Here is a 71,679-nt window from a genome sequence, read left to right on the forward strand (position 1 = left end):
AAAGGATAGTTAATATTATAGCTAACCTTTTGGAGTTCGTTTGGTGAACGTGTTTGCAAACATTGGATCCCGACACATTGAACAGATATGGAGCAGCATTATCATTCACGTGGTGTCATATGGAGTCCATGGCCACCTGATCTGTTTTGCTTTTTACCAACTTCTGAGCTAAGTGCTCCACTATGTTTAGCTGCTAATCATTTGCGGTGGGTTTAGGAGAGGTTTTTCATGGAACTGGGTTTGTAACTACAAACACCATTTTTCACATTATAGGTGTTTCATGTATGAATAAATATTGATTTAAGGTATTTGAAAAGTTGGTAATATTTTTAATTTGTTGTGCTAACTACTGATTCAAAATGATGACCAAGAAGCAGTGATGTTGTTTTTCATAAGGCTACATGATTGAATTACATTAATTATTTTCTATCATTCTTTGTGTCTGATTTCCCAATATCTTCACTCTCTGCAGCTGTAAGTAAATTCTAGTGCAGGAGAATCAGGATGAAAAGATGGCAGCCATGCTGTTACCAACGGGTCCTGATGGCTTGCGGCGGTTCACTCGCGAATCCTTGGCTGCCATGGAGCAGCGGATTGCGGAGGAGAAGGCCAAGAACGCCAAGGGTTGCCAGGAGGCTCACAGGAATGTTGAGCCACCCAAACCCAGTGCTGACCTGGAGGCCGGCAAGCAGCTGCCACGCATCTACGGTGACATCCCTACAGAGCTTATTGGGGTGCCACTGGAAGACATTGATCCGTTTTACTACAAGAACCAGAGGGTGAGAGTGTCTGTATGTGTGTGAACATGTCTGCATGTGTATGTGTTGGTGGTTTTAGTCAGGTACACATCTTAGCACTGTCATGAATGCACGTTTGTCTGCATAAGAGACGACCAGTCACCACGGGGGTGGGAGGGGGTATATTGAGGGTTTCTACATGTAATCGTGCAGGTGAATTTTTTCTATGTATGTTTTTGCTACACAATATGTTATTTAAGGTGCTCGTGATATATTTTAACTCTACAGAACACACGGAAAAAGGACACTACATACTCTGACCAACTTCTACACTCACCTGTTGGCTTTTAGCTGTTAACTAAATTAGTCATTGTATGTCAAGTGTGGGCAGCACAGTGGATAGTGGTTAGCACTGTTACCTCACAGCAAGAAGGTTCCTGGTTTGAAACCCATCAGGGGCCTTTCTGTGTGGAGTCTGCATGTTCTCCCTGTGCTTGTGTGGGTTTTCTCCAGGTACTCTGGTTTCCTCCCACAGTCCAAAAACATGTATGTCAGGTTGATTGGTGACTCTAAATTGCCCATAGGAGTGAGTGTGAGTGTGTGAGGTTGTTTGTCTCTATGTGGCCCTGTGATGGACTGGTGACCTGTCCAGGGTGGACCCCTGCCTTTCACCCAGAGAGAGCTGGGATAGGCTCCATCAGATCCCTGTGACCCTGGTTAGGAAAAGTGTTTATAGATGATGGATGGATGGATGGATGTCAGATGCGCCCATTTCTAGGCCTTGAGAGCTATTGTCCTGCTTAACAATTCATCTTGTCTTCCCACACTCCACCCTCATCTGAGACAGTATCTTACAGCTTCTGATTGGCTGAACACACCTGATCCAGGTAACCAGCAGTGGGCAGGACAGGGATAGTTGGAAAATTAGCAAAACAGTGGCCCTTGAGGAACAATTTCTGTGGAATTTCACATTCAGATTATCATTGTCTGAAAAATATATGTGAATTTTGAGAATGACTTTTTAAAAAAACTTAATCTAAACAGGAAGTTCTCAAAAAATATCTTTAACAAGACAGACCTGATCAAGTGGTAATGTAGTCAAAGCAGATTTTTACAATCACATACTGTATAGCACAGTAAAATGGAGCAATGAAACCTAACTGTTTAAAATAATTATATATATGAATCCTTTTGGGAATATGAAGTCAGAACTTATTATTTTAAATTATTTTGTTGTCTTTTGTTAAAAATTATTTAGGGGAACATATCCAGACATCATATATAGGTGATGCGATAATTTTCAATGGTGATTAACTAACAATTAATTGCTGGCATCTGCCCATTATCATTTGTTCCCCTTTTTGTATTTTACTGATGCATTTATCAATTTTCCTGCATCTTAAATAATCAATAAAGCTCTCACTTGAACTTGATTGATGATCTTAGCATCTTACTGCATCTCTTTAGATCTCTTGTTTGGATGTAGAAATAGGATTAGCAAGTTTTGAATTGTCAGTAAATCAGGCTGCTACTACCCATTAATGGGCCGCTTAAGGAGAGATGAAAACGGACATGGCAGTCATTCTCAGGGTCTCTTTGTTTTGGCATGTGATGCGCTACTGGATGGGAGGATTATCCAAAGATGAAAAAATATTTAAATAAATGCCACATCTGTTGGAGAAAGGTTCAGCCCGCTTTAGAGTTGCCTCCATTATCTGAACTGGCCTCGCTCAATATGTGCATGGGTAAGCACTGTTTTCTTGGAGGCAAAAGTGCTTATGGTTACCACAGATGGTAGACAGAGTGGTAGACTCAACACAGCAGCTCTGTTGCTCAGAGAAATTGGTTTGGGAAATATGTTTCCATTTGGTTACTTGTTAAAATTAGTTTTATTTACAGATTGAAATAAATAATGAAATGTGATTTTTTTTCCTCACTGATATATATTATTTCTGTTTTCTTTGCAGACTTTTATAGTACTTAACAAGGGGAAGGCAATCTTCAGATTCAGTGCCACATCTGCACTTTACATATTTAGTCCGTTTCACCTCATCAGATCAATTGCCATTAAAATTTTAGTCCATTCATATCCTTTCTGCTTGCCTTGAGCCTGTGCCTTTGCCTGACATGGACATGGTGGATGACATTATTGTCACTTTAGTTGATTTGTGAAAATAAATTTAGGACTGTAGTACAAGTAGGTTGGTTTGATTGAAAAATAAATGAAAAGGATCATAAACAGGACATTTTGATAGTAATTATGAGACAGCCTGCTCAGAACAACATCTTGTGCAATTTTTCCACCAGAATATAAATTTTATGACATAAAAAGGCTGAGAGCTGCTCTTTGCATCTCATACCAACACATAAGCCAATTTCTAATATTTACCGATTTTCGCTGTAGGTTTCTATTGGATTTTTCCACAGTCCCATATTTGAAACAGCTTTGTAAGGTCCTCTCTGGCATCGCAAACCAAATCCTCTCATATCCCTCTTTTAATCTCTGAAATGAAATAAGAGCAAGGAGATTTTACATCATGTGACAGCTGCCTATTAGTTCTCAGACAGCCGGTTTGTACTTCACATTTTCTCTGGACCTCCTTTATGTTATAGTTTACAAAATATTTAGTGATCAAATCTATTGAATCAATCTCTGCCACTGAAGTATTACATAAATAAGGCTAAGTGACATTTTTATGCTTTGACATCTACTGAAAACAAGTCCTAATACCAAAACCTTTTTTGTTTATTTTGCTATAAAACACATATCAAATAATTCTGATTCTTTAAGGACATGTTTGGATGATTATTATGACTTTCTAATAATTGTATTCTGAAATGTAATAATATTTAAAATTATTACATCTTTTAAAATTGGTGGACAGATTTTGTATTATATTTTTGTTTTATTCATCCACAAGACAATGATATTACTCCTCTTTACTTACATTTTCTATAATCTGGATTTACTATAGTTGTATTGCAGTTGGCACGCACATTGATATTTTGTCTTATTGGATAAGTTCGATAGGAATATAATACAAGTGTGCTCTTATTTGATGACATTGTTGGTGCATCATAAACTGTAAATGATTTCACTGTTCACTTTCCTTAACCTTTCTCCACATTGTTTAGCCTGTTCATAATGTTCACTATACTGACCAACTGTTTCTTCATGGCCATGTCTGATCCTGCACCATGGACCAAGTACCTGGAGTAAGTACATGTAGCATATAAGCTGTTGTCTGATCCTAAACTGTGCCACATGTAATCTAATATGGGGTTTTGCTGGGGTTTGTTGCTTTATCGGTGATTATCGAAACATCAGTTCAAATGTAAGTAATATGATGCATGCAATATAATGCATGCTGTTATAATCATTAGGTTAAAGGTAGTTTTAGCATGCAGCATGCTATATGCATTTTGAAGCACTTTTATTTTCTTAATTTAATTTTTACCAATTCATTCTCAATTTTTCACTTTTGATAGAAACAATTTGCACAGTAATTGGTTTGTGTTGCTTATCTCAAAGACTGAAAATGGGGAAACAGCTCATCTGACTCTGTTTGAATTCTTGCTGTCACCATGAAGGACAATCAAACAACCAAATGAGACTTTAGAAAGCCACTGCTCTGGCCAGACTAAGAAATTGTTTTGACACATGCTTCTCCCTTTGCATAAAACTGCCACTGTCATTCTTATATTTAGGCTTAAGTAAACAAGATGTTACGTGTTGAGACAGTGAACCTTTAGAGTTGTCAATATCCAGATTTTGTTACCTTTGGATAGAGGCAGTCTAGTTGTGTCCCTGTTTCCAGTCTTAGTCCTAACTTTACCAAGCACTGACAGTTTGATAATTGTGCTTTTAATGTGGCAAACATGAAGATAAAAGCTTTTTCTAAGTATGAAATAAATTGGAAAGTCTTTACCGTGTTTTTTAAATTCAGTGACAATTGAGATATATACTTTGCCTTGTGTGCAGTGCAAAGTCGTGCTCGAATTTTCATATGTTTGTATTTGTGAACATGGAGCATGTCTTAAAGTAGACCACAGTAACATACAGTGGGTACGGAAAGTATTCAGACCCCTTTAAATTTTTCACTCTTTGTGTCATTGCAGCCATTTGCCAAAATCCAAAAAGTTCATTTTATTTCTCATTAATGTACACTCAGCACCCCATCTTGACAGAAAAAAACAGAAATGGTGATATTTTTGCAAATTTATTAAAAAAGAAAAACTGAAATATCACATGGTCATAAGTATTCAGACCCTGTGCTCAGTATTGAGTAGAAGCACCCTTTTGAGCTAGTACAGCCATGAGTCTTCTTGGGACTGATGCAACAAGTTTTTCACACCTGGATTTGGGGATCCTCTGCCATTCTTCCTTGCAGATCCTCTCCAGTTCTGTCAGGTTGGATGGTGAACGTTGGTGGACAGCCATTTTCAGGTTTCTCCAGAGATGCTCAATTGGGTTTAGGTCAGGGCTCTGGCTGGGCCAGTCAAGAACGGTCACAGAGTTGTTCCGAAGCCACTCCTTTGTTATTTTAGCTGTGTGCTTAGGGTCATTGTCCTGTTGAAAGGTGAACCTTCGGCCCAGTCTGAGGTCCTGAGCACTCTGGAAGAGGTTTTCTTCCAGGATATCTCTGTACTTGGCCGCATTCATCTTTCCTTCAATTGCAACCAGTCGTCCTGTCCCTGCAGCTGAAAAACACCCCCACAACATGATGCTCCCACCACCATGTTTCACTGTAGGGATTGTATTGGGCAGGTGATGAGCAGTGCCTGGTTTTCTCCACACATACTGCTTAGAATTAACGCCAAAAAGTTCAATCTTGGTCTCATCAGACCAGAGAATCTTATTTCTCATAGTCTGGGAGTCCTTCATGTGTTTTTTGGCAAACTCTATGCAGGCTTTCATGTGTCTTGCACTGAGGAGAGGCTTCCGTCGGGCCACTCTGCCATAAAGCCCCGACTGGTGGAGGGCTGCAGTGATAGTTGACTTTGTGGAACTTTCTCCCATCTCCCTACTGCATCTCTGGAGCTCAGCCACAGTGATCTTTGGGTTCTTCTTTACCTCTCTCACCAAGGCTCTTCTCCCACGATTGCTCAGTTTGGCTGGACGGCCAGGTCTAGGAAGAGTTCTGGTTGTCCCAAACTTTTTCCATTTGAGGATTATGGAGGCCACTGTGCTCTTAGGAACCTTGAGTGCTGCAGAAATTCTTTTGTAACCTTGGCCAGATCTGTGCCTTGCCACAATTCTGTATCTGAGCTCCTTGGGCAGTTCCTTCGACCTCATGATTCTCATTTGCTCTGACATGCACTGTGAGCTGTAAGGTCTTATATAGACAGGTGTGTGCCTTTCCTAATCAAGTCCAATCAGTTTAATTAAACACAGCTGGACTCCAATGAAGGAGCAGAACCATCTCAAGGAGGATCAGAAGAAATGGACAGCATGTGAGTTAAATATGAGTGTCACTGCAAAGGGTCTGAATACTTATGACCATGTGATATTTCAGTTTTTCTTTTTTAATAAATTTGCCAAAATTTCTACATTCCTGTTTTTTTCTGTCAAGATGGGGTGCTGAGTGTACATTAATGAGAAATAAAATGAACTTTTTGGATTTTGGCAAATGGCTGCAATGACACAAAGAGTGAAAAATTTAAAGGGGTCTGAATACTTTCCGTACCCACTGTATGTGCTCATCATGTTATTTTAAACATGTTATTTCACAGTCTGCCCACAGTGTCAGGGACTTCACTCCTCCATCATTATGTTTTACAAATTGTTTGTTGCATTCAGTGCATTTTAGACTGAAATTGTTTTTACATTATTCACTTGCATTGTGTTTTTAAAGCCTGATTTCTGTCCTCATGCAATGGATTTAGTGGTAACACATCAATTTCTCCATTTTCCAAATGTTTTTCCAGGTATACTTTCACTGCTATATACACATTCGAGTCAGTGATAAAGATATTAGCAAGAGGATTTTGTATAGTGTCGTTTACTTTCTTGAGAGACCCATGGAACTGGCTGGACTTCACCGTCATTGTCATGGCGTGAGTAACAGTGCCATCATACAGATTATCAAGCTCACCTGAAATTCACTTTCCATCAGAAACTACCAGTAACAACTAAAATAGTCCACATTCGGTGTTCAGGCTCTGTTGTGTGGAAATACGTTTGTGCAAACTGTAGTATTGTGTCGAAAACCAAAAGCAAAACCAGTATTTTTCAGTAATATCAAAGTGACGGTAGTGAGTCAGTCATCCTGAGTGGTGATTTGAAACACCATGAGCGATGATCCATTTGTGGCGGTCTGAGTTCTCTGTGCCATGACTCACTCCCCATGATGATGGCAGATTAGACAGGTGACCTGCTGCACTGTCTGAGATCAATAATCCTGCTGGGACATTTGCTTTGTTTGGAAACAGAGAGACAAAATCACTTTTACTGGGTGCAGCCTCAGTCATTACCTCGAGTGCATAAATTGTTTCTGATCAATTATGGGTTAGTCAGCTAATTCATTTGTCATCTCATCTCACAGCTACGAAACATGAGCTGTTCTGTTTTTAATGTCAGATCACACAACTAGAATATGACAAGGTTGTTTGTAGTGATGAGCTTGCAAAGGTTTATCCCACCATCCTGCAGTTCCCCTCAACATAAGGAATGTTTCAGCATTTTTCCGGTCATTTGTGGGTTTTCAAGACTACAACTGTACTATTTAGATTAACTTTGCCCTCATGTGTTTGCCAGCACCAGGCAGCTGTTTTTAACATTGTATGCTACCTCCCTAGCACCAAAAAGTAGTCACCTGTTAGATGGTGAACATGCCTTTAGCATTTAGCAGCTAAAGGAAATATATTTCTCTCAGGTGTTGGAGACCAAAAACTAAGATGGACCTACAAATATCTGAAAAACAAGTTGAATGCTAATGCTGTCTATCTGCTGAATGTGCAAAAAGGCAATTGTTGGTTAACATATTATCCACATCAGTGATAACGTGCCAATTTTAAGTTTAAGTGGCCAAAAACATACAGCTTTAGATACTAATGTCACTGACACATATGAAGAGAACATTTTTAGTCAGACTGAAATGAAACTCTTAGTAGAAACACAGGATAGACCTATTACAGTATCATACAGAAAGCCCACTTTGTAAATTGTCCTTGTTTCTATATATCACGCATCAGATATGTGACAGAATTTGTAGACCTCGGAAACGTCTCTGCATTAAGAACCTTCAGAGTACTACGAGCACTGAAAACCATCTCAGTTATTCCAGGTAAGGCCACAGACAGGTCCAATCACTGGCCATGTCTCTATGATATATTTCCTCTTTTCCAAAGAAGCCTGCAACACCACTGTTAAATTTTCTAAATACTGTCTCTTCTTCTCTGCCAAGGTCTGAAGACCATTGTTGGCGCTTTGATCCAGTCAGTGAGGAAGCTGGCAGATGTGATGATCCTTACTGTCTTCTGTCTCAGTGTGTTTGCCCTCATTGGCCTCCAGCTTTTCATGGGGCTCCTGCGACAAAAGTGTGTCCGGAGCCTTGCACATTGTGTCAACTCCTCCTACAGCCCCAACACATCCTTCATCTGCAATAACAAAACCTGGAGCTCCAGTGAAGATTTTCTCACCAGCGAAGGTCAGTCAAAAAAAAAAAGACGAGAAATTTTTGGTAAAAAGTTTTTTTATTGAATGCTCTTTTTTTTAATGATGGTATGGGTGGCAGGTATGGCAGTAGTACATTTGCCTTAATTACATGTAATTAGAAATAAATAACTTAGTGGAAGAAGCATTTTAACAATGCTTAACACTCAGAGGTGCAGAAAAGGGAAAAGGAAGGCAAAAGAAGAAAGGAAGTAAAAATGTAATCTTTGCTAATTTCTTGTTTCACTTTCCCTAGATAATTTTTACAAAGTTGAAGGAGCAAAGGATGCCTTAATATGTGGATATGGAAGTGATGCGGGGTAAGTCAGTGTCCTGAATACTGTTTGTTAATCATCTGCAGGCTATTACATAATGTCAGCATCCAATGGCTTTTGATCCCGTGCATGTCATATGTATAATTGGATATAATAGGTTGAGCACCAGGCTCAGTGCAAGTACTTTTTGTAGAATAATAAAAAAACAGATAGAATAATATATTATATGATTTAAGCTTCACAGTTTTTATCAGTGTCTTAATGTACAGTATATAGGAATGATCCAATCAGAGTGAGGGGTGTAGGGGGAGAGAGGCTGGACACACGCTGACATGTGGATAATCAGCCCAGCCCCACAGCGAAACTCAGTTGCCAACTCAAAAGCTTGGAGACGTGATTAGGTTAACCTCAGGGCATCTGATCACTTCAGATTAATATTCTGGTATTATTGTGAGGAGATACCATAATGAAGTACACAAACATAGTACCTTAGTTTATATCTTTAAAATGAACAGCTTCCTTTGATAAACCTGCTTTGTCCTGCGAAGTGGAACTGATCTCAAAATAAAGCAAAACAGACTGACCCAGAAGTTGCAGCCTACTGAGATGTGACGTCAGTAAATGTACGTACATGGATGATATTTTATCTGTGGAGTGACAGACTTTGTTCCCAATCAAAGGCACAGTGTGAACCATCCAAATATTGCTAGTGAGCCTACACACTGAATAATCCTATAAATCCAAATGCTTTTGAAACAAGCGCAACAGCATGAGTCTGCCCATGCCAGGCCCAGTTCAAGGGTTATAGTGAACTAAATACCCATCTGTGTGAATCTGAAATCCTGCAGCTTCAACAAATGGCTTCCATTAGGTACTCTTGTTAATGATACAACATAATGGCTGACAGCAAAAAATGGTAACGATATTAATTACGCATTTCCGGGGAAATTTGGTGCAGATGTGTTTTTCTTTCTTACAGTGTTAATACAACTGGCTCTATATTGAACCTGCTCGGCCTTTTTCAGAATGACTTTGACCTAAAGTTTGTCCAAACAGAGAAAGACATGTACACACACACAGATACAACATAGACATGTTCCAGTGTTTTGGTTGTTGATTTATCGTTGAAGCTTCTATAATCTACATATTTGCTCTTTGTTCCACAGTTTATTTGATTACGAATTCGTAAGGTAATAGAAAAGTACAGACACAGTGGAGGTGGTCACACATTTTTATTGGCATGGAAGTGCAGCCAGGCCTTTAGTTTTTAATCTCACTCTGTAACCTCTCCTCCAAAAACAGGAACTTAATCTCTCAAGAAGTAAAATCTGATTCACTGTGTTCAAGTCAGATCGAAAAGAGGATACATTTGAGGACATTCAGGGGGAAATGACGTCCTTAAACTCGCCTAAATAGTAGGTCACTAAGATCTGACTAGTACCGATATGACCTATCCAGCTGTCCCAGAGTTCCTGCAGTTGGACTGTGTTGGATTTGTTGGCTGTTGATTGTGTTTCTGTTATTTCTAAAGCTCCAACAGCACACTGTGATTCACATCAAAGTTTTAATGTGTGTGAGTGTAATGGGTGTTTTAATGTTTCCACAAATATGAGAATAAGGAAGATTAGTCATTTTGTCTCAGTCACAGTTTCTGGTTATACACAAAACAATGTCATTTGCAAAGTTAGATAACCTACACATAAATCTATATAAAAGATTTTGTATAACAGCAGAGGGGGTGGGTGCACCAACAAGCATTTATCCTGCACTGCAGCTTGGAGCTTTAAGCATCATTATAGGCCACACTGAGGCTCTGCATGCTGCCTTTTCTGTAGCTAAGCCACAGGTGGGCAGTATGCCGGGAGTACAGACAGCTTTGAACAGAGAAATCTTCACAGTCACTGAGCACATCCTAAACTTTAGAGACAGCACATTAGCTTGTGCGTGTAATGTTCAGCAGTCTGGAAATGTGCTTATCATCTGATAGATCATTGCTTATGTAATGGCCTAAATATTTACTGTCATCACACTTTTTAAGGGCAACACATTAATGCATTTTGTATTTGTTTGCATTGGGCTCAATGTTAAATCAATGTCAAAATGCCACAGCTTTGTGACACAGTTGCCACAGGTTATAGGTCAAAGTGAAATATAGCTTATGTTTTTGTTGAAAAAATGATGGAGACGGCGTTTTAACTTCTGTGGCGTTTTAGATAGAACTTTCTGAGTCTGGCTGTGGAGATGGCAAGATATTAAGCAGGTCAGGATGGAGGACGTAAAACATAGAGGATGCTTAATCTTTTGAGTGTATTCCAACAAGTAATCCCTGAGTAGATTTCCAAATTAAAGCTTTGGATACGTTATGATGACACACACACACACACACACGCACAAGAAGACACACACAAAAACAAATGGGCACGCACGCACGCACATATACAAATGATGTTTTCAGCCTTGATGGTTAACAAGTTTGTGATAAATGATTTGCACCTGCATTACAGTTGTGCTGATTATACTTTATAGGCAGTTTCAACTTTTGTCCTTGAATGGACTAATGTGGGCATGGAAACCCACCCCTCGCCCTGCTCAGGTTAGAAGGAAAACACTTATGACTGACAGATGTTTCCCTGCTGCTCTGTTACACAGATATAGATGGTACATTCACAAAGATACAATTTATAAAAACGGAAACATCGTAGCAAACAGCTTTTAGTTTTTATTCAAGAGCAGGACTGTGGGAGAATGAATTGCCTCCTGACACACTGTAAGAAATTTTATTATTACTCATTGATCCTGAGAAACACACTATTGGGTGTCTGGTGTATTACTAATGAGTGCTTCATGCTTGACTGTAAATGTGGTCTGTATGGATGCAGGTCAAATCCCACATGTGAGTCTCCAGGGCAGTCGCCACAGAAGCTTCTGGGACTTCTTTGCAGAAGTCTCATGTAGCAGTATAGTAGCTGTAACATTAGGTATAGGAGTAAAAAATTAATTAGAGCGTATGCTTTAAAGAATGGTCAGCAGTAATGTATTCTTAAAACAGCAAGATAATTAGTGGGTTAGAATATGCAAAACCCTGTATCTGCAGGTTCTGTGTGTTCTTGTTTTGTCATATTAATCACAAGAGGAGAACAGCTTGGTGAGGATGAGCAATCCAGCAGAGGAACAGCCTGACAGGAAGATGTCGCTGGCCTCACACAGCCTCCACCGTCCTCCCTGCTGGATTTTAGTGAGCATTCCTGCTTAGCTGGCCGGTTGGTGAGAGCTGCAGCTGTTCTCAAAGCAGCACTCTCCCTCCCAGCTGTTTCCTAGCCATTACGAAATTATTCTGCACTCAGACTGACATGGCAGTCCAGCTTGTTCTCAGCTGCTGGACTTAAATATTTGCTGTAATGCCACTGTGCCGACAATGAAGATCAGATATGGAAGCAGCAAGCTGAAAATTTTTGAACTGCAATTTGATATCCATCTGGCTCAGCATAATCCCTTTTGCGCCAGTGCTTTTTAGTGCTCCCTAAATATCAAGTACCCTCTTCAGTTAAAATAATGGTGCCGATAGCGGCGTACGCACTTACTGATTCATCCGCTTCTCTCCCCTGGGGAGTCAAAGGCCACAGAGCTACATGTAGATACTGGAGATGTTTTTAACTCTAGTAAAGTGGCCTGTGTGCTAACACAGCTGTATCTGTCCCTCCTGCTTTTGATTTCATTGTACACAACCAAGTGTCCACTGCCTTTGAACTGTTTGTGCATTACAGGAAGTGTCCAGATGGATTTGACTGCCTCAAAGTAGGAAGAAATCCAAACTATGGCTACACCAGTTTTGATACCTTTGGCTGGGCTTTTCTGGCCCTTTTCCGTCTCATGACACAAGACTACTGGGAAAAACTTTTCCATCAGGTGCATATTTTGAATCTCATTTTCCGTGTGAAAATTACCTAAATAGTGCTATGGTTAAGGACCAGTTGGTTTGTTTACAACCAGTTTTACAACCGGATGTAGGTTTTACCATACCATAAACATGTAAAGCTGTACTAAAGACAAAGAATTCACTGTATGATCCTGCCCAGCACTAAATCACAGACTAGTTAGTAAGTCAAGTTAGTGAGTGGCTGTTGAACATCTGAAAAGCGGGATATAGTTCTCAGACGTTAGCATGGCCCAAACCTGAGCTAAAATGCAGATGAATGTTAGACTCATCAGGTGGCATCTGCAACCTGATTTGTAAATGGGCAACAGTTTGAAAGCCGGTTTGACACATAAGCTTTAGAAGTTATGTTATGTTTACAGCTTGAGCTACTGCTCAGAAGTGGTTTAAAAATAATTTACGGTAGTTGTAAATGGTTGATTATAGAGACGCACAAAGTATCGCAACATAATTTTGCAGTGTAGTGCATGAGGCCAAGCAACACGATCCTCCCGGGTCAAACTGACCGATTCTGTTTTGACTGCTTATAAAGCATGAGGTATAAAATGGTCACCAATTTTTTAGTTCCACCTTTTTAGTGAACTTGTTTCCAACATATTAACATATATTTTACACTTAGAGTAGGGAACCATCCATGTCATTTTTATTTAATTATATGGAAGAAAACAAAGTAATCACATATTAACTTTTGAAAATGTGTCAAATTGACCCGAAGACAACAGGGGGGTTACATTAAATTATTCAGTAAATGTCCAGAATGGCTACTTTAGTCTCTTTCACTTTTATTTTTAGATCAAATAAGGAATTCAGATAAAACGATAAAACTGTGGATTTGCTTTTCATCTCTGTGTTGCAGACTGACAGTTAAGTCCTCAAACCTCATCAATGAAATGATTGTAAATTATCATTATCCATCACAGCCATACATTATTCCACATCTCAAAAATCATAGTGCGGGTTTAAAAAGGCTGGAATTTTCTTTCATCATGGGTTTGCTTTTTCTGATTTCATATCTGCACCCTCAGACTCTACGATCTGCAGGGAAGACCTACATGGTTTTCTTTGTGCTGGTAATCTTCCTGGGCTCCTTCTACCTTGTGAACCTGATTCTGGCAGTAGTGGCCATGGCCTATGAGGAGCAGAATCAGGCCACCATCGCTGAAGCCTGGCAGAAGGAGAGGGAGTTTCAGCTGGCTATGGAGCACCTTCGACGAGAGCAAAGAGTAGGTGCAACACAAACAGCAAGGACTGTCATATTTTAATGTGTTCCTTTAGCTTTACAAGAATAGTATCTAGTGACATCTTTATGTGTCCAGTTGGCAGCAAAGAGACAAGCACAAGAGACAGACTCCGTGTTATCCCCAGAGTTGTCTCCATTTTGTCTGAAGACAGGAAGTATACGGCGAAACAGCAGCAGAAGAAGAAGATCTCACAGGACACTGTCGGAGGAAACAGCAGAGGAAGCTGCTGAGGAGAAGTTTGATCCACCAGATGAGCCAATGGTACAGTCGCACTCTAAACATTTCCCCCAGACTTTTTAATGTCCTGGGCCACAGGAGCTAATGTATCCTCTGTGTCTCTGCAGCCTCCTTTGTCTCCCCTGCCAGCCCACCCTCTGCTGGCCACACTCTCCTCTCATCCCCTCAGCACCAGGAGAGGAAGCCAGATCAGCATCTTCAGCTCTTTCCGGGCACGTAACAACTCAGAGGCTGACTTTGGGGATGACGAGTATAGTATTCATGGCGATGCCTTCAGGAGTCGCACCAGTTCAACAGCAACACACTGGAAGAGGAGAACAGGCAGCGTGAGGAGCCACTGCTCACAAGTCCTGTCCCCCAGCCTCAACATTAATGGCCGACTCAACGTATCCCTGGACCAGAATGGAATCACTGCCGTGGGCCTGTACACCCCTACATCCATGCTTGCCGTCAGCATGGAGAGGGTCAGGGAAGACACAGTGAGTGACAGAAATAGATGTATTTCTTAGCTCACCAAATAAAAAAAGAAGTCTTGTATTTAACTTTTAGGACTTTTCTGTCTGCTAGAAACCAACCGGCACAGAGGACACAGTTCCCAGACCTCTCCTCCAGCCTTCTCCAACAGTTACGGAGCCACCTCCAATCCACAGGAAAAGGGGTCTGAGCTCTGTCAGCTTCCTGAGTGATGCCATGGATGGTAAGTCCTGAATATTTAAGGAATTGTTATACATATCTGTATTTACTTTTTTCAGAAAGGTCAGTATCACTGTTAGACCAACACTAGAAAGAGATGAAATAACATAATATAAGATAAGATAAGACTGAGCCAGAGCCAGACTGGCATTTCGTTCTTTCCAGTCATAATGTTAGGTTAAGCTGGCTGGCTCAGGGAAACTTTATATTTATTGTACAGACATGAAAATGTTTTTTTTTACTCTTAATAGGAAGCAGAAGAAAAAATCTTTTCCAAAATGTTGAACAAAGATTGGCCTATTAGTTCTCAGTATGCCGACATTTATCACAGTTTCAAGGGACCATAAAAAGTGTATATGCTTGGACTTCAGAGTACAACCACTGATGTTTGAAAGGAAAGGAAAAGGGTAACTTTTTGGAGGGGGATTTAACGAAAGGCCTGCAGATGAGGAGTTCACTTTGGTGTTGTTTTGCAGAGTTGGAGGAGTCGAGACAAAAGTGCCATCCCTGCTGGTACACATTTGCCAAGAAGTACCTGATATGGGACTGCTGTGCCTGGTGGCTGAAGATGAAGGACTGGGTGAAGTTCATGGTGATGGATCCTTTCCTGGATCTAGGTATCACCATATGCATAGTGCTGAACACCCTCTTCATGGCCCTGGAGCACTATCCCATGACTGATGAGTTCAACACCATGCTTTCAGTGGGCAATCTGGTAAGAGAGGGTTTAATAATAGGAGTTGGCAGCTGCCCAGCATTTAGCACACTTTCTCCTAAGTGTTGTTAGGTGGTAGATGAGCGGAGGAGGCCTGAGAAGAGAGTAAAGAGGAAAGACAAATGATATTCAATCAGATTATACTGAATTTCTATATCAGACAGCTGTTTTTTTTAAAGCCAGTGACGCTGAGCTGGACTTGAGGTCAAATGGGGCCAAGTGAATCCTTTATTCAAGGTTCTACTTTAGGACATTTGTGATTATCCTGGGTAAGAGGGGGCATTTTTAGCAGGGGGTGAGGCTGATACCCTCATTTGTATTTTACCATCTCCCCCTACTGGTAAATGATAGATTCTGCCAGTGTCTTCATGTTTGGAAACATATACTTAAAAAGAAGTATGACCTATTGTGTCAACCATCTTATTTTATTGTCCATTTTGTGACTGCAGGATATCCCAAAAACCTGACCAGAATTTGATGAATTTGTGCAAAATCATATCAATAAAAGACACGTTAATAGTTTTAGCTGATTAGCCAAGATTATTTGCCAGATATTCCTGGCAAAAAAAAAAAAAAAAAAAGGTTTGTCATGTAAACCTCTGGAGATATAAGGTGTAGAGGGGTAGCTAGAAACACCTGGTAACAGCTTAATAGTCAACACAATGTGAACATGTTAAACCTGTTTAACATATCGGCAACATGTGGCTTTTTAACTCAGCTTTTCGCTGGACTTCTCTAGTGATTCGGATGTATAGTAAATTGACTTTCCTTTATAGCCAGTAGTAACTTTTTGGTACCTTCTCCACTTTCCCAGGTATTTACAGGGATCTTTACAGCTGAGATGGTGCTAAAGCTGGTTGCCCTGGACCCCTATTATTACTTCCAACAGGGCTGGAACATCTTTGACGGCATCATTGTATGCCTCAGTCTGATGGAGTTGGGACTCTCCAATGTAGAAGGACTGTCTGTTCTGCGATCCTTCAGACTGGTAACAGAAATCTTTACCTATTGCTAATGTATTTTTAAGAAAATCTTAATTAAATGAAATTATAGAAATGATAGATTATGTGCCATTATTTGACACAACATCTTTCTGAAAACATGAATATCCTCTTCATCAGTTGCGAGTCTTTAAGCTGGCGAAGTCCTGGCCCACTCTCAACACTCTCATCAAGATTATAGGCAACTCAGTGGGAGCGCTGGGAAACCTGACGCTGGTGTTGGCGATCATCGTCTTCATCTTTGCTGTGGTGGGCATGCAGCTATTTGGAAAGAACTACCAGGACTGTGTGTGTAAGATTTCCATTGACTGTCAGCTGCCTCGCTGGCACATGAAGGATTTCTTCCACTCGTTTCTGATTGTGTTTCGGGTGCTGTGTGGAGAGTGGATCGAAACCATGTGGGATTGTATGGAAGTGGCTGGGCAGCCCCTCTGCATCCTCGTCTTCATGTTGGTCATGGTCATAGGGAACTTGGTGGTGAGTACTAAATTGTTACATTTTAGTATATTTTTATATGATTTAACATCTAGTATTAGTTAAGTTTGGTGATATTCTACACTCTTATTGTCAAATCTTATTAGCAAATCTTGACAAAAGTGCAAAACTAACAATTACTTGACTCCATTAACTACTAGTATTGTCAGATAGACTGTATCTTACTCCTCTTTGCCACCTCCATCGTTGTCCAAACACTTGAGTTAAGCTTGGCATGTTCCTGTATTATGATGAACGTGGACACTATTCTTAATTCCAGATTCATTGTCCTGTGGCTGTAAAAACCGAATGCCCATCTGAAAATAGTCCCCAGCAATAGCACTATTTATTCCTATTTGCATGAGATTCACTAAAATCTCTGGTGCTCAGCTGTTTGTTGTCTCGTACATATTGTTTTGTTCATATACTGATGGCAGTAGTACGGAGAACACATTTTGAAAGATGAACGCATTGTTGCTCTTGGTCTTTTTATTGAATTTGTCAATAATAACAGGACCTCTGCCTAGAGAGAAATTCAATTGCATGTCAGTGTGACTAACTGTAATGGGTGTCACATCCAAATAATTATGTCACAAGAAGTCAGGCACTATGTTGCACCAATGACTCCATATTAGGAAGATGGGACATACTTAAAAAGTGACTGATGTCTCACTTTGATGAATTTTGCTGAGTTGTATCTAATAACATTTTCCACCAGGGCTCAGTCCATTTCTGGACAATGAATAAACATCTGTCATTTCACAAACTGTAGGCACTACACACACTATGCACATTGTTGCGTGAAACTGTTTCTATTTAAAAAAAAAAAAAAAAGTTTAATCAGTTTTGTCTGTTGTTTATGCAAAACTGTTTTCACTGTCTCCTAGTAAGGATACATATAATGGTTCACCCACCCATATGGTGGTTTGTTGTCCAGCTGTGTACTGTAAGCTAATGTTAATGAGAACAGATGATAAAAAATCCTGGGAGCATCAGCAGTGGCAGCTTTTATTTATAGTCAGTGTAGATTTACTTTGAATGCAGGTTCTCATCCTTGTTATAGCCTGTTTCTGTTTCTTATGACATATTTAGGTTTCTCACCTAACGATCAAGAATTAGAGATACAGCTTGTAATGTCCAAGTCCAAAACATTTAGTATTATATACTGAAACATGAGCATTGCCTGCAACAAAAATTAATTCATTTATGTCACAGAATTTATGTCACAGAAAGCCCTGTGAGGCTTTTTAAAAAAATGGAGCGAGGCTTTGTGTGTAGTTCCTGTTGGATATTGTTCAAACACCTGTTCTCAGCATGCCCTCTGTTCCCTCTGCCATTAAACACTAGTTTTTTCCACACTTAATCCTATGCTCTGAAATGTGTCTTTTTGTCTGAAACATTTTTAGTTCACGCTAAAATATTTTTTCATGCTCTTTGTACGGATAGTGACTGACACTGATGTTTTATGTTGGTTGTACTACTTAAACTAATATATCTATGGATGCACTTTTGTTGAAAACATTAAAAAGTCCAAGGCAGAGTGAGTTTTCAACCACCTCACAGTTTCCGTTACCAGCATTTAAATTTTTTTGGCCATGTTCACTGGCTAGAGATGAAAAAACATTTTGTTTGTTTGTAAATTTGTAGTTGTTATCACTGTAAACTGCATTATCTGTCATACTAGAGTCCAAAGTTTGACAGGTGTAACAAAGGTAACTACTGATTCAGTCCTCAGCAAAGGCTTGATTGAAAAAACACTACCTCCAGCAGCATTGCAACATCTGTGCACTGATGTTTTCACATCTGTTCACAACTTTTAGGACTCTTTAAATACTCAGTACAACTTTAAATACTCCCTCTAAGGATATAACCCTGCCTTTTCAGTAGCAGTGACACTCCCTGGATGCGGACACCTTCAGTAACTCTACTGCCTTGTTAGGCCGTAGACCATAACACAACTGTGTTCCTTATGGAGTTTAATGGACAGAAACTTCCTCTACACATGAATTCTGGGAAAGCTGTTTATCCAAGGGATTATCCAGGATACTTAGGAGCGAGAAGGTCGGAGTGCATTCATCACTAATCATCTGCTCATGCTCCCCATCTCTGGCTGGCTCAGTGGCTGAAGATGATCCTTAGCAACTGTGCACATGCACCCATACACACGCACACAAATACATACAGTGCAAAGATGTGCTCAATGCTGCTGCTCTCTAAGCTAGTAGACAGATTACTTAGGAGGTGGATGCTTAGAAACTTAAGTGTCACTGAAAGCACCCAGAGCCATATGTGTCTGAGCATATCTCTGTAGAATATCCTCCTGAACTACAATGCAGAATTTGCCAGTGTTTACAAATAATGTGGGATATCATGTCTTAAGGCTAAAATATGCTCTGTGCATTGTGCATGCAACAGTACTGAGAGCGAATGTCTATTAAATGACAACTAATTAAGTTCTCAAAATAAAATGTATTGTTTGTTTGCCAACAGGTGCTGAATCTCTTCCTGGCCCTGCTGCTCAGCTCCTTCAGCTCTGACAACCTCTCTGCCCCAGATGAAGATGGTGACTTGAACAACATACAAATCGCTATCGCCCGCATCCATTCAGGCGTCTCCTGGTTCGTCACGAGCATCACTGACCTCTTCAATCGCAGCTTGAGGCGTCAAAAGCAGAGGACCAAAGAATCCAGTCAGGCCATCAAGCTGGTTGGAAATCACGTGGAAAGCAATGGAGGAGTTTTTGGATGCTACGGAGAGAAGTACATTATACCAGAGGAGGACAGTTACATGACCAACCCGAACCTGACTGTCATTGTTCCAATTGCACCTGGAGAGTCAGATGTGGAGTTTCTCGAAGAGGAGGAGATTTCAGAGTCATCTGAGGATGAAGACCACAAACCGGTGAGTCTGTCATCTTCTTCTTCTTCAGATAGGTGCGTTAAACTTATCCTCTTTGTTTTACGTTGTCTGTACGTCTCTAGGTTACCATACAGTAGATATTTAATATTTTGAATATTTAAATATTTTATTTAATATTGATTTAACATTTGTATTTGATCATACTAAAATATAATGGCTAATTCTTTTTTTCTGTAGTTTCCTAATAATTTTCTAAAAAGAATTTCATCCTAATTATAAGAAAAACCAGTGTTCTGTGAAAAAATATCTCCATTAAAAACCAAGTAAATATTCCTTCATTGCCAGGGGAAAATGTTCAATGGAGTTTTAAAGCTTTATGCAGATATTCTTGTTTTAAGCTTCATTTGCATCATGGTGGTTCATATGATTTTTACAGTACAAGTATAAGAAAAAGAGATCCTGGAACTAGGAGGACAGTCTGTACTCAAGGTGTTGCCAGAAAATATCGAAGAAGGCTTGGTCTAACAATTCACTGATGCAGCATCAGTTCAGGTCTGGGTTAGTGAGGTCTGCTCTGTATGTCATGCAGAGTGCACAGTGAGGGATTGATGAGAGGACAGGGGAAGGATGAAGGGCGTCGTAGAAGTGGGGGTGGGATGCGAAGGGGGTGTGGAAGCTTTTTGGACACTTAAGCTGTTAATCTGTCAAGCAGACAAGGTGAACTCTGTGCCCTAGTGATATAAATACAACACGGAAATTCATATGTTTTATTTCAGTTTGAACATCTACCTTATTAACAGTTTTATATGAGCCTGTAGAAAATAATGCTATAGTAGTTGCTTAAATTTGGGCTGTTCCTGAATTACACTGAAACAGGTTTTCAGTGTTTCATACCTCAGCCACTATGACATTATTGTCACTGTATAATGCTGATATAATGTTACTATCACACTTCTGTACAACACAGTGAGGTGCAGTAGGCAGGGAGGATCTATACCACTCTCATATCTAATAGTGGAAATATAAAGTTAGCTTAGCCCAACACAAAGACTGGAAACAGAGGGAAACTCTGTCAACAGGAAACATAATCCAGCTACCAGCACGTCTGAAGCTCACTAATTACCACAGTATGTCTTGTTTGTTTAATCTATATAAAAGCAACACATACAGTAAACCTTGCCATCACCATGAGATTACATTTTGGTATTTGAATTGAGGTATTTGAGGTATATTGTGTTAATTATTGGCGAACTTTGTTACTTTACTATAACCAGGATAGATCCCCAGTCTTTATGCTGAGCTAAAATAACCAGGAGCTGGTGCTAATGTGTTATTTCCTGCACAAGCATGAGAGCAGTTAAAATGTTTCTATCTAATTCTCAGTTAGAAAGTGGATAAGTGTGTTTAGCAAAATGACTAACTAATTGTTGCTTATTGTTTAATGATTATCACATAGTAAGGTGTTGGTGGGGGCCTCCTGTCCTCTCTGGCAGTCAGACAACAGCAGGCCAGATGTGGAGCCAGGCGCTGCAGAGCAGATTAAACTGACACAGCTGAGCAAAGACAGGGAGGGCCAGGCTGAACTGAGCAGGCTGCAGTCTGGTGCTCTCTCTTCCTCTTTCCCTGCCGTGCTCCACTCCACGCCACACCAGCTTTAGGCATCAGGGAAAATGGAAATAAAAAAAAAAAAACCTCCTCTCCTGCCCTCCATCAGCTTAGCTGGGCATCAGCAGCTGCTCAGCAGTAAAGGAGAATGCGTTTTACATGTATGGCGTTTTAAAGACAAAAGGGATAAAGCTGTGGTTATTACAAAGTTAGTTTTGAACACATTGTTGCTCATTTTCAAGGTTTTTTACAGTATGTTGGCTAATCAGCTAATTATTCTTTTTCCTCTGTCTTTAAACACTAAGATGTTAATGCTGATAATCTTGTCTCCAGGTACTGGGGATGGTTTTTAATGCTGGATTAGACTTCATAACATTTTATAGGATTCAACATGCACCTCTGTCCTATAAATCATTTCAAATATGCTGCTGTTACAACACATGAAAATCTCATCAGAATTGTATTTGGCTCAGAAGTGACTGGAAGGCAGCGTGTGTAGATAAGCTACATGTAGCTCCAGTGGGCTGAATCCTCACTGAATGCAGGGACTAACAATGTGACCGCACTGCTCTGTTTGGGTTGAAACTCCTTGGTGTTTTTCACAAATGACCACACCACAGCCAGCGATGTCACTGCATGTATCATACCTTACAGTCAGAAAACACCTGCCTAATTGATCCAAAACAGGAAATTCCAAGCTTACAGTATTTTTTACCAGTCTGTATTCTGAGCTGCAACAGTTTATCATCGGTCCGTCCTTATGCCATTTTTATTGCAAGGAGACAAGACCTTTTACCAATTTAGTGCATAATGGATGACCAAATGCACTGTAATCATAATACATGTGAGGAGTTGGTTGGTAACAATGAGACTTTTCACTTCCCAGGAAAATATCAGTCTGTCTGAGGGCAGCACAGTGGACCTGAGGAAACCTGGAGAGGAGGTAGACGACTTATCGGAGCTGGTTGAAGAGAGTATGGAGCCTGAGGAATGTTTCCCAGAATGTGAGTGTAAATTACAACCCTACTACAGCCAACAAGTATCTATGTGATATATTATAGGTTGGCGATTCCCTTTATATGTAATGTGTGCTGTTTTTACATTATCTTCAGTATGTATGAGGCACTGTCAGTGCTGTGACATTGACAACAGCCACGGGCTGGGCCAGGCCTGGTGGAGGCTGAGGAAGACCTGCTACCAGATTGTGGAACACAGCTGGTTTGAGACCTTCATCATTTTCATGATCCTGCTCAGCAGCGGGGCCCTGGTAAGGCTGCTAGGTGCCAGTAGAAAAACAAAAGAATAAAGCCAACTTAAAAAACTTGGGTACTCTGGTCAGAAATACATCAGACAGGCAACTGGTGTGTGAGGCGTTTATAGTACATCCAGACAAATTCACACTGTTTCAATAAAGTAACACTGGATTAAATACATGCCCCTCTGCCACCGTATTTTCTCACACTGCTGTCCCTGTGCTGCTGCAGGCGTTTGAAGATATCTACATTGAGAAGAGAAAAGTCATTAAGGTGGTGTTAGAGTATGCTGACAAGGTCTTTTCCTACATCTTTGTGCTGGAGATGTTCCTGAAGTGGATTGCATACGGCTTCAAGAAATATTTCACCAACTACTGGTGCTGGCTGGACTTTCTCATCGTGGACGTAAGTGAACATTTTGGTGTCCTTCGCATCTTTCGTTGCTCTGTGTGAAAGGATGCTCTTACTGAAAAGTAACATTTTAAGAACTTGACTGAGCTACACTGCCTGTCCTTGTAACTGAATGTAGCTTTTTATGTTTTGGGGATTTGCAGCTTGGTAAGTGTGTTATTATTAATAGGAAATCACTTGAACCCACCATCTGTTCCTCCTATTTAAAACAAACTCTGCACAAATGAGACATGCAGATGGTTAAGTCACACACTACACATTTGCTACGTCGCACATTTGTAGATTTACTTTCATGCCCGGATTTGTCCAGGCCAGAGTGCTCCAGTGATCAGTCATCTTACACTTTGAGCATGTCCATGTAAACATGTGTGGGTGAAATGGATGTGGCTCTGTAGTTGTGTAGTCATCCAAAGTGCCCGAGGCGTGCAGCCCGAGGCCTGACTTGACTTCCTCTGATTTCACCTGCTGTTACACAGATTGCCACAGACCGCTCTATTGTTAGGGTAAGTTGTAGTTAGCAGGTCCCAGGTGAGTATGGGCTCTGGGAATAGAAACTTACATCTGCATCACAAATGCTTCTGTGTTCCTTCACTCGTAAGTGCTGTCTGTTGTGATATCAAAAGCCACCGTCTTGTTGGCAAATAAATGCATTTCTTCTGAAATGTGATAAAATTTTTACTCAACAATCGTTTGAATCAGTTACTACATGACCTTGGCTTTTATATCAAAAACAAATGCAGTGCCATGTATTCTGAGGTTTATCTACAGAAGATCTGGTGCGTTTTACACAGCACATAAACCTTATAACAATACTGCTACAGACATGATTTGTCATACTTGCAATTTAGAAATGCACCGGTTGAATTCATGTCTTAACTGTTGTGTCTAATTTATGTACTGAGTGTTTTTTTTTTTTGTTATGTCTGTTTTTAAAGAAATTGCAAATCCTGTTGATCATTGTAAATACCTCCCTTTTTATTCTCTCTGTAAAAAATACAACTTTCTTTTATTGTGTATTTGTTTTATTCTACCTGTACTCTTGTGGAGCCAAAGACTTCTAATTTTTTAGAATTTTGAGTATCTTCTTTAGATATATTGGAAAAAACACATCTGTAAACAGACTTTTATAAAGAAATACAGACTATTGGGACCTTATTAGTCCTAAATTGAACTTACTGGATCAATTGGATGCAAATTGGGAAAAAAAATCTGGCAAAGACAGATATACATTCTTTATAAAACTCACTCTATTTGATATATATACATATTTGATATGCATATATACCTGAGTATGCATGCATGGACGCTATTATCCATATGTGCATACTTGTCTGTGTTTTGAGTCATCATCAATCACAACATAAATTTCTTGTTTCTCCATTTATATCATGACATTTTCATTCATAGCTCTCACCCAAGGGTCATTCAACAGCGGAATACCATTTTGTTTTGTCTGTTTTGGATGCAGAATAGAGTGGAAGCCTAAATTTGCTAAAAGATGATACAACAACCAAACCAAATCTATACCTCAAAAATTAAATAAATGTGTTCCTAACTGTGGAATGTCCCAAAATACACAAAAAATATATGTATAATATGGCTCTTTCAATGTTTTCTGACTTTTATAATATTTTCTTTCTTTAAAAGTTATAATAACTCAGAAAATAAATATAGTGAATTCAGAAATACTGATATCACTATGTATGCTATATTTCTTTACTGAGGACTGGAAGACTTTAAGTCATTTTGTGATCCTCACAGTTCGTCTGTCTTTGTGTACTCCATACAGGTGTCCTTGATAAGCCTGGTTGCAAACTCACTGGGATATTCTGACTTTGCTGCCATTAAGTCCCTGAGGACCCTCCGGGCTTTGAGACCTCTCAGAGCCCTGTCCAGATTTGAGGGGATGCGGGTGAGAACTACTTTTTTTTTTCACCACATTGATGTCACCTGTCTCTTTTTACAACAATAGACTATTAACACGCTGGTTAATCTTTGAATAAATACCTACACCAAGAAGGGATACGTTTGCTCTCATTTGTTCTCAATTTTATCCTCATTCCATCTGAAAACTGCATAATCTCTAATTCAGAGCTCGCAGCTTCAATTTGCACCTGAAGACTAAATGTAGGATTTATTGATATAGTACAGATTTTCATGGTTCCTAGAGGATGGTGATCCACTGTTTGTTCCTTTGGCACCACCACTGACATCTGCAGTATGAAGTGTGTCAGCGTTGACGTGTGGTTCAGACATTTCTTTTGTTCCTCAAGATGATTTATTATAAATCATCCAGCACCATCATCAGGCCAAAGCTTATTTTTGAATAAACTCACCCTTAAATTTAGAGTGATTTGGATGAGTGCTTGAATATGTTTTGAGAAAAGTTAGTTTCAACTTGTAGTCACTCAGACAACACTAACACCAGCAATGAATGAATTGTCTTAATAACGCTGAATGAGAAATTGAATAACTAAACCTTCATGATCGGATGACAGAGAGTTAGCCTCGTTATCAGAGACTAAACTGCACTGAATCACTGTAGAGGTCAGACATGTGGGAACTGAGTCAGGGAGCTGGAATAACGCTGACAGAGAAACTCACTGATGTGAAACTGACCTGTTTCTTGTCTGTTGCTCGTCAGGTGGTTGTGAACGCCCTCATAGGAGCCATCCCCTCCATCATGAATGTGCTGCTCGTGTGTCTTATCTTCTGGCTCATCTTCAGCATCATGGGAGTAAACCTGTTCGCTGGCAAGTTTGGGAAGTGTGTGAACAGAACCGGGTTCATCCACAGTGTCTCTGTAGTCAACAACAAGTCCGAGTGCCTCGCCATGAACGACACCCAGTTCTACTGGACTAAAGTGAAGGTCAACTTTGACAACGTGGGACTCGGGTACCTTTCCCTCCTGCAAGTGGTAGGTTTCTGATGCTGCACTCTTTTGAACAAAGAAACTTTTATCCTGTGTGGTTCTTGAGTCGAGAAGAGTGACCCTGATCATAATGCTGGTGTGGTTGAATTTGTAATGTTGTTGTCAACAGAACGTTAATGGTTCACTGCACAATGCAGTGCCCAGACAGTACTGTTGTGTAATACTGTGTTGTATTACAGGCTACATTTAAAGGATGGATGGAGATAATGCATGCAGCTGTTGATTCAAGAGGAGTAAGTATTACCCACTTCTTCCACAGCTTACAGTATATCATACACACGTTATAGAAAGGGGATGACTTACAGAGCTGTTTGCTTTTAGGTGGAGGAACAGCCAATCAGAGAGATCAACCTCTACATGTACCTTTACTTTGTTGTCTTCATCATCTTTGGCTCCTTCTTCACCCTCAATCTCTTCATTGGTGTCATTATTGACAATTTCAATCAGCAGAAAAGAAAGATGAGTATTAACAACACTGATGTCAGGATTATATGCCTTGGTATTTGTTTGGTGTCCTTGTGCTTTTTTAGCTGAACTGCCATAAGAATATTTTGCACTTTTTCTGTCTCACTGTTTTGCAAATACTAACTAACCCAGATATGGATGAAACAATATGTTTTAATACTTTTTTTTTATCGGTGAGTTAGATCAAATATTTTAATCTTTTCCTGTAACAATAATGTTAGATATTTTTGCTTTATACTTAGGAGGACAGGATATCTTTATGACTGAAGAACAGAAGAAGTACTATAATGCAATGAAGAAGTTAGGCTCTAAAAAGCCACAAAAACCAATACCAAGGCCTGCGGTAAATAATATTATTCTCAAACACATTTTTCAGACATTTGACAGGCTAATTTATTTATTTACTACATTTTACAATGTATTTTTATATTTATTTGCATACATATTCTTTTTCTATTTCAGTTTGCATTAAAAATCTTTCTTCTACATATTGTCCTACTAACATTGTTGATATTGTACTAACAATGTTATAGGCAGTGACTGAATCGCTGTTTGTATTTCCCAACCCTAGAACATTCTGCAGGCCTTCTTCTTCGATCTTGTGTCCAAGCAAGCCTTCGACATCATGATCATGATGCTCATCATCGTCAACATGGTGACCATGATGGTAGAAACTGATGAGCAGTCACAGCGAATGGAGTCTGTCCTCAACAAGATCAACCTGGTTTTCATTGTGATCTTCACCACTGAATGCCTGATCAAGATTTTTGCCCTCCGTTGTTATTTCTTCACAGTTGCATGGAACATTTTTGATTTTGTGGTGATAATTCTCTCTATAGTGGGTAAGTGGTGTCTCGATCATTTCCAAAAACTCACTACATAAAGGAGATAAGACTGCTGTGTCTTCCAAGCAGGTTGTTTCTCAAGCCCTTTGATTTGTCTGAAAAAAAATGCTTTCTGAGTTCAAAATTTACATCTGGAAAATTATCCTTATTTGCTTTCTTACCTAGAGTTAGAGTAGACAATTATTAACACTTGTATGCTTGCTAAGCATTTGAATCTATAATCCAATCAAAACAAAAATATGAAAAGCCCAAAGAGATCACTGCTTCTGCTCAAATAGGTCAGCACATCACCAACTGTAAAACCACTTGTCATATAGGAATCCTCCTGTCAATATGAATCAGAAGTGCTGACAGTTCATTTTTTCCCATCTAGCTATTTTCTGTCATTATGCAAAGCTAATCACCTGTTCTCTTCAATGGAAAGTAGTACAAAGTCAACCAAATGTCATTAAATAAAAACTAGTTAAACATAACAAGTTAACATAACAAACTAGCGTTTGTTTCTGGCCATCTGAAAAACATAATCTAGTATTCACACTCTTTTAGCTCTGTTTGGGTCTCCACCAAATCCTGAAAAGACTATCAGCTAAATTTCACATCAGCTAAATGTAAAACTGTGCTCTCCACAGTGGTACATTTGTACACCTGTGGTAGACTGGTTAAACAAAAACAATGAGCTAAAAGATGTTCAAATGCTAAGTAGAGCTGACGATAATTACAGAATTGGGTTTGTGGGTTTGTGTCTTTCAGCCGCCCCTTTCTCATTACACCCTATAACCTGATCCTTTTTTAATATAAAAAATGACTAATTCTGCTTTAAGCGTCTTATATGCATCACTTAGGGATTCTTGTCTTTCATGTTTCAGGGATTGTTCTTGCAGACATCATTGAAAAGTACTTTGTATCGCCCACGCTGTTTCGAGTTATCAGACTGGCAAGGATAGGACGTGTACTTCGACTTATACGTGCAGCCAAAGGAATAAGGACTTTACTGTTTGCCTTAATGATGTCCATGCCGGCACTGTTCAACATCGGCCTCCTGCTTTTCCTCGTCATGTTCATCTATGCTATCTTTGGTATGGCTAACTTTGCCTACGTGAAAAAACAAGATGGGATTGATGACATGTTTAACTTTGAGACCTTTGGGAACAGCATGATCTGCCTTTTTCAGATCAGCACCTCGGCAGGCTGGGACAACCTGCTGAGCCCCATAATGTCCAGTTCCCCAGACGAGTGTGATGTTAACTTCGTCAACACTGGCACTAACACCCGGGGAAACTGTGGCAGCCCCTCAGTGGGCATAGCTTTTTTTGTCAGTTACATAATCATTTCTTTTCTCATTGTGGTAAATATGTACATAGCTATCATTCTGGAGAATTTCAGCGTTGCCACAGAGGAAAGTACAGAGCCGCTAAGTGAGGATGACTTTGAGATGTTCTATGAGGTCTGGGAGAAGTTTGATTCGGAGGCCACACAGTTTATTGAGTTTTCCATGTTGTCGAGCTTCGCTGACACTTTGTCAGAGCCGTTACGTATAGCGAAGCCCAACATGATCACACTGATCTCTATGGATCTTCCCATGGTCAGTGGGGATAGGATCCACTGCCTGGACATCCTGTTTGCCTTCACAAAGCGAGTCCTGGGAGAGTCCGGTGAGATGGACGCCCTCAAGCAGCAAATGGAGGAGAAGTTCATGATGACAAACCCCTCCAAGATTTCCCACGAACCCATCACTTCCACACTGCGCCGCAAACTAGAGGAGGTGTCTGCAATCATCATCCAGAGGTGTTACAGGAGGCACCTGGTGCGCCGACAGATGAAACAGGCGTCCTACCTGTACAGACAGATAAACTATGAGACGGTGGTGGACGTGGAGAATGCTCCAGAAAAACAGGGGCTGATCGCCTCCATGATACAGCACTATGGGCCTGTAGAGGTGGAGGTTGTACAGACAAGAGAGGAAACTCTAATGTCCTCACCACCATCTTATGACAGTGTCACCAGGGCAGCCAGTGACCTTACTGAGGCCCTCAGATCAATATCCAGAGACTCTGAACTCGGGGAGCCTGGTGAAAACTACGAGGAAACTTTTCTTTGAGACTCTTGTGTGGTTTTTGTCTGTAATGTTTACAGCAGAAAATATAGCTCAGAAGAACTCATGGACAAAGAGAGATTTTAATATGCATTATAGCAGTTGCTGAGGAAATATGCAATGTTTTCAAACATCCCACAGCCCAAAAGTCAATTTTGTTAGAAAGTCACAAACTTAATCAGATAGAAAGTGATTTGAAGTTAAACTTGTCCTCACACCATCATTTGGCATCAAGATATTGATACTGGAAAAACATGAAATTGGTGCATATGATGAAATAAAACGTGAGTCAAAACGCACACAAAGTCTAACACCCATTTCACTACTGGAATATGACACTCTTTAATTATAATTTATACTAGGTAAAAGTTTCAGCACAGTATTTGTTCAGCATGTTTTTATACCTGCACTGGACTAAGTTCTTGGAGCACTCAGAGGTTGTTTGTTCAAGTTAAGAACAAATAGCTTGAAGAAAAACTGATTTATCAGCTTTATCTGAACCTGTTTATGTGCCCCCTGAGTGCAAAATATCTCCCCTCAAAGATCAGAGCATGAAATTACAAAAACAAAACAACAACAACAACAAAAAACAGAAAATAAATTTTGATTGGCAAAAGTAGCAAACAGAAACTAAGAGAGCAGATATAATCACCTGTTTGTGACAGAAATAAATATCAAAAACTGTGGCTGCCTGGTTCAGCAGCATACTGCAGCCAGAGATGGATTACTGAACAGGCCTATCGGACACAGGGGCAAAGAGGGTGACGGGGACCCATAGAGCGGAGAACTGTGAAGGGGTGGTTCACCTTTCCATTAGGCAATCAATTAAATGACTAAATGAACTACTACAAGAGGTGAACATGTGGTTCCTCAAAGTGTGAGTCTTGTCCAGTGTAAGAGGGCTAAGGGCCCAGGGGCCTATTGTCCTACGATCCATCCATGACTGCAGCTATGGAGCTAATAAATCTAGGCTGAGCAGTACACAGCTCCTATCATACAGTTCTCAGTGAGTTAGTACGCTGTAGCCAGCAGGTTATACTGCCAACTAATGTTGACATGGGGCACGAAACAGCATCCACGACTCAAGCAGCTATGAAGTTCTTAGTGAGGTGTTACTAGTATGATCCTAACCAAATCTATAACGTTTGCTTATTAAATTAAAAATAATAAGAATTTCAGGAAAAATATAATTAATTGTAAGACAAATTTATGAATTACTAACATGTTTTAATTTATGCCTAGTGTGATCAGTAAAATTATTCCTTTATATACATGTTGATTGAATGAAAGTGCTTGAACCTACCTGTAAGAGATGGTAGAATAGAAGTAAATATTCATTTCATGACACAGAAACATGAAAAAAGCAGTGTCCTATACTTTGTTGTTATTCAATATGTAATACTACTAATATACAGAAATACACTGCAATATTTCACATGTGAAAAACTATTTACAATTATTAAGTCAATTAGCACAAATTTAACTGCTGATTACAAAGGTCTGTGTGCACTAATAATCCCTGAACTATGTGCCTGATTTTGATTGTTGTCCGCACACTTCTCTGAATCTCTTTAGACAATTTAATTTAACCTGATGGATGAGGCTTGGAAAAGCATGTGTGCACTGGAAGCTCATTTTGTAATTATCTTTGTAAAGAGCTTTGAGGCTGTGTAATGTATGTAAAGCTAATTTTTACCTATTTTTTTGTAATGTATTTATATTTAAAAAAACAATTTCAATGACTCTTAGGACAGTCAAGATACAAACAGGATACGATCAAATAATATAAACATAATGTGTTCATTTTTATATGAAAGACTTTCCTTGAGAACCTGATTGTCTGTATTGCATTTAGGTTGACCATTTCATGGATTGTTTTATTAAAGGGTAATTAAACTTGTTTCCATATATGTGAGTGCAATTAAAAAAGTAGGGTGACTTTATTTTTTAAATATTCTCAAAAAAATTGGTAAGACTTCAAAGTTACTTGGTTTTTGTTTCACATTATTACATATTTGTTTGGATATACTGTACTACAGACTGCTAAAAACAAATGAAGGCAAAATTACAAATTGCGCAACATCTTTCACATGAGGAAGCAGTTAGCTGATTTGACCTCATTACATGGCAGGGCACTGTTAAACCTCTCTCTCTGAGTCCATGTGTATTAAAAAAAAGATAAAACAGAACAGATGTGCAGAAACCTCTGCATCTCTATGGCTGCCTGCCCTTTAAAGCTTGAATATGTTTATAATGCTCCACAAATGCAATACAATCACATAAATCAACGTGGCTTAAATGATCCGTGCTGATTAATGATTTCATCTATTCACTGAAATATGTTACAGAGCAGTGTCTCACACACACACACACACACACAGACAAAGACACGCACACAGAATTACCACACAGTGATGTTGCTGCATGATTGATAAATCACCAAGAACACTACTGTAGTTGCGCTGTAGCCGAGTTACAAAAATGTTCTGTTATATTTGGCTTTCAGTGACAAATTTAAGTTAATAGTTGAGCACTCCCAACATTTTCAGTTCAGAAAAAAATTATCAAGGGTGCCAATTTGGATTTAGCCCCAGAGAGATTTCCTCCCTCTGGTTGTTGGGGTGGTCAAATCCAACTCTGACCAGCTGGGATAGAGGGATAATCTGTGTGTAAAAAAAAATCACTTGTTTTAATTACACACACACACACACACACACACACACAAATGCTCACAGTCACTCTTTCTTCCTCTCTGTCTCTCACACACACGAGTCCATATAGTACATGAGGACATGCATCGACACAACTATCACACACGCCATACTTTGCCATCCACTCTCATAATAGACAGCTGCTTACTTTGAATTTCATTTTGGCTGGTGCATGAATTGCCAGAAAACTAACTTGATTGAATGTGACTTGGTAATTGATCTGATTTTTAAGCATTTGGACATGTGGTGGAGATTAGAGCTTTATCACAGAGAGAAAACATTTTTAAAAAGATTAAAAAGGCACTATGTCTAATTACAAAATTCACCAGCACACAGTAAAACACTTCAATGTCAATGCAATGCATTACAAATTGTCTGCATATGATGTGGAAACTCAATTTAAACTACCTTTAATGAATCGCATGTAAGATCATGAGTCACATCGACACTGGGCCTCATCCCTCAGAGGGATGGCAATTCATTCATGATTGTTTCTTCGATTGTCAACTGCTGGTTTGATAAAGAAAAAAGTGAAAATGAGTCTAAATTGTATAAACTTAAATCATTTGGCTTTTAACTTGGATTCTAACCATTTTGTCTTATCGCCTCATAATTTCAACCTACAGCTAATTATTTTTAGACAATTGGGAGCAGTGGAAAAAGCTGTGGGGACAAAACGCTGACAAAATATCAGCTTTTAAAATGAACCAGTTGCATAAAATATCTAACATGAAGCAATGTTAGCAGTCATCTGGAGTTTGGTGTCTGGTCATGTGATGACCTAATATTCAGTTTCCTTTTACCTCAGTTTTGGTCTCCACTAACTCCTGAGAACAATATTTGTCTCTTTAGCTGCTCAGTGTTCCTCTATGTTGGCCACCAAGCTTGTTTTTACATTTTAATTAATTAATATATAGTAATAATTAATTAATGATTTGGGATTTAATATTAACTTTTATAAAGCAATACTTTGTTTACCTTTTTTCTGTTTTCTTGCTTGCTTGTTATGAATCGTTAGTGTATTTAGAATTTATGTGTCAAGGTAGCAACATTTTACAATAACTTCTACTTAAAAATCCAAATAAGTCAACTGAACTTCTAAGAAACAGCTGATTAGCACTGGGCTGCTGGTAAAAATTGAGGTTGGTCTTACTGTGAAAGGGCTGAGGCTCCAAAATAAGAAGAGGAAATAGTCTTTGTAGGTACAAAATGGCCTTTCTGTCACTTACCATGCACTGTAGGGATTTGCTTAGTCATGGTGGCCAATGTTGCACAGATGGTCTAATGACGCACTTCATGTTCATACATTTCCCATGGTTCTTCTACAGTACTTCTGAAAAAGATTGAGTGGGCCCAGTGGTGCAGGAGGAAATGCTTTACTGCCACCATGAGGGCATTCATGCAGCTACAGATCAGGCTGAAGAATGTCTACATGGTTTCAGGTTATACGGTAAATCAACAGATGGCAACAAAAGCAGAAATCTGATGAAAGTTTTACATTGGATCAGAGCACGATGTGTTTAGATTTACACAGGCCTATATTTTCCTTCACATATTTCTGGGACATTTATTGTATTTTCATTTTTGTATGTTGTTTCTATGTGTTATAATACAAACGAGAACAGTAATTACAGAAGTTAGAAAATGACTTGGAAACTGTATCTATATCAGGGAGCAGCAGGTGCGCTGATTGGAGCAGTCGGTGGGTGGCGCCAAAGCACCCAGTGTCAACCTAAATATTTAACACGAAGAAGTGCGATCAGGAAGTGGAGTTTAGACAGTAGCGAGAGGAAAGAAACGAGAAGTGGATTTGAAACAGCTTTTTCCTTTTTAACAGCTCGTCGCTGCAGCAGGAGGATAATATTTCAGTGGGAAACATCTCTCAGTCCACGCTGGCACAGCTCCGCGGGGGAACAAAATGGGTAATGTTTAATATATGTGTGTGTGTTCAGTCGCTAGCTCGGTCCTCAACGTGACAACAGTCACAGTCACTGCTGGAGAGGTTGATCTGAGCAGCTGTGAAGCTTTTTTGGCTTTAGCTTGATTCAACTGGAGAATGAAATGTCCACCTCAGTGAGACTGTCTGGAAAGTCTTTGTTGGGAGTGTGTTGAGCTCAGTCACTACGATGACACGTCAATGGGCAGGCGATAAAAATAACGTGGTGCTAGCGGCTCTCCAGATGTTCATAGTGGACAGTGTTGTCACAGCTGGTGTGGGTTAGAAATGACTGCTGTCTATATGTGAGCAAAAAGATCAACAGCCTCGATCCTGAACTTCTCCTTGGAGGATTAATAAAGTTTATCTCATCTCATTGTTGCTGTGTGTTCAGTGTAAAAGTGTTTATCACTGTTAGTGCAAGTCAATTGAGAACCAATCCTCATTTACAATGACCACCTGGTCAAAAGAGAGGATAAAGACTAGAGACAAACAAACAAAAGAGAGAAAAACCATCTACAACAAACACACATTCAACCAGGATCACGACAAAAAAAACAATATGTACAGTATAAGTAATGACATATGCTAAAAGTGGCTAAAAGCAGGTGCAAAGATGTTGGACTATTGTTTGTAGTTATATCGCAAGTCGGTGTTAACAGTAAACACCTGCTAAACTTGTGCCTCACTGCTCAGTCTTACATTTCTGCTATGTGATTGGCTGGAAGACCTGCCCTTGTTTAATAAAAAACAATAATAATAAATAATGGCCAACTCTTATCATCAGGATCGACCTTAACCTTATCACAGTGCAACATAAAATCTGATACTTGGCACAGCCCCACTGTCAATACAACTTTCTGCCACAGATGGGGAGTTAGTGCAGCATGGTGGAGTGTTTCTATTGTGGCAGCACATTGTGATTTTAGGAGAGAATAACAAAGATATTGTCATATTGTCTTCCCCTTGCAGAAGGCGCTCTGCCCCTGGTCTCGCTGAGACTGCTGGTTCCACCTCTGCGGCTGATGTCCGCTCTGATGTGGAAGGTGGTGCATCAGAGGAACACAGTGCATTATGGGAAAGTGGAGGAGTTTGTGTCTTTGGTAACAGAAGCCATCCCAGGCATCTTGACCAAGAGACAGATGCAACTGCTCACTCTGGGCTTGAGAGCAAAGGTAAATAAATCAGCACGGTTGACACTGGTCAGTGTTTCTTAAAAACGTAATACTCATGTCAGTCCAGTTTGTGTCCGTTTGTTGAGCATTGTCTTTAAGCTCTGGTTGCTAAAAAAGGAAATACCCGTATTCTTACTTTTTTTTTTTCAAAACAGACACATAGACTTCAGTGGTTGCCAAAGCTGGATGGATTTAATCAGTGTTGCCATGTCTTTCCAGATGACCTTACAGATGTTACGCTCTGAGCAGCAAGAGAATCTCAAAGTTGTTAGAGAACACTTGGACAGCCTCTTGACAACCAGCTCAAAACAGGTGTGTGATCTTTTTCAGTCCTGGTCCCTGAATACGAATTCACAAATCACATACAAATTGTTCTGTTTATTTTAGATGTGTGTGTATTACACTTGACAGCTTCAGCCAGGAAATGAAGCTCTTGAAGCCAACTTTGTCAGGCTTCTTCAGAGGCTTCTCGAGGACCCAAAAGTGAGAGAAAACTTCCTCAAGGTGTGAATCTGTTTTTTTTTTTATTGTTAGTTTTGCAATGGGACGAGGCAGTTTGTGTCTTTGCTCAAACGATACAGTATCATGTGACTCTATGTTCACACATCTGGTTGAAATTTTCTACCTGGCAGAATGTGTTTCCTGTGGAGTATGGCCCTGACTTTGACACAGCACTGGAGACACTGGTTTGTGAGTTCTTCAACCGGCTGGAACAGCTGATACTTACACCAAACTTTAAACAAGTACAGAGACCATCATTTCTGCTAGAAAAATGTCAGCTTACAGTGCGTTTGGTTCAAGTCCATCAAAAATAATACATATATATATATATATATATTTCGTTTAAACAAGGTGGCTGTGTGGATCAGTGACACTCCCGCTGTGCTGGAAGAATACATGCAGTGTGTAACCAAAACAGATGACTTCAAAGTATTGTTCAGAAGCAAGGCATGCTGCGATAAAACAGCCAAAATTGATACCAGTAGTAAGTTTGCCATTAATAATGACATTAGCCCTATTGCAGAAACATAACAACAATTGTAAAAATGTAATTTTACTGTTCTCTCATTTAAATTTCTCTTTTCAAACAGTCCCCTCTTCACTGGAACAGCAGCTTTTTTCATCATTGTCTCTCCTTCCTTCACTGTGTGAGGACACACAAACATTTCAAAACCAAAGAGCATCTGAAGCAATACGTCTTCAGGAGGCTGGAGATTCTGAGACTTTGCCATCTGAGAAGGAGACACCCATACTTAACACCAGCAATGAGGAGCAAACAGCAGCAGGGAAATGCAGCGGCAGCATTTTTGATGCTTATGTTGTGGAGGAGAACAATGCCCGACCTTCAGCCACCTCTCGACCAGAGAGTTCTGTGTTGTCCAGCACTGTGACTGCCCCCCCTCGGCAAAGAGTTGCACACAAGTGCTCTCAGTGCGGGAAGTGCTACATATACCGTTATGAACTCCTGGAGCATCAGAGGCTGCACACTGGAGAAAACCCTTACAAGTGCTCTCAGTGTGGAAAAGCCTTCAGGAGGACGTCTGACCTGTCCACTCACAGACGAACACAGTGCACAAAAGCAGCTTATATTTGCATCAAATGTGGGAACAGCTTTCAGTCTGTACAGGAAAAATTTAGACACCAGTGTGTTCATAGTGTCCAAAGGTTTGAATGTTCCCAGTGTGGAAAAACCTTTAAGAAGATGTACCTGCTGGGTAAGCATGAGCTGACACACACCCAGAACCGTAGTTTCACATGCAGACAATGTGGGGAAATGTACTCCAGTATGAGTGAGCTGAGAACCCATCAGAAGCTTCATCCTCCTGAGCTGTCCAATCAGTGCATGCAGTGTGGGAAATTTTTCAGCTCTGCTGCGTGTCTGACGGCCCACGAGCTGCGTCACAGACAACAGAGAACAGAGATTTGTGCACGTTGTGACAAAGCTTTTAAGAACAAACATGACCTAAATCTTCACATGCGTAGCCACACAGGCGAGAGGCCTTTTCAGTGCACGTACTGTGGGAAACGTTTCTCTGTGTCAGGAAATCTGAACATACATGTAAGAATTCACACTGGAGAAAAACCATATCTGTGCTCGGACTGTGGCAAGGCTTTTGTTTCAGCCGGCGAGCTGCAGATTCACAGACGCACCCACACAGGGGAAAGGCCATATAAATGCACTGTCTGTGGGAGAGGATTCACCATGGCAAGTAAAGTGACGCTTCATATGCGTGTGCACACCGGGGAACGCCCTTATACCTGCTCTGAATGTGGGAAAGGTTTTTCACGTGGCAGCGAACTGAAAAAACATACTATGAACCATACAGGGGTTCGACCCTACGCTTGTCAGCTGTGTGTTAAGACTTACACATGCCTTAATCACCTGAAGAGACACTTAAAAACCCACAGTGTAGTCCAGGCTGAGTCTGTCTGATCTCATTTATTACTAAATGAATATTGTCTTTATGTGATTAGCCTGTACTGACTGTGGTACTGACTTTCTGCACTCTCTAGGTTTCATTCACCCTCACCTACTATTGTAAGGGCTATGCTGCAGAAATGCCTGTTTTTTTTGGGGTTTTTTTTTTTTGTTTGTTTGTTTATTGTTGGGCTCATTCCTTATCCTGCCTTTTCAGATTTGTCTAGTTAGAAATCCTTGAAGTTTCTTCTCTGAAATCCTAAAACATAGGCTGAACTGTGATGGAACAAAACATTATCTCTCTGCGTTAATTTATGCCTATTTCAACTGTCAGCCTTAATTCATTTTGTATTGGAATCAACATCATTTGCCATATTTGCCTTTATCAGTGTTGTTTTAATGTATGAGGTCTAAACATTGATTCCAGGCTATAGAGACAGTCTGTCTGTGTCTGTGTCTGACAACAATTATACTTGAATGTCACCAAACATCCTGCAGTGGACTTAAACTGTACCAGGAGGCTTTTGTAAGATTGTGCTCTCAAAGAAATAAAAAATAGGCTACTGGAAGTTCCACATTCAAATAAATATTTTTTCAGTGAATTTTTTTTAAATGTTATTCTTACAAATAGTTGTATTTAATTGCCTGAATGATTGAGACATTAAAAACAACAACAAAAAAATACATTTAACACTTTATGAAGAGTTTGGTTTTATCCAGAGGCGGTGATTGTTGGTTTCACAGTAAAGACACCCCTTATCGGGCTGGCCTGCGCAACAAAACGAGCGTCCCTCTGAGTGAGCTCCCCATAATGAACAACGTGTTTCAGGAAGAAGTTGGTGCCTGCAGCCCGAGCGCGGTTAGCTAGCCCGCTAACAGAAACCATGAAACATATCCCGCTGTAGCCTGTTTCTTTTTGTAGCATTACAGAGGAATAGGAGCACAAACGACATGGGTATGTATTGGCCTGTGAAGCTCGGCAAATGTATGTTTATTTTTGCCTCTTTTACAGATCACCGAATAGCTAAAGCAAAGGCTTAGCCGAGGCTCAACAGGCCTCGACTAATCCCTGGAACAAACAAAAATTGTTTTGCCGATTACGGAACCTGTTCCTCCCGTGCAACAACACCGGCCTTTGGCTGCTCACACGAGAGCTGACTCTGTCATGGACACAGAGGCTAACGAAAGAAAGTTCATGTTTAAAGATGTTTACTAAGGTTTTTTAACATTTCCAGCTCGACTCAGCGGTGGGAGCTCAGCGGTCCATTAGAAATACACGGTATGCTAACAGCTAGTTAGCTGTCTGTCTGCGGAGGTTTCCGTCAGTAAATGCAGCCTGAGCCACGAAAACACAGACTGTGTGCACTCCAGGGCTTCAGACAGCTGGACCCAAAATCCTCACTGTAACATCGGCTAGTGCTCCTTAGGGATGGACTGCAGACCAGAGAACCCCAGGGACTGACCCGTCTCACATTAGCCCCGGACTCAGTTTAAATAAGTTGGTTACATTCACAAAGACCTCTCACGACTGACCTGTGCTGTATCCAGCTCTTGCAACAACTCAAAGACCCTTTCTGCACCTTCAAAGATATTATATTTACCGTTTTCCTTGGATTCTGGGCATGTGTGACATTTTACAAGGCTCCCATAGTGTTTTGAACTTTGTTGGACTAATTCAATGTTCTCTTTGAAGAATTTAGTGTCCCCCTGTCTTCGCTGGCCCTCCTGGTCCCACCACTTCGACTGATGTCAGCAGTGATGTGGGAAGTGGTACGGCAGCGCAACATCAAGCACTATGGGAAACTGGAGGAGTTTGTGTCCATGGTAACAGATGCGGTCCCTGAACTGATGAGTAAAAGAGAAGGGAGGCTGCTCTCACTTGGCCTGAGAGCAAGGGTATGTGATAGTTTAGTAAATATTTCTTTGTACTGCAAGAGCCATCTAAATGTGTTTTTCAACATGCAGTGCCAGGAAGGGGACTGATGTAAGCACTGATGTTAAAAGTCCAAATTCAATTTCTTCTAGACGACACTTGAACTGTTGCGTTCTGAACACCCTGAAGATCTCAAAGCTGTCGAGATTCACCTTAACCGAATCCGATCTTCTTGCATTGAAGAGGTGAGTGTTTTTTATTTATTGGTTGATACAGCTGAAATGGTTAGTTGACTAATCAGTTAATCGATTAGCACAAACATTATGTACAAATATGTTGATGGAATTTGTAAATTCTTCTTCTACTTAACTTTTCTGTACAGTACTCAAAACAAAGTTGTAAGATGCTTTACATGATTAAGGACATCAGAACAAAACAAAGAACTGCCTAAGTCTAAATTAAACATGTTAAAATGTAAATTAAGAGAAGTATTCTAAATTAAACCACTATACAGCTATTCAGTTACCAGCTGAAGAAACCAGTTTTATCATGATAAGCTTTATAATGTGGATTCAATGATGTCACACGGTCTGCAAGTCTGAGATCCTCCATAGCTGAGGGACCCAGACTGCAAAAAACCTGGTCTTAGGAACAATCAGATGAGTCTGAGGATCTGAGGCTGCGCTCTGGCTTGTAGGGGAGCAATAGCTCAGCAGTGTAGCTAGACCTTAGACAATGAAGAGCTTCAAAGGTAATCAATACAGTCTTAAATTGTATATAAAGGCATCTGTGGCCTCCTGAAGATCTGGTCAAGAGAGAAAAGACCTGATTTTTAGAGACGTTCCTCTGTTGGTAAACACTTTTGTAACCTGTTTTTCAACCACCATCTCTCTAATACAGGGACCAGATTTCTAGCTTCAGGTTTTTACACCTGTAGACAGGGAAGCAAGACCAAAAAAGGATCAATAATGAAACTAATAGTTAGTTGGAGCCCAAGTTGGTATTGCCCTACAGTTTTCTGACTGCTCTTTTATTTTCAGACAAATGATCCTGTAATTGAAGCACCAGAGGCAAATTTTATGAAGTTGGTGCAGGGTCTGATTGAAGACACTGATGGCAGAGAGCATTTTCTCAAGGTACAGTTAATGCTAAGCTTAATTTATAAGGTGCAGTAACATATATCATCTGCCAAGTTTCAGATGTTAGAAATCTATTTATTGCAACTGTACATATAAAAATATGTAGATATTGCTTGTCTGGTGTAACATCTTGTACGGGAGGTGACAGGCTGTCTTTTCCTTCATTAACAGAATGTGTTTCCTGTGGAGTATGGGCCCGACTTCGACACAGCACTGGAGACTTTAGTTTGTGAATTCTTTTCCAGACTTGAGGAGCTGCTGCCGATACCGGATTTCAAACAGGTGCAGAAAGTATTGCTAAAAGATGACACCATACAGTGATTAGATGGGAGCATTTCTCACAATTCACAATTTCTCTTTTTTTGTTCCTCTCCTGCATAGACTGCCTCCTGGATCAGCGCTGCTCCTTCTGTCCTCGAGGAGTACATGCAGTGTGTCTCAAATGGAGATGACCTCAAATTTCTTCTTCAAAGCAAGCAGTGTCATGGGAAATTAGCAAAGAGTGGCACTGGTATGTGCACGTTAGCATTTAGATTTAACTAGTCCACATATAGTGTACAAGTTCAAGAAGTGGGAGGCTATTGTACCGATCATTTTCTTTTTATATGTTTTCCCTGCAGCTCCCTTTCAGTCAGATGATCTTCTCATTCCCTCTTTGTCTCTCCCTCCATCGCTGGAAGTGGCCATTGCTTCCCACCCAAGTGCTTGTGATGATGAAAACAGTGAAGTTCCCCAGATTGTCATGTTTGATGAGGAACTCTCTACAAACCCCTCCACTTCAGCTGATTTCCCCGAATCACCAAGAAGGACTGAGATCTCATCATCTCCTCGCAGGAGGCAGCAGTCAGGATTGCACAAATGCCCTGAATGTGACAAATGCTTCAAGCATCACTCTGTCCTCATTGAACACCAGAGAGTCCACAGTGGGCTGCAGCCTTACAACTGCTCAGAGTGTGGGAGGGCTTTCCGAACAGCCACTCTGCTGGCTGGTCACAGGCTCCGCAAATGCAAAAATGCTGCATATCTGTGCATTAAATGTGGGAACAGTTTTCCAACCTCGTTGGACAAATTCAGACACCACTGCCCAAAACGGGGCCGTAACTATGACTGTGCGCACTGCGGAAAGAGTTTTCAAAAATCCAGCAGCTTGAAGGAACACCTGCTGACTCATGTCCAAAGCCGACTTTTCAAGTGTAGCCACTGTGGGGTGGGTTTTTCAGGCATCGGTGACCTGAAGTATCATCAGCAGGTAGATCATGATAAGCCTTATCGGTGTAAGCAGTGTGGAAAGAGCTTTATTTCCTCCAAGTGTCTGACCAAACATCAACAGCGACACGAAGAGGTTAGTGAAATGGAGACCGTTAAATTAATGAGTGGAGGCAAACACAGGAAAAGTGGCTCCGCTCACCGGACTTCCTCTACATCCCTGTCCTCTAGGAAAACTTCTGTGAAAGCTGTCTACCCACGAGGACGAGTCACTCACAACTGTCCACTGTGTGGGAGGAGCTTTAAGTATCGTTTTGAGTTTCTGGAGCACCAGAGGTTCCACACCGCAGTGAAGCCTTACAAATGTTCCCAGTGTGGCAAAGCCTTCCGCACAGAGGCCCACCTCTCCGGGCACAGGAAGAGAAAGTGTAAAAACGCTGCCCACATATGCACCAAGTGTGGGTGTCAGTTCAGGTCTTTACATGAGCGGATCAGACATCAGTGTGTGCAGCTGCTGACAAAATACGAGTGTTCTCATTGCGGAAAGACCTTCAAGATGGCCCATCTGCTGAGAAACCATCAGATGAGTGAACATCAGCTTCCCTACAGCCCCAACCATCGCTTCAGGTGCAGATACTGTGATGAGACTTTCCCTGGGATCAGCGAGCTGAAGTACCATCAGAGAGTTGACCATGAGAAACCCTATCAGTGCCAGGAATGTGGCAAATGTTTCCTATCAGAAAAATGCCTGGCCAATCATGAGCTGCGCCATAACGATGACAGACCAGAGAGCTGTCTTGTCTGTGGGCGTGGCTTCAGAAACCGCTATGATTTGAAGCAGCACATGCGCACACACACAGGCGAGCGCCCCTATCAGTGCACCCACTGTTCACAGTGTTTCTCTACTGCGGGAGGACTGAGGAGTCACACCAGGGTCCACACAGGCGAGAAGCCACACGTTTGCCCGGATTGCGGGAAGGCTTTCTCCCAGATGGGGGCGATGCGCACCCACAGGCTCACCCACACAGGAGAAAGGCCATTTAAATGCACAGTGTGCGGGAAAGGTTTTACAATGGCACACAAAGTAACAGTTCACATGCGTGTGCATACTGGAGAGCGGCCGTACGTGTGCTCTCAGTGCGGAAAAGCCTTCTCAGACGGAAGCGTGCTGAAGCAGCACATGCTGAACCACTCAGGAGTGAGACCATACCAATGCCAGATCTGTCCTAAAACCTACACCTGTCTGAACCACCTAAGAAGGCACCTGAAAAGCCACTCGAACATGAACTGAATCAGGCATCAAGGCAAACTGAAGCAGAATCTAGTGACATTTTAACCATTTACTGGGACACTGCATTCAACAGAGAGGTGCTACTAAAATTGCAGTGGACCAAGTAAACCAAACTATAGATGAAGGAATATAGAGTGTAGAATGAAGCTGTGTGGTTACTGTTGAAATGGGGTGTCATTGTAAGGTTAACTTTACTCACAAAATCCATTTGCTAAGGACTACAACAATCAGCACAACAAATGGTCCTCCTCCCTCATTCCTCACCAGGCTATTATTTATTTTCCCCCTTCAGTTTCTTATGCATGAATTTGGATGTGGATATAATAAGTGGGTATGATTTGGTTTAGATGTTGTATGTTCAAAACAAAGAGATATTGGTGAGAATATATTTTTGGAAAGTCTTTAGAAGTAACTAAAGGGAATATTTTGGCTTTTTGTAAATATGGCAAAAGAAAATGTGGGAGTGCAGAGTTGCTGACACCATTGATTTCAACATGACATTTTTTTTTTCCTCTTAACTTTTTATATACCCACTATGGTTTACAAGGTCTGAATTTCAAATTAAACTACCTTGGTTACACCTTGGGCCTGTTCATTGGCTTTATTTCATTTAAAGAGCACTAAGTATTTATCTCTGGCAAAAAGTACAGATCATTTTTTGAAGGTACTTTTTATTATCAAAGTGAAAGGTTTCACTAGATGGCAGTAGACGACCTTATAATTTTCCCTTGATCTTCAGGCATCATTAAGCAGTGCTTGGTAACTTATGGCTACAGGAAATGAAAATGATTTTTGGATCAAGATTTGCCTGTTACTGCTTTTTTTTTTTTAATACATCTGAGGGAAGCAATGTGATGTTCTTTACTGCAGATTGGAGCAAAGCAGAAAAAAAGATTTACAAGATGTTTGAGGACACCAGAGGATGATGAAAGGATTATTCCAGTGGAAATTAATCTGGCCCATTTCCTCTCATCATCTTGACTTGGTGTGGTTCAAAATGTTGATTAGCCTGCAATTTCCTCATGTTTTGACTGGCTCTTGGGAGCATGTCAAGTGAGGTGAATTCCTGTTTTCTTTTTGTGTTTGTGGGATGCCATTCTGGCCTAAAGCGAACAGTAACGTTTGATTTAGATTACTACTGAACCCAGCAGATTTTATGCTAACATGGACCTCATGAAAATACAGTTGTGGGTCCTATTGTAACAGGCTGATTGCAGTTAATCTCTTCCATCTGTGCTGCCTTTAATGTTTTTGCTGGAAAAGAGAGACTGTTCTTTTAACCATAAGTTTCTCTCATGTTCCAGCTTTCACTGCTATTTAATAACTTTGGTATAATGTTCTCTAACTCAAGTGTTGTATCTTTGCGGTCCAAACAATGAATATGTTGGTGTGTTAAATGTTGCAAGACAAATAATTTTCTGAAAATTATTTATGTCTTGCTTGGAAATGCTGGCTGCACTCAGCAGAATCCCATCTTTTTCTCTGACTCAGTTGTGCTGCTAATGTCTTCCACTGAACGTCAGGATCCTGTGGAAATTCGTGCTGCGTCCTGTCTGCCAAGAGGCTGTGCCCAAGACATTATGCAGAACCCCTCCACTCTAGGAAGCATCTGTGTTTCTGCATTTGGTGACTCTTTATGGAGCTTTAACTTGCTGAGGATATAACATGTCTTTTTTTTTTTTTTTACTCAGGAAGATAGTGACCTCTCTCTGTAGTTTCAGTTCCACATGTTATGTTAATGGTTGTAAAAAAAAAAAAAAAAGCAAAAGGGTGCACAATGCAGTCATTTGTAAGAAAAGCATTTAAGTAAGTGTAAAAAAAAAAAAAAAACACTCCCAGCTGTTTTAATAAAGCCCTCCAGATTTTATGGAGTAATCTAGCTGTGATGAAGGTTGCTGTTGAGACATCTTGAAATGCATGCATCCCAATTTAAACACACCCATACATCTGCCAGAAATCCAAGAGATTTACTATGGAAGCTTACTAATAAACACAGATCGTTGCCAGATGGGCCCCCTGTTTTCCCACCATCCCTTTCTTTTCCCATGTTTCCCTTCTTCTCCACAAAACTTTTTCTCCCTGTAACAGTGATCTCAGTGGAAAATCTGAGTCTAGGCCAGACCTTCCCTGCAGTCCCCCACATATGTATACCCACAGCAAGCTTGTAACATCCACCCCATCAACACCTTGCCAAAGGAACGGTCCTTGCCCACACCTCCCTGCCTCGGTCCATAAAAAGTCCCTCAGAGAAACCCCCCGTCTTTCCAAAGTCCCTTCCAAGACCTGCCCAAAAGAAGCGCTAGATGGCACTGTGTCTGTTCCTGTTTTCATGGAAGAAAGACAAAGCACTCCCTCCCTCTGGAGCTCCTCTTGCTTCAATGTTCAGGTCAGATCTGGACGCCAAAGTGAACCAGATGCAATAAAACTCTACCCACCCCCATCTTCCACGGAATAGAGATTTCCAGAGAAAGAAAGCAAAATGCTTCCAAGATGTGGCTCAGCTGTTTTTCATTAAGCTCGATGAAATCACTCCAGTCTGCATCTGTCCATGGTTCCATTTCTTTGTTCTGTGCATTGAGTACTATGTGATAAGGGGGCCGTGTCTGTAAGCGTGAAAATGAAAAAGTGCTATTTAAAAGGATTTCTTTCATTTCTGATTATGTGTGTTCTGAAATCATTCTAATACAGTCAATATCTTTTCCTGCAAAGAAAAGCCAATCTGTGCACACCGGAACCTCCCTCACAGTCCGCAGCTTTATTGTTTATTCCTGTGTCCACGTCCCTGTGGGCCCCGTTTAAGGAAGTGGGCATATCTAGGATTTTGTGTAAACTTTTGGGAAGTGCGCGCTCTGGTCTGCTCCTACTCATCATCTCCAGAAAAAGCGCGTGAATTCTTTCTTCCTCCTCTTCCTCCTCCTCCCTAACTGTGCGCTCTGGTCCTCCCCTGCGCGCTCTGGGTTTTGCCTGAGACTAACGGCAGAGATCTGGATCACCAAAAGTTTTCCGAATCGGTTTAGAGGTACCGGGTTCGGGGTCGGAGAGGTTCGGAGTTTGTTTGTCAGGGGACTGGGGCGGTGTATTTTGTAGTTTTTTGTTTTTCTTGCAGCTTCATCATGGAGACTTTCAGATGTCTCCTTGCGCTGCTCTGCGTTTTCCTGGCTGGTGCGCAAACTTCGAGTCAAAGAAACAGGCTTGCTGGTGAGTTTGCTGAAAGCATGTCGTACTTTAAAAGGCAATATTCTAGTGATTGTCTTGTGTTTCTGGCTTTATGCTAATGTAAAGCTGCATTTCTGTGGCTGGATGTGGTGTTTGCAGCAAGTGTTGAAAATGATTTTAATTGTTTTTCTGGAAGCCTGAGCAGCCTTACTAATCAGCAACAAAGACGCAAAAACAGCTGAAAGTAGATCAGATGATGACAGCAGCCTAGCCCACCCTGGGGAGGGCCCTGCTTGGTCTCATGGCTGTGTTAACAGGCCTGAAAAAAGGCTTTGAGTGAAATGCACACTAAGATCTGCCAGTACTGTGCATGCCAAACTGATCAGACTGGGCTAGAAACACAGCAGGTGATGATACCAGAGGCCTGCTTCCCTGCAAAGATGCTGTAGGCTACAACAGTTAAAAGTGTAATACATGCACACAGGCATTGTGTATCTACAGGACTGCACCTGTACCATCATAGGTCTGGTACCTGTATAGTTACCTGTAGAGATCTGTATAAAAGGTTTTCTCCCATTGAGAAAACCCCATAATACCCAGTGTGATGCTCCAAGACAGCTCGCCATGTTGGCCTGCAACAGGCCTCCAGCACTCAATCAGTGATACCCCTGCTGACGTCATGGATGGATGGATTACTGTGCAGATGTTTTCTTTTGTGTTTCTTTGTTTGTTTGGGGTGGCTAATATTTGCTGACATCCATCTTTTGTTTGTTTGCTTTGTGAGCAGAATGTCCAGTTGACCTTTTCTTCGTGCTGGATACATCTGAGAGTGTTGCCCTCAGACAGAAACCTCCTAGCTTTTATATTGACCAGATCAAAGAATTCACCAAGCACTTCATAGATGAACTCAAGGACATGTAAGACACACAGACACACATCTGCACTGATGGGGAATTTAGTACAAATGCAGATTGGTTTTTTTTTTTACATGTAGCAATAGTACAGTGGAAACATGCTGTGTTACAAGAGTAATTACACCCAGTGCAGTTTACCTGTTTACCATAGTGCAGTGATGGGACAGTGTGACATCACTATTGGGTGTAGTTACAGGTGTAATACAGCACACCTCTGACTCCACCCAGTGTGTTCATTTGATGGCTGTACTATCAGTTGTCATTGACTATGACTCTACTGCACACCTTTTTGCACCTTCTGAACACCTTCTTGTGTCCAGGCGCCACCAATGTGACCGCATCCTCACCTGGAACTCAGGAGCGTTGCACTACAGTGATGAGGTCATCATCGTGCGAGAGCTGAGTGACATGAGCACTGATCGCCAAGCCCTGAAGAATGACATTGATAAAATCTCATACATCGGCAAGGGCACCTACACTGACTGTGCCATCAGACAGGGCATTGCTGAGCTGCTCGTTGGGTAAAATGATCACACACATAAACACTTGGGCAGAGTAAGTAACGAGGGCAGTGGTGTCATTTACAAATATTTGTGTTCTGTTTGCATGCAGGGGTTCACACTACCAAGACAACAAGTACATCGTGGTAGTAACTGACGGCCATCCTATCACTGGCTACAAAGAGCCGTGTGGAGGCCTGCAGGAGGCTGCTAATGAAGCCAGGCAACATAAAGTCAAAGTGTTTTCTGTCGCCATCTCACCTGACCAAGAGGTACACAGCACACAGACACATTTGTACTTCTGTACAGGTGAGGACCTGCATTGGCATGGTTACTTCCAAGTTAGCTCCTAACTCAAACCTTAGCCATTATTCTACCAAAGTTAGAATAGGTTTGGTTACTTCACATGACAGATTTCTGCATTTTGGTTTTTCTTCTCTTCTCACTGGCTACAAGTGCACCCAAGTCAAAGTCAAAGTTTAGGTGAAAGGAAGGGAAAAGAAGCCAAGTACAGTAAAGTCAATCAAAATAAATTGGATTAAAGTATAAGGAAATGATGTAACATTAATTAAAGTAAGAAAGTGAAGTGATCAGGGCTAAAGTGAAATCAAATACAGAGAAGTGCAAAATAAAGGTAAAAAAGTCAGTTTAAATACAACAAAACAAACAAAATGAAAAAAAAATGAAGTAGAAAACGAAGCAGGAAACATAGTAAAGTAAAAGGAAGTGAAGTGACCTGAAATATCTTCACTTTCCAAAATGTCATTCCACTCAAGGTCTATACATAAACATAGTCCTCAAAAGGATAGATATACATAGAAAAGTCTACTCAGGTCGCATCATACACATTTTTGATCTGAACACACAGAGTTGTGTTTTAAGTTGAATACAGTTGACAATTTACAATTCAAATTTACTGTATATCTACACTCCCACACCTTAGTGAGAGACAACATTTATAAGGTGTTAATGTTGGTCGCTGCCGTTACCTCTGCCTGCAGTCAGACAAGAAAGGACAGGTGACTTAAAATCCCTGTAATGCTCAGAGGATGAATAAAGAAAAGGTCACTGGACAATGGCTTCAACAAGCCCTTGGTGAGACATCAGGATGTTCTTGATGGTCTACATTAAATCTAAGTGTAATTAAAGTTATGTCTCATACCAGGAGGACCAGTTGACTAACAGGGATCATATAAGCACAATTGTCCCAAGATTCAACTTTTAGAGATTAGTAATAATAATTCACATGCTGTTGTTTAGCAGTAAGGGTATCACAGGGGCCTCTAGGTGATCATGCTTTGTGTCTCACCAGGACACCAGACTGTCCGTCATTGCCACAGACCAGTCCTACAGACAGAACTTCACTGCTGCAGATGACACCAGATCCACCAAGCATAAAACTATTCGTTCAATCATTGAAATGATCGTATGTATCTTCTCCTCTCTCCTCTCCTCTCTTCTTCTCTCTTCTCCTCTCCTCTCCTCTCTTCTCCTCTCCTCTCTTCTTCTCTCTTCTCCTCTTCTCTCTTCTCCTCTCCTCTTCTCTTCTCTCCTCTGCTCTCTTCTCCTCTCCTCTCATCTCCTTTCATTTTCTCTCTTCTCCTCTCCTCTTCTCTTCTCTCCTCTCTTCCCCTCTGCTCTGCTCTGCTCTCCTCTTCTCCTCTACTCTTCTCTCTTCTCCTCTCCTCTCTTCCTCTCCTCTCCTCTCCTCTCCTCTCATGTCCTTTCATCTCCTCTCCTCTCCTCTCCTCTCCTCTCATGTCCTTTCATCTCCTCTCCTCTCCTCTCCTCTCCTCTCCTCTCATCTCCTTTTCTTCTCTCTCCTCTCCTCTCCTCTCCTCTCCTCTCCTCTCCTCTCCTCTCCTCTCCTCTCCTCTCCTCTCCTCTCCTCTCCTCTCATGTCCTTTCATCTCCTCTCCTTTCCTCTCCTCTCCTCTTCTCTCCTCTCCTCTCCTCTCCTCTCCTCCCCTCTCTCTTCTCTTCTCTTCTCCTCTCCTCTCCTCTCTTCCCCTCTGCTCTGCTCTCCTCTGCTCTGCTCTCCTCTCCTCTACTCTTCTCTCTTCTCCTCTCCTCTCTTCTTCTCTCCTCTCTTCCCCTCTGCTCTGCTCTCCTCTCCTCTGCTCTGCTCTCCTCTCCTCTCCTCTCCTCTTCTCTCCTCTCCTCTCCTCTCCTCTCTTCCCCTCTGCTCTGCTCTCCTCTCCTCTTCTCTCCTCTCTTCCCCTCTGCTCTCCTCTCCTCTCCTCTTCTCTCCTCTCTTCCCCTCTGCTCTGCTCTCCTCTCCTCTTCTCTCTTCCCCTCTCCTCTCCTCTTCTCTCTTCTCCTCTGCTCTCCTCTTCTCTCTTCTTATCATGGAAATTATTTGAGTCCTATTGTAACAGGCTCATCTGGATTTCTTACTAACCTATTTTTTTTTATTATTCCTTTCAGACCAACAACACAAAGGATGCGGTATGTTTTTTAAAATATGCTTTCTGAAAAATTAAGTGTTTTCTAGTGTTGACAGGACTAGACATTTGTATTTTGATTTTTCTCTTACTGAATTGTTTTAGCTGAGGTCTTATTGATTATTCAATGTTCTTGCCTGTAGCAGCTCAAAAGCAAAATTGTTACGATGAGTGTTGCTGATGAGCTAAGCCAAAGGTTTTGCTGTAACCTGGCTAAATGTCCTAAAAATGTTTACAAACCAGATTTCTCCAGCTGACAGTGTTTTACTTTGTGGCTACTAGAGCTGCTTATGTCGTGCAATTTATCTTAAAAATGTAGTTACAATGTTTACCCTGTCTGCTTTTTTTGTAATCACTGCCTTCCTCTTGGTCCTTCTCAGTTTTCAATCCAGTCTTGTTACTGGCTGTCTCTGTTGCCGTGTAAACTCTTTCGTACACAGGAAACAAGGAGGAGTCACACAGAGCAGCCACAGGAAGCTGAAATGAGCACCTAAAAACTAATTAAGATTGCTGTGATATGACTGCTTGATCACTGCAGCCATATCTTAAATATATTATTATCCAGCCCGACTCTCATCTGACAGTTCAGCCTTGTGATATGACCTTCAGTTGAGTCCAGTGAATGTTATATATGTATTTCCACATGAGATCAGTCCAGAAAACGTGGGGTCATATCATGTTTCCTACTTAGATTTAAACAGTAATGATCTTCAAATATATATATAAAAAGATATAAAGACCTTTTTCCTGCTTTATGATCTTCTTTATCTTTCTTTTTTTTTTCCAGTGTTGCACTTTCGAATGTGACGTGAGTATGCCATTTACTACAGTGTAATATTACAAAAAATATTAATTAGCAACTAAGTATTAATATGTAATTAATAAATTTTTTTGTTTTGTTTTGTTTGAAGGCCCCAGGGGGGCCTAAAGGACCTGATGGAGGCCCTGGCGCTCAGGTGTGATTTTTATATTTGACATCAGAAACCTAAAGCAATACATTCAGTTACACTACTATTATCAATTAGTTGAAATCTTTGGATTAATGAATCAATTTTGTTTTTCCACCCTCTAGGGAGAAGCAGGTAGACCAGGAATGCCAGGAGAGAAAAGGAGATATTGGTGACGTGGTATGGGATTTTCAGTGTTATCCTCACCTACAGTACCAACAACACAAATACACACATCGAAAAAGGACTCAGCGATTTCCACCTCATCTTAGATTCTTCATGGTCTATTAATAATTCTTCTTTTCACTGTTTTACAGGGCAGCATTGGAGATCCTGGTCCTGTTGGTTACAGTGGAATGAAGGTCGAGTGGACTTCTATCAATAACAAACCATAAGTTGTGTATAAGTTGTATTTTTTACTCACATAGACCAAAAGGAACAAGAAAAACTTTATGATTGTGAATCACTGCTAAAGAGATTTGGTAGTAACAACAACAGTGGTGACTACAAAAAGCAAATGGATCATGACGATAATAATGTATGATTTTCTGTTTCAGGGAGACCGTGGTGATAGAGGAGAAAAGGTACAGATCACACAAAAACAGACTTTTAACAAATTCAGCCTATATTCTTTACGCTATAATTTATGGCTCACCAATGTTGTTTGTGTTTTTTGCAGGGTGAAAGAGGACACAAAGGCTTTAAGGTGAGCTATTTTCAGGGGGATGCTCTCTTATCTGTGGTTGCTCTGAGGATCTAATGGTTAACATATTATTTTTATTCTCCCTTCATTAACTCTTTTTCTATTCCGTGTTTGATTTTATTTTTTAGGGTGACAAAGGTCAAAGTGGAGATGATGGAGTTGATGGGCTCAAGGTGAGTTGCAGACCCAACATCCAATCCAGGACTTTCTGGCACAACTGGCTTGTTTTTAATTTTCTGAGGTGATAAAGTTATTGAGGTTTATGATCTTTCATGTTTCTGTGGTTTTCCTTATTAGGGTGAAGCAGGTTTCCCTGGTCTTCCCGGCTGTAAAGGATCTCCCGGAGCAGATGTGAGTTGTATATCTCAGTGTCAGTATAATCCCACTATTTTAGTTCTGCATTTTGGCATTGAGTGGAGCACTGCTAACACTAATGTCACACATTGCAGGCAGTTTGAATTACAGCCAGATGTGAACCAATGATTAGCTATTAACATCAACTTCAAGGACTGTAGATACACAGTCAGTCAGATGTGCAGGTGTTAGGAGACACACATGCTGTATGTTTCTGTTTTGGTGTTTTGGGTTCTGTCTAGAATACATTAACATACTCACACAAGCCACTTCAGTATCTCTGTCTATGGCTCAGCCACATAGTTTACAGATTTGCCATTAGCCACGGCTGCATGTTTAGGCATGTCATTGTCAGTGCAGAGCTGACCAACGTCACACCTTGTGTCTGGAGCCCCAGGGCAGACCCACTGAGGCCCCTAGCTCTTCCATCACTGCTTCGTTTACATTTTCTGCTGTCAAATTGTTTAAATAAAGCCATATTCTCATACTCATACTGTAAACAAGCACAAATAGCATATATCTGACTGTACATGAGCATTGGCCTCCAAGATTGAGTATTGTTGCTTCAGCTGTTTATTATCAAGTAGTTAATGAGTCTGTGTTTTCTGTTAACAGGGTCTGCAAGGAGAGCCTGGACCAAAGGGAGACCCTGGTCCCTATGGACAGAAAGGAGGAAAGGTGAGATATTTGAAAATGTTGTGCTGTCAAAGATTGTTGATAGATAGCCTTGTGGTAATAAGATATTATGTGCATATTTCAGGGAGATCCTGGAAAAGATGGTGAACCAGGAAGACCTGGAAACTACGGCCCACTGGGGCCTCAGGTAAACAGTGTGAAGAGAAACACAGGAGGATGGCAAAGGACAGAGAGGAGAGATAATATAAGCATAAATGTCTGTTTTGTGACAGGGCGATCGGGGCCCTCGTGGAGCCGATGGAGACAAAGGAGAGCGCGGCGATGATGTATGTGACAAAGTTCTTGGGAAACATCAAAAATATAATCTTTGCAACTTTTCCAATCTAATATCCTGCTGTGCGTGTGTGTTTTAGGGCGCACCTGGACCCGATGGAGTTCGTGGCGAGAGAGTAAATAAGATTAATATCGATTTGTAATTAATAGTGAGTGTCTGTGTGTGTGTGTATGTGAGATGCTAAACTATGTGTTAACAACTTGAAAAATCCTTGTAGGGACAACTTGGAGAGAAGGGGGAGCAAGGTTCCCGTGGAAACAGAGGTCCAAGAGGAGAGCTGGTAAGTGATGATACGGATGTTAGGAAGGTGAATTGATCAGGATGGTTTGTTATCACATCCTCGCACATCATACTGAGTCAGCTATAAATGTTCTGACCTTAATGGAACAATGGTACTGGTTTTATAATGTACCCGTGCTGATCTAACTTTGTGTATAACTCAGCTTTATGTGTGACACTAGCTGCCATCTTCATGTTGTTTTATGAATTTGTTTTTTCTTTTCCAGGGGGAGCCAGGACCCCGTGGAGAGCAAGGGAGGGAGGGCTCAGCTGGTGGTAACGGTGACACCGTAAGACACATATACTCAAATATAAGTGCATACACACTCATTCAGAGAGGTAAAGGCAGGAGCTGTTTGTTAGCATTGTGTGTGGTGCTTTAGGAAGCAGCACACCCCCAAATATGAACCACCCAGTTTTTTTTCTCTAGCAGCATCTTTTTTTTTTCCAGTTGGAGAGGAAATGTGTTCCTGAGTGTGTGCATGCTTTCTAGTGTGTATGCACATGTGAGCACTCTGAACATGTTTCACATGGAGAGGGAGTACACAAAGCCGAAGCTTAAACAGAGGCAGACCTGGCCGGTGCCCCAGTTGCTGCCCACTCCTGCATGCTACATCGCCCCTCTCTCACTCTCAGCTTTTACTCCTCCTGGGAACATTAACACTCACTCTTTCCCCTCTGACTCAGTTCTTCTCCCCGTCTCCCCGTCTGCTGAAGCCAAAGCCTCAGTATGGTTTTCTTAATAGGGCACCAGTTAGTGTAATAATAATAATACATTACAAGCATTAGTTGTGGTAATCTCCGTGATGTCAGAACTATCAATACCTCTCTTGTGCTCATGGCTATGCCTCCTTTTCTCATCAGAGCTGAACAAATAGTGAAGAATTACATAGTAACAAAACATGGAACAACTGATGTGTTAGATGAGAAGAGCAATATTAATTTCAACTCAGTGTGTCTAGAACATGGATAACTCCAGTTGGGATTTAACATAGTTTAGCAGAGACTGGGCTGAGGTGCCACAGCTGTTGTCAAAAGTATGAAACACAGTGTGTAAATCACACAGCTTTGGAGATTTTTGTCAAACTTTGGAACTTAACTGTTTCCTCGTCTGTCCAGTCTTTGTGCCAAGCCAGGGTCCATAAGCAGCTAAATATAACATTATTAATGAACGTTTTATCTGGATTAAAGGTTCAATGTGTAATATTTAGAGTGATCTAATAGCAGAAATTGAATCTAGTGTTCAGAGATATGTTGTCATTAGTGTGTAATCACCAGAAAACACCAACTACTGCTAGAATGAGTCTTTTTAGCAGGTCTCCTTGTATGGAGGCAGCCATGTTTCTACAGTAGCCCAGAATGGACAAACTGAACACTGGCTCTAGACAGAGAATCGTATTTTGTTTTAAAAGTGGCAGCCATGAATCTTTCCTCGCCCCTGGAAATGGGGGAGTGGGTGAGGGTTCTCAAATGGTTGCATTTTTACACACTGCCCCTTTAAGCAAAGACCTCATACATGTGGCTCTCCTAAAATTTTGGTGTTATCCATTAATATGTTGAGGGAATGATTAATATGTAATAGGAGGGTGTATATATGATGGTATTGTTCATTGTTCAGAAACTTCACTTAGTGATTTGTCCACATATTAACATACTGTACTTATTATGATGGTGGCCATTTTGAAATTCCTCTCCATGTGACACTCCAGCTGGAAGATTGTCTCACATGCATAAAAATATTTCTGACGCATTAATGTCCAGAAATATGAAAATAGCTTTAACAAACAGAGTATTCCTTCAAAGAGTAACTGAACAGTACGTGACGTTTCATTGAACTTCTCAACTGGCTGCAGTGATGTAGAAGTTTACTTTAGTACTGTGACATCATTAATGGGTGAAGTTTCTGCGCACATCGCATCACGCCCATCAGTGATGTTGGTGACTTCCCTCAGAGATGAAACTTACCAGAGAGGGCAGTGAAACACCCTTTTGCAGCCTTGTGTTAAGTTTCTCTTTCATTTGGAAAATTTCAGGAAAGCTTCTCTCCTCCGTCATCTAATCTTGCCTGTACCTCATGTGAGCTGTTGTTGAATTCTGGTGATAAACATAGTCATGTTTAAAAAAAAAAATAACATTCAGGTTTTATTACTAAGTACTGTGTAATGAGTTTCAGGTGGCTCAGGGTCACGGCCCTTTTTATTTTCATGTGGTTGTTTTTTTGTGGAAAAACAGTATTAGCAGTCCTGTTGTTTTCCAGGGCGAGCCTGGCAGACCTGGGTCTCCTGGCTACAGAGGAGATGAAGGCTCACCTGGACCAGAGGTAAGTCTAGCAGGAACCAGAGACATGCACAGGTGCTCAAAGGCACTGTAAAACCTACTCAGTACACTTCATACAAGTCTAGGATCCAACATGCATCCACACTTAAGTTACAATGTGAGATTTTTGTATTTGTGTTTTTGCCTGACATTTTTCTCAATAGTTTAAACCTGAAAACAGGTGATGTCACATCCTTCAATGGACCAATAAGGGTTTAATAATATTTGAATCAAAATCAGTTGGTGACTTATCTGGACACTGGACACTGTTAAATCTGGACAAATCTGATGTTAAGACAAATTAGCTGAAGATTTGTTAAACAACAAAAGATTTTTTTTTTAAAGTGGCGGTTTGTCTCTTTGTGTCAGCTCTGTGATAGAGCGGCATTTTGTCCCGGGTGCACCCGGTGCCTCATCCAGGTTGGCTGGGATTGGCTCCAGCCATATTAGCAAACCTTGATAGGAATAAGCAGTATAGATGATGGATGTCTTGGAGTAATATATTCTGAGACCACAATATTTGATAGAAGTACATAAATATGCTTGATTTTTTTTTTTTAAGCTGTGATTGTGTTTGTTTTGTCAAGAATATCACTAAAGATTTCAACTATCACTAACAATCACTGATCACATATTCTAGGTGATCAGCCAGCTAGAACGTAAGTGATTGTAGTTACTGATTGTTATGCAATCAGTTAAAGTTCTTCTTTTCCAAGTAGACTGTAATTTAGTTTTTGTTCTCACTCACACACACACATGTTCACTAACACACATGCTTGTACACATTGTCATGACAATAACCAAATGTTTTCAACATGCACATGTCACTTTTCATATGTTTCTAATCACATCATTCCTTTTATCTCTCAGGGGCCCAAAGGACCGAGAGGAATCAAAGGATCTCCGGGAGACAGAGGCCAGATAGGGGAGCGGGTGAGTGTGGGAGACAGAGAGGAGGAGAGACAGATGTGTGCCATCCATCATAAAGCATGCCATGAGGTTTGCGGATGTTTGCGTGTGCACGTGGATCTGTAAGTGCATCTCTGTCTTAATTTCAGGGAGAGGATGGTCCTCCAGGAAACGGCACAGTTGGTTGTCATGGTTTTCAGGTATGTGTTAAAAGTAAATAATACACGTCATTTTTGACACACTTTACCGAGTTTAAATTTGTTCATTTTGAACAATTGTCTTTTTTAGGGTTATCCTGGGCCCCGTGGAGACCCTGGTGAGCTGGTAGGTTATCTTTTAAAGTGTCTTTTTAACTCAGGAATTGAGCTGTTGCTGCACTTTTATTATAATAATAATAATAATTTCACAGTGTTAATGACATACTGCAACTGGACTGACATAGTCCAGTTGCATTTGTCAGTCCAGTTGCAGTATGATCATTAGAAGAATTCTTAAACTAAACTGAATTCAATAATTAACTCTAATCCTAACTATTTTTTGCAGTTTCTGTAATTGTTGCCATCAATGGTGAATGTGAATATCCCTGTTTAAAGCTCCATAAAATCAGTTGTCATGCTCATGTATCCTAGTTATCTCTAACATTTGTTCGGTGACCTTCAGGGTGGCAATGGAGCCCCTGGGCCCAAAGGAGATGACGGAGAGCCCGGAGAACCAGGCCCCGACGTGAGTCTGCCTCCGACTTTTCTCTTCTTCCTTCTTGCTTCTTGATCTCATTTTATCTTTCCACTATCCCTTTTTGGCAGAAAGCAATGACAGGATGTGAGTCACATAGCTCTGTTCATCGGAAAGTTTACATATTTCTTTTTTTATGGGTTTCCTTCAATACTTACAATGATATTAAGTAATATGTTTCTACTTTTAATTTCTGTCTTTCATTTTGTTGTTTTCGCATTATGCCCTTACACATTTTATTACTCCTATTTTTCTCTGTCCCTCCGTCTCGCTCTCACACTCTCCTTCTGTTCAGCAGCTGGAAATGCTTTCTTTAGAAGAGCTCAACACATTTTATGTGTGTGTCATTAGGGAGCAGGGCTTTGAGCCTACGCAGCTGTGTATATGCTGCTGTCAGGGATACAAGGAAATGAACAGAGACAACGAAGGGACTGCATAACTTTTTTGCTCTGTGAGTGAGTGAGTGCGTGTGGCAACAGTTCATATGTGAGACCAGTTGCATCCATGTCACATACCCATTTAAACCTTTAAGCCCCAGTTCACCTTGGCTGTGTATACACTGAAATTACTGCATTTCCAAGGTTCATGTTTCACGACATAAAACTCTCCTGTACAAATTGTACAAATTGTGCACCCCGACAGCTTATAAAGTGAGGAGTCACACTTTGTATTTACAGCATCAGATCAGTCAGATCATCATTCAACAAGACTCTGTGGTACAATAGCACAGGGCAGGTTTAGAGGCAGAGCTATAATTCATCCAGTCAGTGTTTCTACATTTATTTTTCCATTTTGATTGTCATTAAGTAGTGACAGCAGCATGCAGGAAGCATCTCACCTCTGTAATTGATTTTACAGCTGTGTTGGTGAATTGTGTGCCATGTCACCAGCTGAAAACATGTCAAGTCCCTTTCTTCTTGATTTCCAACTTCTTGACATTTTTAAAAATTGGTTCTTTTTTCCATCTTGATTTCCAAACTAAATTGGCTATTAAATGGTCTTCTGACAGCTATTTGCTTTAAAAATATATCACTAAACTTCTCTCTGCTACTGACACATTAGTCAGTCCATGACTAAATCCTTTAAAAAAGACATAATAAGATGCCATATTTTGTGTATCTTTGTGGAAAAATGACTCCATAACATTCCACTTATCCCCAAACACATTCATCTACCTCTTCCTGGTTATATCTTTCTCTCTGAACACTCACTGAGTTGTTTCCACAAGTATTCCCTCTCAGCCGTTCATTACTTTGGAAAGGACAATGGAATCAGTTTCACTTGAAATCATGAGACATCAAACTGGTGAACAACATTTCCAGAGACTCTAAGGCCACTAGCTTTATTGTGGTCTTTAAAAAACTGGGTTTCTTATTGAAATGGTTTGAATATTTTCACATTGTACAGACATGTAGTTTGGTGCTTCCACTTTCTCTGGCCAGAGGGGACAGGAGTGTGTCAGGAGAGATACAGTGGGAGATAGACATTAAGACTTTTTTTTTTTTTTTTGCCTTTTTAGCCAATATGTTAACATATAAGATATTTATATTGTCAAAAGTTAACATAGAAGAAATTTAACTAGGTACAAATGTCACATCTGGCTATCTGTTGTCAAATATGACACCATAAACTAAAACCAGGTCAGGCCATTAGTGTGTAACTATGGAGGATATAGTCCATGCTCTTTACATCATTGTTTGAAGTTAAGAATGTGCAGTAATTGGAAACTGATGTGTATATGCATATGAGTGTTAGCTATTATTCAGGACTGTCTGTGTGCATGTGCATATTTCACGCGTGTGTGTGTCTGTGTGTGTCTGTGTGTGTCTGTGTGTGTCTGTGTGTGTCTGTGTGTGTCTGTGTGTGTCTGTGTGTGTCTGTGTGTGTCTGTGTGTGTCTGTGTGTGCCTGTGTGTGCCTGTGTGTGTCTGTGTGTTAAAAGCCAGGTGGTTGGTATTACCTTCCCTCTCTTCCTCTCCTTCTCTTTCATATCTGTCCACTGTAGGTAGATGGTTGTGTGGCAGAAGGTCAGATCTGCTGGTGTGAGTCAGTATCCACCTCAGATCAAAGAGCAGCAGTGATGGGTGATGATTTGTGATGCCTGCTCCCCCTTTACCCTGATTGCATCTCATTCCTGTGTTGTATGTTGAGCTGTAAAATAAATAATTAAATCAGAGTTTATTTTTAGCAGAGAGTTAAAGTTTATAGGATTTTGACTCATTGACTCTTTTATTCTATCAGCTTTTGGTGAAGAGACCAAATTAATTTGACATTCTCCTGTGCTCCTCAATTGTGCAGTCTGGATCATAATCTCAGAGCTATCATCAATTTTTAGAGTATAGCAGCTGCATGACCTTTGGGTGCTTTTGCTAATGCTTTAAGAGCTCATCTCAGAATGACTCTACCTGTTGAAAATGGTTTGATATGACACCCCTTTTCTCAAATGTCTTTGTTTACTGTAAATTTCTTGTGCTGACGACACCCATCTTTACATTGCAGTCCCACCAGGTGGACCAGATTATTCTTATAAGCCAAGTGTTGTTTAACCACTGTTTAACTATTTGAGGACTCCATCTAACCACAAACAAAAGATGATTCTTGACTGACCCACCTATTTTTTCAAATATAACCCTCTTCCCCTGTGACAGTAAAATCTTACCAGAATCAGCAGTGAAACATCTGGGTGTCACCTTTGATTTGTCTCACGTTATATCACCAATAAAACTTTTCTCAATTCATTTATCTCATTCAAACTAGATTACTGTAATGTTACCTTTCTTTTTTTGCATTTGGCTCACTATGTTTAAGGTCAGAAAGAAATACTGCTTAGTACAAGTCTGTCTGTAAATCAGCACCACCTTACTTGGTGTTAGACTTTTGATTTATGATCAGATCACATATCTCATTCATCGAAAGAAAAATAAGCAAGCAGTCTGCAAGTAGCAAATCTTTTTTCTGCCATGCTCCACTTCTGCTTTGCTTAATTGTAGGAAAAAACGCTGTTGAATGTACTTCATGTTCAGTGTGATACACCTGAATCTATGAAAATAGTTACTTTCCTACATTTTTAATTGAAAATGGCTACCACTGTGGACATGCAAAAGAAAATATTTGAGTCAATCCATAGATATGATTTTTGAAAATAGACATATACATGATCCTAAATGTAAGAAGAAGAGCGACAGGTGCACAACAGCTGCAGGTGTTTTATTTAAACACATTTATGCTGCATAAAACATTGTAGTTGTATGTAGCACTATACCAAGTTCTTCTATACCATAGACTGAAAACGTGCACAAGAAAAGAAAGCAGGTGTGAGTCTTTCTCTTTAATGTCCCTGCCATTTTCTCTCTCAACAGAACAATCAACCAGGGCCTCCAGGAGCAAAAGGGGCCAAAGGTCACAGAGGACCCGAGGGCCAACCGGTAAGGAAACTGCAGGGCTGGGATATGAGCTGACATGTGTGTGTTGATTTGTCTGCATGTGTGAGTGCTGGAGGGCGTCTGTCCACACATGCAAAGTAAACCCTCCCTACAAACGTGAACTCACATTCATACGTAGTTTTGTAGTCACTTAACTTTTTCCTTAAGACCTACAGTGGGAAGCAGCCTGGGATTAACACTGCAGTCTATCTCGGCTCAAATTCAAATGACATGTTACATATTGTAATATTTACATATTTTAAAGACTGATTTTGGTCTTAACAAGGTAAGTGAGATACATTTAAATGGCTGTGATTTGTAAAATTGTACTTTTAAGATTTAGACAGGCTGTTTTAATGGGCTTTGACAGGACACACGCTGCCTGTTAGGGTGAGTTCACTGCTGAATTTGGCCTTTTGTGGGGGATTTGTTGACAACAAGAAATATACAGAAACACACCAAACTCACTGTTGGACAAATTTGCCAACGAGGATGAGGCGAGGTACTGATCCTCTATGATCCCACAGACATAGAGTAACTGAGTTAATCTAATCTCTCCACTCCACATAACAACAAACCACATGCTGAAGCATACAAGATGCATACTTTAGATTGGCTCAGTGCAAGTAGGAAACATAGTGTAATTCCCCATCCATGTTACCAGTGAATTGTAAGTAATGGTTGTGGTATTGGATTGTGTGAGAAATGAAACAAGGTTTGGAGCTAAATATAATGCTGTGTATAAACAGACACAATATCTAAGGTAAATGTCAGTTCTCATACTTTTCTTGTTTTGTTTTTCTCCTCCTCATCTTCCTCCTCCTTCCCTGCCCTTTCCTCCCTTTTTCATTCTGTTTATCCTCTGACTTGTGTCTTTGCTGCATATTTCTGTATGAACAGTTCACGTTATGTGTTCTCGGGTTTCTCTTGTCTACAATTAACGACTCTCTCTCTCTCTCTCTCTCTCTCTCTGTCTCTCTCTGTCTCTCTCTCTGTCTCTTCTTCTCACATGTGCAAGCTACTCTGGCGTCTTTGTCTCAGAAAAGAATGCTTTTAAACCGAGTTTAATGTCTGCTGAAACAAAACAGATGGCTTCTCTGCAACCAAGCAAAAAATAAATAAATAAATAACACAATGCTGTGGCAAGGAACTTTTGGAAGATTCACATGCTGTTGCAGAAAGATAGCAGCTTGCACAAATGTGTCGGTGTGGATGTGGGTTCTGTGGGATTTTGGTTTGCGGTCTCCAAAGAAAATCACTTTTTTTACACTTAAAAGAAAAAGCCTCTTCCAAGAGTCTTTGTCATCTTAAGGTCAGGCCAGATAAACTGATGTCTGGCCAGATTTTAAAACAGACATTTATCAGGGGGGAAGAATCACTCTTTATCTTCTTTTCAGGGACCTCCTGGGCCTCCTGGACCAGCAGGAGCTGATGTGAGTATAGAAAGACATTAGTCAGTCCTTTTAATGTGAACCCTCACCCTCATTTTAGCCGCAGGACCGGACAGCTAAACACCACAGACTTAATTGCCCTTTACTGCTGTGCTAGAACCTGAAACCGATACTGTATGTTTAGTCCAAGCCACACATCCAATTTCCTGAACGCCAGAACCCATAGGCAACCACTCTTACCTCTCATAAGTAAAATTTCATCACTGTCATACTCTCACAGAACAGCTCAGACCAGGTTCTGTGTTTGCATGTTATGTAATGTGATTTAAGAGAGCATTGCTGTAATATTCACTCCACCTCTCTCTTCAGGAATGTGAAATTCTGGATATCATCATGAAGCTCTGCTGTAAGTTATACACTCAGACACTGAAGAGAAGCCTCCTGCACCGACGTTAAACACTCTGCCCTTTTCAACTCACAGCCTGATTAGCCAAATGTGCAATTGAAACCTGAAAAATGTGAGGATTACACAGTTTCTGTTGCGTTACAGTTTTTCCGCACGGTTGATTAACTTTTTTTTTCTCTCTCTCCATCTACTTCTAATCACTTGGCAGCTTGCTGTGGTAAGTTTGTACCCAGTCTAAACAACAGTCATCATTATAATTCTTTCCTATATTTCATGGCTAGTATGAGGCTTTGTGATTTATTGGTATGTGCTTTTTTCTGTTTCCAATCTTATTCAGAGTGTAAGTGTGCACCACTGGACCTGGCTTTCATTGTAGACAGCTCAGAGAGTATCGGTGCCACCAACTTTGCTCTTGCCAAAGACTTCATCATCACTGTCATAGACAGACTGATCAAAGACCAGCAAGTCAAGGTAACATCCATTTATCAGGGGTTTTGGCTGTACTGTATTTTATATTTATCAGTCTTTGCATAACCTCTGTAAGTTAGCCAATCTTTGACCTTTGTGCATTGTGCAGTTTATTCAAAATTATGCCAACAATGTTGCAAAAACTGTTTTTCAGACATGTTGGGAAATGTTTTGAGAACCAGCCTCAAAATAGAAAGTGTGAATGAAAGATAGTGTCTCTTTTTTTTTAAACTTGCTTTAATGACTCTCCTTCTCCAGTTTGGATATAATTAGTCAGGATGGGTGGGACGCAGAAATGTTGACAGACACAGCAGACACGGTCACCAGGCAATGCTGTGTTTTTTTCCAGTTTGCAGGTAATGAGTCCAGGGTGAGTGTTGTGCAGTACAGTGGAGCAAGAGCCCAGGAAGTTGTCCAGTTGGGCACCACAATTACTACCCTCACCGACTTCAAACAGTGAGTTCACTGCTCTGATGCTTCTTCTGTGGCTTGCTCTCTGAGAGTGCAGTGTAATGGTGATTCATAATGATTCAGCATCACCGCTGCTGCTGAGGTTTGATCTCAGTGGTTCCGTTGCAGGTCGGATCTGCGCCAAACTATATACACCATACATGAGTCAGAAAGTATTTGAAAGGAAGTCTTCTGTGTTTTAGTACTGCAGTAAGGCTATGGCTAGTTACTAACTTAATATTGGCTATTTCCATTTGCTGTTGTCATGCAGACCTCCATCCACAATGAAACATCTGAACAAAAGGAAAACAGCTAAAAATTCTACGTCCACTATTTTGGTTACCTCAATTTTCAAATATAACACTTATCTCCAGCTCCCAGTCTTTGCACTAATCTAGACTGCAACTATAATATAAGAATTTATACACTAACAACAATGGACAGTTTAATAAATGTCCGTCCCCTCTTTACATTCTAGATATTGTATTTTTTCTTTTAATTAGTCATTGTTGTTTTTGTGTGTGTGTGCGTATGCAGGGCAGTGAGAGATCTGCGCTGGCTGGCTGAGGCAACATACACAGGCGAGGCCCTTGATTTTGCTCTGACCAACACAATCAAGCTGATGAGGCAAGAGAACCGAGTCGTTCTGGTTCTCACCGATGGACGCTCTGATATTTCCAGAGACAAGGTTCCCCTCGACGTACTCTGTGGTCAAAACGTCCGGGTGAGTGAAAAGCACCACTATAGACACTATAAAGGTTCATACCGCAGGCTTGAACTTAAATACTGAAGCGCCAACTAACCCATGAACCTCTCTCCTCATCTGCAGGTGGGCGGTTTAGGAGTGAAGGACTACTCAGGCCGTCAGCCCAACCAGGAGCAGCTTGATGACGTAGTGTGTAAGAGTGACCCCAAACCAGGCTTTTCATTTGTCCTGGAGAACTTTGCCGAGCTGTTGGATGACACCTTCCTGCAGAACCTCACATCCACAATTTGTCAAGGTAAACACACTCATAACTTCACACAAACAGCAACTCTTGGTAATTTCCATTGATTAAATATTTTTTACCAACTCCAGAAGAAACTGACTCACCCCTGTTGTTCTTTCATTCAGATAAGAGATGCCCAGACTACAAATGTCCCAGTAAGTCTGTTTTCCTATCTTAATGTTTCATTTTGGGTTTGTTCTTTGTGATTTACCTTACTGCTAAGTCTGTCATTTAGACCTTTTATGATATTTTCCACCCCTCTCTGTCTCTCCCCCCATTGTCTCTACTGCACTGTAAATTAGACTTTAAATAGAACATAAAATAACCAATAATTTAAAATCATAAAATGTTGGGGTGAATTACAAATGTCTTGGAAATGTGTAATTTTACCAATTACAGAACCGCAGGAAATACCTACTGATCAGAATATTGTGCCTGTGTGTGTGTTGCAGTCTCTTTCACTGATCGTGCTGATATTTTGATGATGATGGACAGCTCAGCCAGTGTCGGCCAGAAGAACTTCGAGTCAAGCAAGGCCTTTGTCCGCCTCTTGGCTAATCGTTTCCTGACCGCAGAGAAAAAGAGGGGTGCCCCTGTCAGAGTTGCTGTGGGCCAGTACAGTCGAAACGCCAAAATGGAGCAGGCGCTGACTACCAATTTCACCCTGTTGTCTCATCATGTTGAAGAGGCGGCCTTCCAAAATGATGGCACCAATGTGTTAGAAGCCATGGAATTTGCCATCAAGAATTTACCTGCTCGTGGGGATGCAGCAGGAGGCAAGAAGAAGCTGGTGCTGTTCTCTGACGGCAGGTCTCAGGCCGTCACAGAGGCCGTGCTGGAGAAGCGTGTACGTGAGGTTGCGGATGCCGGGGTGGAGCTCTTTGTCATCGCAGTTGGCAACCAGGTCAATGAGGCCAACCTGCGCACACTGGTGAGCAGGGGACGCCAGGACGACAACGCCTATGCCCAGCGGCACATGCTTCGTGTCCCAGACTACCCCTCTTTGCTTCGTGGTGTCTTCTACCAAACCGTCTCCCGCAGGGTGTCCATGAGCTAAATGCAGGGCCCCAATCAACAGGACCAAGATGCTTTAGATTTTTAGTCCCATTATGAATATTCAGTCTCACTCATTTACCATACACTGTTCAAATACTTTTTTAAAAAAAAGAAATGTCACAAACGACAGATGATTGTGTGACAGACAAATGGAAATGTCTTCATGAAATATCCATGGAACTTTTTTACCCTGAGTTGAGCCTCCAACCATCGCAGCCTGTGTACAAATTCAACCTCATATGCTTGTTTCATTAGCCCATAACCAAAGTGACTGTGCTAAACTATTTTAGAGTTTTAGAGCTTGTTGTGACAGTATACTATTAGAAGCCATTGCTACCCAGGAGGCAAATCTCAGTGTAAATAAAGTCCCATTTCAAAAGGAGTCACTTCAGTCCTGGAACGCCATCAGAAATGGCCACATCTAAAATTATTCTAGCTTTTGATGGCATTGGGTTGGTTTTCTACTCAGGTATTGTGTGTCCCTGTATCACTATCAGCTTTGACCTACTTCGACTAAGTAGTGTGAGTTGAAATTGGTTCATTGAGGCGAACTTCTTGTGTCACCAGGACTGAAGTTCCTGCCTTTGAAGGATTGTGTTTAGGGTCTAATGTGGACTCATTTTTGCAGCTCTTACCACTCTTTCAATTGATGTTGGATGTGCAGTAGCAGGTGCTTTGAGACCCATTTTGTGTAAATGCCTGTTAACCTGGCAGGTTCGTGATTTGGCAATCAGCTGGATCTTAAGTTCAACCCGTATAAAACATACTGAAAACTCTCACCCAACATCCCTTGAAAGCTCCATTAGTTCACCAAACACAAAGGGGAAACAGGATACGATCAGGCTGACTCTCAAACAAAAGCCGTCAGCACTTCACCTGCTATTAATGAGGGCACGCCAGCTGAACTCAACATGTGTGACTCGGAGTGTGTGTATCTGTGAGTGTGTGATTCTTTTACAATGCATTTATATGTGTAGCCTTGAGGGATTGTTCTATAAACAGTTTTGCTGGGGTCTCTGGTTTAGATGACAGAATGACAGAAACCTGTTCTTTTTACTATGCGCAGTAGAGAGCGTCTGTCTCACACACACACACACACACACCTCTGTACTTCATCAGTGAGTTAGGAAAACATCTGTCATGATTGAAGGTTGTAAAAGACACCAAATGGGACTCTCACCATGGGCCCCTCACACCCTCACAGTACGGACACACACCTTTGAGATCCTCTCAAATGAAATTCCATGCATTTGTTGTTATCAGTGCCCCAGAGTCACTGTACTGTTATTATCTGTGGTGCTATTAGTGTATCAGCCCCTACCCATGTTGTTAAAGAAGATATTTTTACATGAGGATACACAAACTCGGTAGTGTTGTAAAAGCTCCTTCAATAAAGGTTGCTACACCCAAGTGTCTCTGCTCACTTTTGTCTACACACACATGAACACAGACGGACACACACTCAGTAACAGTAAAGATACATTTTCATGTGTGCATTCATAAATACATCTCCAAAGAGCCTCCTTTGACATTGATCTATTCTCTATGAAAGTTAACCCTTAGGAGTCACACATCAAATCACGTGTTTTGATCACGCCGGTGTGACAGTAGACTCCTAAGCTGCCATTGTTCATCTTTTTTACTTTAAGCACAACTTTTAAATACAACGGACACACATGTGGTGACTGTAGAGATGACAAACCCTACAGACAACTTTGTGTTGTTGTGCTGGTTAACAAATATTGTGCTCTGACTGTAACATTACTGTGCCTCTGGACAGTTTTTAGGCATGATTTTCTACCCTTCAGGCAGTTTCCGCCAGCATAAAGATATATATTCATCTCTTTCGAGCAGTATGATTGAGATTAGTAGGCTCAGCTCAACACACAGTGACTGACATCTTACCATCCATCCATTATCTATACCCACTTATTCCTAACCAGGGTCACAGGGTCTGCTGGAGCCTATCCCAGCTCTCTTTGGGTGAAAGGCAGGGGTACACCCTGGACAGGTCACCAGTCCTTCACAGGGCTGACATCTTACCATCAAAGCCAAATGTCATTCCAGTTTTTAAAAATATTTTTTTTCCTATTAGAGTGCTGTGATAAAAGAATTTTATAAACTTTTCATCTGATTAATTTGAGTGTTAAATCCTTATTTATCTGACAATGCTTAACCAACAATGTTCATTTGTCTGCATATTTTTGTCTAGACTGAAATATCTCACCCAGGTGTTGGATGAAAAGCTTTTGCACATTCATTCATGGTCACCAGTGGATGAATCCCACTGACTGATGATCCCGCACAGTCCTCTGAACAATGTGGAAACACTGGAGAGTTGTTTAAATCCTCTTCTACAGCACGAACATCTGAATGCTCATTTTTTCCTTCCTGTTGACCTCTAGTGAATTCATTATATACTCTGGTCTCAGCAATGTGCTTAAAATCTCAACTACTCATCAAGATGTAAAGATGAGATGATTAAATGAAAAGCAGAATTTCCCTTTGACTGAGCTATAATTCTATGTCACGTTTGGGTGCAGCAAAGTGACAGGGGAATAGACAGACAACATTAAACACAAGTACCAAGTCAAACCCACTGTGTCAGCAAGTATTTGTCTGCTGTGGTCCCACCGAGCAATGCACTGAATATCTGCCAGCTCCAGGGCTGTTGTGCAGCAGCTGAACATAACCTTTGACCTCTGTGATGAAGAAAGACAATAGAGGAAAAAAAATCCTCCTTCAGGGGTCAAGAGTGTATCGCTTCAAACATCTTTTTGTTGTACTTTGTTCTTTACTAGTGGATGTGTTAGAAAGAATCATACATAGACAAGTAATTGTTAAATTCTTTTCCTCTGTATTGCTTAACAATATGCACATGTTTTATATTAAATGTTCACGCTGGAACTGTTGTACTCTGAGTTATTTTCCTCCTTTTTTCCTGTGGTTCTGATTTTGAGCCACTGTTTTCATCTTGGCTGTGCATATGCATGTGTGTGTGTGTGTGTGTGTGTGTGTGTGTGTGTCATTCTTTAAAGTCTAGAGCCAAAGCTGCACTTATCAGAGGATTCCACACAGCTCCCGATTTTGCGTTTGCTTGAGCATGTACTGGCATGGGTGTGTCCACTTGCACGGTGATATATACTTCTGTGCACCCTTTACAGCATGTGAGCACGTCACTGGGTGTTCATGTGAGTTTGCATATGGGGACTATTCCTCAGAAATTTGTCTTGGCACCTCTGTAGTTTTTCTGAAACCCAATTTCCTCTGTTTTTTTGAAGCCTCAGAGACGGGACCTCTCACTGCATCTTATTCTCCAACTCAGCAAAACATTTCCACTGAAATTCACTGGTAGTGCAGCTTAATACATGGACTTGGCTGTGTGTGTATCATGTACACAATTGTGTGTGTGTGTGTGTGTGTGTGTGTGTTGATGCACCGTGGTAATGATTCCCAGCTGCCTTGTCTGAACAAAGAGCACATCTGGAGAAAAGGCGAGAAAAAGATTTCCAAAAAAAAGCAAAAAGCAAAGAGGAGAGAGGGAAGTAAATGTTAGCTTATCATAAGTTTAGTGTAATATCATGTTTATTTGTTCTTAAATTTAGCATTTTGGATTCAGAAGCTGCGCTGAAGAACATCTGGAAAAAGTATATCACTCCCATGCATACACAGTCACAGAGATTAGCAGCCTTGTAAATAACCTTTAGTCTTCTGTTTTGCTTATTGGAGCAAGCTGCACGCACAGCATGTATATGCATGTGCAATCTGACTGCATGTATGTGAGTCTGCATTAACGTGCATATGTTTGATTTGCTTCTATATTTTATATTGTCACCCTACGTGTGTTTTTCTGTTTGCTAATCAAGTGAACCAAGTCTTTCTTTGGTGTAAGAGAAAAGTAGCAGCGATGTTCACAAAGCTGAACTGTTTATGACTCTGGAACTGATTATGCAGAAATCCCCCCAGACTCAAACACTCTCTCAGTTCATGTGAAGGAAATAAAGAAAAAAATTAAAGTGTGTGTGTGTGTGTGTTTGTATGTGTGTGTGGGAAAAGACAGAACTAAAGAGGGAGTCTCTGGTTTACTCTTATTTGGGAGGGCGGTCATTCCTATTCTATGAGTCACAGTTTTAAGAGAGACCAGAACACCATCAACCCAGCCTCCCCAACTCTCCATCACTGGAGCGCGTGCACACACACACACACACACACACACACACACACACACACACACACACACACACACACACACACACACATTACTCCATTGCTCTCCTCTTCTCTTTTTAAGGAAAAACTCTTCTCTGGCCAAGACAGAAGAGGAGCTTCACAGTAATAACTCTGGTCAACAGCTGGCCTCCTCCGCCTCCTCCTCTTCTTTTCTCTCTCACCCTCTCTCCTTAGCCTCAACAAAATGCTCACTGTCGTCTCACCCCCAGCCACCTCCACAATGGTAATAAATGACTATACCATCCATACCGAAGCTAAATAAGATGCATGAGAAGCTACCATTTTGAAATATGTTTGTGTAAGTCCATTTAATTCTCTACAGGTGTACCAAGAATGTAGAACTTTAGTTAAATTTAGTGCAAAAACTTCTAAATGCACCTCTGACATGCTGCAGGGTTTGCTTTGCTTTCTGTTTAGTTTCTGGCCATTCACAACAGCATCTTCCAAACCCAAATGACATTTTCATCTCCTCCTTCAAGCTGTATGTCATGTAACGGATGTGGACTTGAATATAAAAGCCCCCTGTGTTCTGGACTGGATAACACATTAGTGGCAATGTGACCAGTTAATGCACTGGCAGCTTTGCAGGCCGCAGCAGAAAATCCAAGCAGAACAGGGCCCTCGACATGCAGTGTCACAGCTGAAATGATAGAAAACATGCTTTACATTAAGTGTAAATGTAAGTGCAGATGTGTGCTGACACTGTAAATCGTCTGAAGGGGAGACCTCCCACCATGTCCACAAACACTTATACACATAAAAACAGGCGAATGGACGGCTGAAGCACCTATTTGCATGTAAACATGGTGAGCAGACTCATGTCAGTGTTTACACCGAGAGTAAACTCCTCTCACTAGGCTGCTAATTGCAACCAGACCACCAGACACAAGTGAGGCTGGTGTGTGTGTGTATGCATGTCTGCATGTGTGTGTGTGTGTGTGTTAATAATGAGTGGGGGGTATCATGTTCTATTTCAGTGTGTCTCATCATATAATCTAACTCTTTGAAACTTCTGTCTCTTGCTGCTATACGGACATTACATTATACGCTCCATTTTATTGGTGCAGGGGCAGTAATACTTGTACAATCGCCTACATGTACACGCGCCCGCGCACACACGTGTTCCTGCGGAGCCACGGCGCCTCCAAGCGGACAGCAGAGGGCACTAGGGTGCGCACAGGAGGAGGGATCAGAGCTTGCTTCTGGGGCTGGACCGGGACAGGAGAGCGGACGAACGGCTCTTCTGCGGAAAGTTAACGCGCACCCAGGGCTTTATTTTCCATTTCTTCTTCCCGTATCCAAACTTTTTTTTTTTTGTCGGGGTTCCGTCTTGCTGAAATGAGGAGATAATCTAGAGAGGATCCGCAGCTCACGAAGTTTTGAAATTGTTGGGAAGAGTTCGGGTAAGATGCACTTTTACGCGCAACAATGTTCCATGCTCTCCCTTTGCCTTTCTCCCCCTTTACGCTTTGTGTCTCTGTCCGTCTTTCTTTGTCACTTTGTCACTTCTTTGTCACTTTTCATCAACTTCACCCTCATTAACTGAAATGCTGGTGATTTTTCGGCCAAACCACATTTCTGCAAACTCTAGATAGCCTACACAGCACTGAAATCTACAAACTACCTGCGTATGGAAAATGAAATAGGCGTAAATAGAAAGGACATGAGCTACATCAGCAGTGCTTTAAAGCTGCACACTACCTGTGCAGTGATGAAAATGTATGACGACCCCGTCTCAGTTTCCTGGCCTGTCCAGGAGGAGACGAGTGGGAACATCTGCAGGAGCAGCTCCTCTGTCTGCGGATTACAGCTGTGCGTCCGCTGGAGGGAGCCACAGCGCGTGGAATTCAATTTGTTAAAAACAAATGGAA

The 71,679-nt window shown here is 40.9% G+C and overlaps 4 protein-coding genes across 5 annotated transcripts in view; all 4 read left to right on the plus strand.

Annotated features, from left to right (window-relative positions):
• Window positions 1-512: 512 nt before the first annotated feature.
• On the plus strand, window positions 513-29,429 carry LOC113133903 (sodium channel protein type 4 subunit alpha B-like). The gene is made up of 26 exons (XM_026312927.1): window positions 513-779; window positions 2,705-2,823; window positions 3,864-3,953; window positions 6,666-6,794; window positions 7,932-8,023; window positions 8,144-8,386; window positions 8,648-8,711; window positions 12,431-12,572; window positions 13,626-13,823; window positions 13,917-14,102; window positions 14,186-14,557; window positions 14,646-14,775; window positions 15,248-15,486; window positions 16,301-16,474; window positions 16,608-16,964; window positions 19,452-19,862; window positions 22,312-22,429; window positions 22,538-22,692; window positions 22,910-23,083; window positions 24,879-25,001; window positions 25,734-26,006; window positions 26,201-26,254; window positions 26,343-26,484; window positions 26,729-26,829; window positions 27,058-27,328; window positions 28,198-29,429. The coding sequence occupies exons 1-26, from the start codon at window positions 513-515 to the stop codon at window positions 29,427-29,429; spliced, it is 5,856 nt and encodes a 1,951-aa protein (XP_026168712.1).
• Window positions 29,430-33,906: 4,477 nt separating this feature from the next.
• Window positions 33,907-43,753, plus strand: LOC113133902 (uncharacterized). Its single transcript, XM_026312926.2, has 14 exons — window positions 33,907-34,056; window positions 35,043-35,245; window positions 35,465-35,557; window positions 35,657-35,749; window positions 35,878-35,988; window positions 36,098-36,230; window positions 36,337-37,677; window positions 38,587-38,619; window positions 39,358-39,560; window positions 39,690-39,782; window positions 40,578-40,673; window positions 40,848-40,958; window positions 41,058-41,187; window positions 41,297-43,753. Exons 1-14 carry the CDS (start codon window positions 34,053-34,055, stop codon window positions 43,171-43,173), a joined length of 4,521 nt encoding a protein of 1,506 aa, XP_026168711.2. The 5' UTR covers window positions 33,907-34,052; the 3' UTR covers window positions 43,174-43,753.
• A 2,337-nt stretch (window positions 43,754-46,090) lies between these two features.
• Window positions 46,091-66,988, plus strand: col6a1 (collagen, type VI, alpha 1). Its single transcript, XM_026312980.1, is given in 36 exon segments — window positions 46,091-46,371; window positions 47,117-47,246; window positions 47,564-47,764; window positions 47,856-48,015; window positions 49,056-49,169; window positions 50,171-50,191; window positions 50,975-50,995; window positions 51,099-51,143; window positions 51,260-51,292; window positions 51,294-51,314; window positions 51,452-51,496; window positions 51,692-51,718; window positions 51,814-51,840; window positions 51,966-52,010; window positions 52,135-52,188; window positions 52,807-52,869; window positions 52,952-53,014; window positions 53,100-53,153; window positions 53,241-53,276; window positions 53,379-53,441; window positions 53,668-53,730; window positions 55,698-55,760; window positions 56,627-56,689; window positions 56,815-56,865; window positions 56,954-56,989; window positions 57,326-57,388; window positions 60,756-60,821; window positions 62,216-62,251; window positions 62,579-62,615; window positions 62,824-62,832; window positions 62,953-63,086; window positions 63,433-63,539; window positions 64,071-64,257; window positions 64,363-64,534; window positions 64,648-64,677; window positions 64,975-66,988. Coding segments are annotated over 36 exon segments (3,030 nt in total). The 5' UTR covers window positions 46,091-46,286; the 3' UTR covers window positions 65,580-66,988.
• A 4,020-nt stretch (window positions 66,989-71,008) lies between these two features.
• col6a2 (collagen, type VI, alpha 2) overlaps window positions 71,009-71,679 on the plus strand; it is a 12,469-nt gene continuing 11,798 nt past the window's right edge. Inside the window, exon 1 of one of the 2 annotated variants that reach the window (XM_026314525.2) lies at window positions 71,009-71,211. The gene's annotated coding sequence lies outside the window, so the exon portion shown is untranslated. The remainder of the gene's footprint in view (window positions 71,212-71,679) is intronic. The other variant, XM_026314524.1, reaches the window with a different exon arrangement.

Source organism: Mastacembelus armatus, chromosome 17 (genome assembly GCF_900324485.2).
Source record: "Mastacembelus armatus chromosome 17, fMasArm1.2, whole genome shotgun sequence".
Lineage (NCBI taxonomy): Eukaryota > Metazoa > Chordata > Actinopteri > Synbranchiformes > Mastacembelidae > Mastacembelus > Mastacembelus armatus.

What these genes read in the sequence shown, in the direction of transcription:
- LOC113133903 (XM_026312927.1), top strand. Translation starts at nt 513, where the DNA reads ATGGCAGCCATGCTGTTACCAACGGGTCCTGATGGCTTGCGGCGGTTC. An exon ending in TTCACCGTCATTGTCATGGC is followed by an intron (nt 6,795 to 7,931) that starts GTGAGTAACAGT and finishes ATCACGCATCAG; the next exon opens with ATATGTGACAGAATTTGTAG. An exon ending in AGGATGAAGACCACAAACCG is followed by an intron (nt 19,863 to 22,311) that starts GTGAGTCTGTCA and finishes TTCACTTCCCAG; the next exon opens with GAAAATATCAGTCTGTCTGA.
- LOC113133902 (XM_026312926.2), top strand. An exon ending in TGACAACCAGCTCAAAACAG is followed by an intron (nt 35,558 to 35,656) that starts GTGTGTGATCTT and finishes TACACTTGACAG; the next exon opens with CTTCAGCCAGGAAATGAAGC. An exon ending in CGATACCGGATTTCAAACAG is followed by an intron (nt 40,959 to 41,057) that starts GTGCAGAAAGTA and finishes TCTCCTGCATAG; the next exon opens with ACTGCCTCCTGGATCAGCGC.